General features: G+C 48.8%; 1 protein-coding gene across 1 annotated transcript; it reads right to left on the bottom strand.

Moving 5' to 3' along the window:
• Nucleotides 1–35,566: 35,566 nt before the first annotated feature.
• Nucleotides 35,567–62,749, bottom strand: VSTM2B (V-set and transmembrane domain containing 2B). Its single transcript, XM_086689533.1, has 6 exons — nucleotides 62,501–62,749; nucleotides 61,483–62,105; nucleotides 60,744–60,928; nucleotides 59,799–59,828; nucleotides 57,962–58,442; nucleotides 35,567–36,273 (listed from the first exon to the last, which is right to left on the bottom strand). The coding sequence occupies exons 2-6, from the start codon at nucleotides 61,562–61,564 to the stop codon at nucleotides 36,185–36,187; spliced, it is 867 nt and encodes a 288-aa protein (XP_086545659.1). The 5' UTR covers nucleotides 61,565–62,105; nucleotides 62,501–62,749; the 3' UTR covers nucleotides 35,567–36,184.
• Nucleotides 62,750–71,435: the final 8,686 nt, after the last annotated feature.

The following is a 71,435-nucleotide window of genomic DNA, read 5'->3' as shown; positions in this document are numbered from 1 at the left end:
TTTCCATGGGCACACTGTATCTGTATCTACACAGAGAAGAGTTCTTCCTGAAGAAGTACTGAGGGCTGATTGAACAGCTGCTGCACAACAAAGGATGACACAGCAAATGGAGACACAGTAATGATGGGAAACCCACCCCTGAGGCTATGAACTATGATAGTGAGAGATAGCATGGAGGGACCCATGTGCAGATTTGCCTGATCTGGGGCATAGAAAAAAAAAAAAAGTTAAAGGGCAACTAGACTGTAAGTAAGGAAACCCATTTACTAACACTAGAGGGGCCACCAATGGTGGGGAGAACTACTGGAACTCTCTCTGGGGTTGGAGGCACAGGCAAGCACCATTGTTTATGTTTCCTCTCTATCTTGATAGCATGAATGGGAGCAGAGCCCAGGCATTCTGGCTGGCCTGCCACCTCAGTGAACCCTGACCCCTAGTCCACACTAGCTGTAGCCATTCCACCCAAAAGGCCTCCTGCCTGTGCTCTCCCCAGCTCTAGCTATCACACCAGGCTGGCTCTGGCCTGAAGCACCCTGAGGCTTGCTGACCCATGCCTGCTTCAGCTGCAGCTGTCCCATCAGGGCACCCTCTGCATGGAGGGCCTCAGCCTGTACCCACCTCAGCTCCAGCCATGCCACCAGGGTGGTCCCAACCTGGAGCACCCCAGGACCACCTGGGCCATGCTTGTTTCAGTTTCAGTTGTTCTGCCAAGGTAGTCCCAGTATGGACCACCTTGAAACTCCCCAGCCCACATACTAGCTCCAGATTTTCTGCCAGGATGGCCCCATGCAGCATCACAGGACTACCGGACCTATGTCCACTCCCATCTCCAGCTGTCCTGCCAGGGGGACTCTGGTTCAGAGCACTCTGGGATCTTTAGGCCCATGCCCACCACAGCTCCAGCCATCTCACCAGGATGACCCTGGCACAAAGTGCTGTGGGACCTCCTAGCCTCTGCCTGCTCCAGCCCCAGCCAGCCAGCCAGCCAGTCAAAGTTGCCAGGCACATGCAACCTATACGGGGGACATTCCTACTCAAGGTTACTCCTTCAAAACTAGGAGAGGTAGTTGTTTTTCTTCATTCACAGAAGCAAACACAAAAAATCAAAATGAGAAGACAGAGGAATATGCTCCAAATGAAAGAAAAAGACAAAATTTTACAAAAAGAACTAAATGGCATGGAGATAAGCAATATACCTGATAAAGAGTTTAAAGTGATGGTCATAATGATGCTTACCAGACTGGAGAAGAGTGCATGAATTTAGTGAGGACTTCAACAAAGAGATAGACAATACAAAAAGAATCAGAGTTGAAGAATACAATAATTGAAATGAAAAACACACTAGAGGAAATCAATAGTAAATTAAGGGATATAAAGAATGGATCAGTGATCTGGAAGACAGGTAGAGTACCCAAACAGCAGAAAGAAAAAAGAATTTTAAAAATGAAGATAGGTTAAGGGACTTCTGGGACAACATCAAGCATCCTAACATTCACATTACAAGGGTACCAGAAGGAGAAAAGAGAGAGAGAGAAAGGGACAGAATACTTATTTGAAGATTTAATAGTTGAAAACTTCTCTAACCTGGGGAATGAAACAGATATCTAGGTCCAGGAATCATAGCTTCAAACAGAATGAACATAAGGAGGGTTTCACCATGACACATAATAATTTAAATGGCAAGAAGGAACAATAAAGAGAGAATCTTAAAAGCAGCAAAAGGAAAGCAAACAGTTATGTACAAGAGAAGCCCCATAAGGCTATCAGCTGACTTTTCAGCAGAAACTTGCAGGCCAGAAGGGAGTGGCATGATATATTCAAAGCGCTGATAGGAAAAAACCCTGCAACCAAGAATATTCTACCCAGTAAAGTTATCATTTGGAATTAAAGGCGAGATACAGGGTTTCCCAAACAGAAGTTAAAAGAGTTTATCACCACTAAACTAGTCTTGCAGAAATGTTAAAGAGACTTCTTTATGCAAAAAAGAAAAGGCCAGGAGTGCCTGGGTGGTTCAGTGGGTTAAGTGTCTGACTTCAGCTCAGATCATGATCTCATGATTCATGAGTTCGAGTCCCATGTTGGGCTCTGTGCTGACATCTCAGAGCCTGGAGCCTGGTTTGGATTCTGTGTCTCCCTCTCTCTGCCCCTCTATGCCTCTTTCTCAAGAATAAAGAAACATTAAAAAATTAAAAAAAAAGAAAAGATCATATGTAGAAATAAGAAAATTATGAAAGAAAAAACTTCACTGGTAAAAGCAAACACATAGTAAAAGTAGTAGATCAATCACTTATAAAGCTAGTATGAAGGTTAAAAGACAAAGGTAATAAAATCAATTATATATTAAAAAATTAACTAAGAAATTCACAAAATAAAATGATGTAAAGTATGATATCATAACCTAAATAGTGGAGGGGGCAGTAAAACTGTAGTGCTTTTAGAATACATTTGAACTTAAGTGAGTGTCAGCTTATTACAGGCTGCTATATACTTATGATTGATGTTATATATGAACCCATGGTAAACACAAACCAAAAACCTATAATAGATATGCAAAAAAGGAAGAGGAAACAAATCCAAACATAACACTAAAGTCATCAAACCACAAGAGAAAAGAGCAAGAAAAGAAAGGAACTAAGAAGAACTATAAAAACAACTACAAAACAATTAGCAAAATGGTAATAAGTACATGCCAATCAATAATTAAATGGAATAGATGCTCCAATCAAAAGACATAGGGTGATTCAATGGAGAGAGAAAGAAAGAAAAAAGAAAGAAAGAAAGAAAGAAAGAAAGAAAGAAAGAAAGAAAGAAAGAAAGAAAGAGAAAGAAAGAAAAAGAAAACCAAGATCTATCTGTGTGCTGCCTACAAGAGACTCACTTCAGAACTAAAGACACAGATTGAAAGTGAAGGGATGGAAAAATACAGTCCATGAAAATGGAAATGAAAAAAAGATGGGGGTAGCAATACTTATATCAGACTAAATAGACTTTAATAAAAACATTGCAACAAAAGACAAAAGGGCATTACATAATGATAAAGGGTCCAATCTAACAAGAGGATATAACAATTGTAAATATCTATGTACCCAACAGGGAAGTACCTAAGTACATAAAGCAAATATTAATAGAAATAAAGAGAAAAATTGACAGTTATACAATACTAGTAAAGGACTTCAACACCACCCCACTTACATCAATGGATAGATTATCCAGACTGAAAATCAATAAGGAAGGAAACAGTGGCTTTGGGCAACACATTAGGTCAGATGAACTTAACAGATACATATAGAATATTTCATCCCAAAGCAGCAGCATACACATTCTTTTCAAGTGCACATGGAATGTTCTGTAGATCACATGTTAGCCCACAAAATAAGTCTCAATAAATTTAAGTAGATTAAAATCATATTAACTATATTTTCTGACCACAATGGCATAAAACTAGAGATCTATTATAAGGGGAAAAAAAAAAAAACCCGGAAGAACATAATCACGGGGAGGCTCAACAGCATGCTACTAAGCAACCAACGGGTCAGTGAAGAAATCAAAGAGAAAATAAAAAAAAAATATCTGAGACAAATGAAAATGGAAACACAATAGTTCAAAAATCTTTGGTATACAGCAAAAGCAATTCTAAGAGGGAAGTTTATAGCAATATAGGCCTACCTCAAGAAACAAGAAAAATCTCAAACAATCTAACCTTACACCTAAAGGAACTAGAAAAAGAAGAACAAATAAAGGCAAAAGTCAGCAGAAGGAAGGCAAGAATAAAGATCAGAATGGAAATAAATGAAAAAATAACTGAAAAGATCAATAAAACTAAGAGCTAATTCTTTACATAGATAAACAAAATTGATAAACCTTTAGCCAGACTCAAGAAAGAAAAAAGAGAGAGGACTCAAATAAATAAAATCATAAATGAAAGAGGAAAAGTTACAATTGACACCACAGAAATACAAAGACTTATGACACTGCTTTGAAAAATTATGTCAACAAATTGGACAACCTAGAAGTAATGGGTAACTAAAAACATACACTCTTTCGAGACTGAATCAAGAAGAAATAGAAATTCTGAACAGATCCATCACCAGTACCAAGACTGAATTGATAATAAAAAAAAATCTTCCAGCAAACAGAAGTCCAGGACCAGATGACTTCATAGGTGAATTCTACCAAATATTTAAAGAGTTAATAGCTATTTTTCTCAAACTATTCCAAAAAGTAGAAGAGGAAATAAAACTACCAAACTGATTCTAGGAGGCCAGAATTACCCTGATATCAAGCCCAGATAAAGACACCACACACACACACACACACACACACACTATAGGTCAATATCCCTGATGAACATAGATGCAAAAATCCTCAACAAAGTATTAGCAAACTGAATTCAACAATGCATTAAGAAGATCATCCATCACAAATAAGTGGGATTTATTCCAGGGATGCAAAAATGGTTCAACATCCACAACTCAATCACTGTGTGTGATACACCACATTAACAAAATGAAGGATAAAAATCATATGAACATCTCAATAGATGCAGAGAAAGCATTTGACAAAATTCAACACTTATTAGTGATAAAAACTTTCAACAAAGTGAATTTAGGGGGAACATACCTCAACATAATAAAGGCCACATATTATGTGACAAAGTAACAGCTAACATACTCAATGGTGAAAAGCTGAAAGATCTTCATCTAAGATCAGGAACAAGACAAGAATGTCCAGTCTTGCCACTTTTATCCAATATAGTACTGGAAGACTTAGCCATAACAATCAGACAACAAAAAGAAATAAAAGGAATCCAATTTGATAAGGAAGAAGTAAAATTATCACTATTTGCAGATGACATGATACTATATATAGGAAACTCTAAAGACTTCACCAAAAAACTATTAGATATAATAAATGATTTCAGTAAAGTTGCAGGATATAAAATTAATATACAGAAATCCGTGGCATTTCTATACACCAATAAACCAGCAAAAAGAGAAAATTAAAAAAGCCTATTTATAATTGTATAAAAAAGAATAAAATATACCTAGGAATAAATTTAACTAAGGAGGTGAAAGGCCTTTGCTCTGAAAACTATAAGACTTTGAAAAAAGAAATTGAAGATGACACAAACAAATGGAAAGATATACCACACTCATGGATTGGAAGAATTACTATTGTTCAAATGTCCATACTACCCAAAGCAACCTAGAAATTCGATGTGATACTTACGAAAGTACCAGTAATATTTTTCACAGAACCAAAACAAATAATCTTAAAGTTTGTATGGAACCACAAAAGACTATAAATACAGTCTTGACACTGTAATCTTGAGAAAGAAGAACAGAGCTGAAGATGTCACAATCCCAGATTTCAACCTATATTACAAATCTACAGTAATGGAAACAATATGATACTGGTACAAAAATAGACCTACAAATCAATGGAACAGAATAGAGAGCCCAGAAATAAATCCACAGTTATATAGTCAATTAATGTACAACAAAGGAAACAAGAATATACAATGGAGGAAAGATAGTTCTTTTCAATAAATAGTGCTGGAAAAAGTGGATAGCTACATGCAAAAGAATGAAACCAGACCATTTTCTTATACCATAAACAAAAATAAACTCCAAATGGATTCAAGATCTAAATGTAAGACCTGAAACCTTAAAGGTCCTGAAAGAAAACATAGGCTGTAATCTTTTGGATATCAGCCATTGCAATATTTTTCTGGATCTATCTCTTTCAGGCAAGGGAAACAAAAACAAAAATAAACTATTGGGACTACATCAAACTAAAAAGCTTTTGCATAGCAAAGGAAACCATTAACAAAATGGAAAGACAACTTACTGAATGGGAGATGTTTGCAAATGATGTATCTGATAAGGGATTAATACCCAAAATATATAAAGAACTCATACAACTCAACATCCAAAAAACAAATAATCCAATTAAAAATGGGAAGAGGACCTTACTAGGCATTTTTCCAAAGAATACATAAGGTAGCAAAAAGATGAGAAGATTCTCAACATCATTAATCATCAGACAAATGCAAATCAAAACCACAATGCAATGTCACCTCACGCTAGTCAGAATGGCTAGAATCAAAAGGACAAGAAATGACAAGTGGAGAAAACAGAACCTTCATGCATCGCTGGTGGGAATGAAAATTTTTGCACCCTTTATGGAAAACCACTATGGGGTTTCCTCAAAAAATTAAAAATAGAGACACTATATGACACAGTAATTCTACTTCTGAGTGTTTACCTAAAGAAAATAAAAACACTAATTCCAAAAAAGATATACACATCCCTCTGCTTATTGCAGCATTATTTACAATAGCTAAGATATGGAAGCAACCTAAGTATCCATCAGTAGATGAATGGATAAAGATGTTCAAGTTGACCTTTGAACAATGCAGGGGTTAGAGATGCTGACCCCCTCCACAGTAAAAAAAAAAAAAAAAAAAAAAAAAATCTGTACATAACTCTTCCCAACCCCAAAACCTGAATACTCAAGCCTTACTGATAACACAAACTGTCAATTAACACATATTTTATGTTACATGCATTATATACTGTATTCTTTTTTTAAAATTTTATTGTCTGTTTTATTCCAATTTTTAAAAATGCTGGTTGCAGCCCACTAAATTGATCTCATAACCTACTAATACATCTTAATCCAGAGGATGAAAAACACTGGTCTAGAAACTGAAGAGCTCACAGGAGACTCTCCTTTTTCTAAGCCTCTCAACTGACTCTGAGACTGGATCTCACTTCCTAGTCCTGAGGGTCACTTATCAACCAATTGACAAAAACTGACTAAGCAGTCACATATCTCTCACCTCCTGGAACTTCGTCCATCTGCCTCCTTTTCTGGCTACTTAGAATTCAGAATAACCAGTCTTTTTTTTTTTTCCTTTTTTTTTAAAACATGAAATTTATTGTTAAATTGGTTTCCATAAAACACCCAGTGCTCATCCCAACAGGTGCCCTCCTCAATACCCCTCACCCACCCTCCCCTCCCTCTCACCCCCCATCAACCCTCAGTTTGTAACTGTATTCTTATCATAAATTAAGCTAGAGAAAAGAAAATGTCATTTAAAAGTGTAAGGAATAGAAAATACATTTACAGTACTCTATTGTATTTATTGAAAAAAATCCATGTATAAAGGAATCCACACAGCTCAAATCTTATTATTCAAGGTTAACTATGTATACAATGGAATAGTAATCAGCTAATAATTAAATCTTATCATCCTCAACAACATGGATGGACCTAGAGGTTATTAGGGTAAGTGAAATAGTCAAACAGAAAAAGGCAAATACCATATGATTTCACTTATATGTGGAATCTAAAAAGCAAAGAAAACAAAGAAAAAAAAACAGAAACAAACTCATTAATACAGAGAACAAACTGATAGTTGCCAGAGAGGGTAGGTTGGGAGGATGGGCAAAATAGTGAAGGAATTAAAAGGTACAAACTTCCAGTTATAAAATAAATCACGAGGATGGAAAGTAGAGAGTAGGAAATACAGCTAATAATGTAATAACTTTGTATGGTTACAGATAGTGACTGCACTTATCATGGTGGATATTTTGTAGCATATAGAATTGCTGAATCACCATGTTGTACACCCAAAATTAATATCATATTGTATGTCAACTATACTTCAATAAAAAATACTATTATAAATACATCGAATAACGTACAGGAGAAAAGGGCCAAAATGGGTGAAAAGAGGAGGAATTTCAGCAGAGAAATGCTATAGCTGAAACTTCTTTCAGTACTTCCTTGTTATGGCAATGGCCTGCCTGTGCAAACTTAACCTTTTCATAACTACCGAGAATATATCCCCAGACCACACTTCCTTTTTAATCATCTATAAACAAATATTTATCTCCTGAGGGCTCTCTGGGCCCCTGCATTTTGCTTTTTAAATGAAAGTTACCATGGGGACTCTTACCCACCCCTCCCCTCCCCAAAAGCCCCTGCTGCCCTGCTGGAGAGGAGCCAGGTCTAGGGAAGGGTTCTCTGTGTACTCTGGGCTCTGAGGGCCACATCCCAGAGCCTCAGACATCTGGAGAGCTAGGACGTGGAGCTTGCCAGCTGGAGAATGGCTCCAGGTCGAGGCCGGACTCTGAGTCATTGTCCATCTTCCTGGAAGCCAAAGTCAGACCTCAGTAATGAGGCTCCATTCCTGCTTGTCAGTGAAGAAACAGGGAGAACGGGCTCCATCTTATCCCCAGCGCTGGCCTGGGTGGAGACAGTAGCCTTCTTTGTGAGCTTGGAGGGGCCCCTATGTGTCACAGATCTCTGGAATCGACGGGGACACCCGGGAGCTATGAGGGTATCAATGGCAGATCCATCTCTAACACAGTCCTGGAGGCCTATCTGTCTTTGCTTTTGGAGCACTGATGGCTGTGAGGGAAGCCCCCACATCTGGCTCAGAGGCCAAGAGGAGGGAGGAGCCCATCTGCCACAGAGTTGGGCGGTGGGAGACAGGAGGCGGAGGTGGTCTGACGGGCCAATGACAGGGCATACTTCAGATTTTTGACAAAGGTTGAGTCAGCTGTGAAATCTGTTTTCCTATATAATGAGGTTCCTTGATGCCTGAAGATGAACTGGCTTTAATATTAATTCAGCCATTTGGGCTATGTCAGGTTATATTGACATTTATTATTTATTGGTTTACATTGGAGGTGTGTGGGGGGGGGGGAAGGTTTTAGGATGTTAGACATAAAAGCTGTCTTTGGCCCTCAGCTGGATATCCCAGGGTGTCACAAGATGGCAGCCTAACACAAGGATTGAATCCATGGCTGGCAGCCTCCTCCCACGCCTTGGAGTTATTTTTCCTTGCAGCCTGTCAAAAACCTGGTTTACCATCTACTTCAAAGAATTGCAGCCCTGGGTACTAAAAACCATGACCATCCAGGTGATGGGGTTATTTCTCTCTAAACAATGTAACTTGATCAACACTTTCCCTGCCAGAACGGATGGTTACCGAGTTAAGTGGTTTCAACAAGATAGAGGTTAAAAGGAGAGAGAAATGATGAGACCCTGGGGAAGGAGGCGTGATCGTGGCTGACATTCAGAAATTGATGGTGCATCAATGAGGTGGAGGGAGAGGAGGCGAGGAGCAGAGCTGCCGGCTGGATCGTGGCTAGATTGCAGCTGGTTCCGGATGGGGCTGCTTGGAGGAAGGTGAGGGAATTTCCACTGCGGTGGGGTTTGTTTTTGGAGGTGCCCTTTTTCCCTTTTGCTATGAAATGATTTTCTGTCCAGTGACTTTGTTATTACCAGGGAGAGAGACACTCATAGCCACAGAGTAAATAATACAACATCGGGCAGTGATGGATAGACATGAGCTCATGAATTTCATGTAACAAGTGTCCTTTTCTGTGTTTATGGAGGTAGAAATCAAGACAAAGGGAGCTGAGGCTACTTAGCAAAATTGCTACCAATTAAGCTTTATTTATTTTTTGACATTGGACTCTCTCTGGTGACATTTATTTGTGACATCTGGGTGAGGAAGCTCTTGATGGTAGTTTTCCCTCCTCCTTATCAAGGGACAGCAAGTGCTTGTGGAGAGAGGAGGGAGGCGGAGAGGGCAGTGGAACCAGGCACTACTCCTTATTACGGGCTGCATGTGGGAATTGCTCGCACCCACTGAACGGGGGGGGGGGGGGGGGGCACTTGTGTAGAGAGCATCTGTGAAGGGACGCCCGAGTGACTGAGTGTCTGCAATTGACTGAAAAGCACAGAGAGGGGCTGCCTCAGCAGCAGAAGAGTGCGAGTCCAGGGGCACCATAAAATAACCCTGTCCTCCACCCCCAAAGGTATAGTAACAGGCATGCTCCTGCTCAGGGAACCACGGTGCTTGCAATTCCAATGGAGAATCATTCTTTCATGGGGAGTGTTGCTGTCTCCGGAGTTTTATTTTGAAATACAAATACTAATTGAGGGTGATAAATAAGCTCTGCCATGTGAAAAGTGAGCCCCTCACCTGGCCCACTGAGCCACAACTGAGTCAAGACAGAGGTGGGGGGATGGGGACAAGGGGAGGAGATAAAAAGCGACTTGGCTCATTTAACCCTTTTGCCTCTGCAATGAAAACCAGGACGTAGAATTTCATTTGACAGGGACAGAGTCCTGAGAGCTTGACTTATCTTGGTTGGGTGTAACTGGGGAGAAGTGAAATGTTTTCCTTCTTTATTATTTTCTAGCCTTCCTTCCACTGAGGATGTTGATAAAACTGTATGCAAAGACCACTAGAGGGGCAGGTGTGGGGAGCACTCCTGTGTCTGCCTCTTGTGTAAAGTGGGCCACTTTGCTTCACCCAGCTATGGCAGGCAGTAAATTCTGCTTGCCCCGAGGCTGATTGCTTTACCAGGCAATTGCCCCTCCCTTCTGGAGCTACATACACATGCTTTCCTTGAAAGCACAGAGCACAAATTTCTCATTGTGCTTGAAAGGTTATCTGTTATTAATGCAGAATCCCAAACAGAGAACCAGTCCTGAGGTATATGCGTGCTGCATTGGAGGCATATAAATTCATTCGGATGCCAAGGTGGACCTTCCTTTATTTTTCTTTCATTAGGTAATTGATCACTAGCATCGATCAGAAAAAAATTATGCCTTGTTGACCATATTCTCGGATAAAGATCAATGAAGTTAATTTTCAGTACATCAATTTCCACACCAGGCACTAATTGGAAGGGATAAAGCTGTGTGACGTGTTACTGGGTGTGACCCAGGACAGCCACACCCTCAAAGGGGGTCCAGGAAATTTGATTTTACCAACCTATAATAAAATGGGGAAATTGCACCTGGCAGATGGAGGTTTCAAGCTGTTCCAATCTTATAACATGAATACTATTTGATGCTCCCTGGGCATCCTTTCTGAGAAGGAAAAATGACAGAGCTGGTAGCAGCCCCTGTTCCTTGTACTGCAGATCTGAGCCTCTTCCTCCTTCCCCTCCAGCATACATCCCCCCCACCCAAGCCCATATCTTGCCACCCTTGTGGGAAAACTTTCTTTTGAGAGATGACAATTAACAATTGTGTCAGATGTATAGAAAGCCAGAAATCATCTACCAGCAAAGGCTTCTAGGGTCAGAGTATAACATATTGCCTTTTTGTAAATTGCCTTTTTAAAATGACATGTTTTTTGTGTGTGTTTTGGTCTTCTGAAGGTGGGCCTGATTAATTGTCACCTTCATGGGAAATGTGGATGGTGTGAGAGAAGGTGCAGAGGTTTTGGACAGCTGGTCAGGAAGTGGATCAGAGAAGCATTGGCTCCAGGGTTCTGGGAATCTGGAGTGTCAGAGCCCCTGCTGCAGATGCCTGCATTGGCCTGTGATGGAGGAGGCAATGCAGAGGAGGAGCTGCCACAGAGGAAGGCCCAGTTGAGTCACAGACTCTAGTCTAGTCTGGATTCTTATGCACTAAGCAGGAGAGGTTCCTTACCTACAACATCTCCTTACCTGTGGCTTCTTTACGGCACTTGCCTGATGTTGAATTGTAATGGCAGAGTGTCTTATGACTCCTGGGCATGGGGCACCTGAACGTTTCCTTTTTCCAACTGCCCATTTGACTTTAAAACAATTCAGGTGGTTTTCAGCACAAATTATTGTTAAAATAACCAAGTGCCATTTTTAGTGGGACCAAAAGGTCAAGAAATTAGGTTTAAATGAAATACAAGGAGAGGTGCCTGGGTGGCTCAGTGAGTTAAGCATCCAAGTTCAGCTCAGATCATGATCTCACGGTTCGTGAGTTCAAGCCCTGCATTGGGCTCTGTGCTCACAGCTCAGAGCCTGGAGCCTGCTTTGGAATCTGTCTTCCAAATCTCTCTCTGCCCCTCTCCCCTTCTCTCTCTCTCAAAAATAAATAAATATTTTTAAAAATCTTTAATGAAATACAAAGAGAATATAGTCAGATGATTTGACTGATTTGACCATCAGAGTACATTGGGTTGTTGAGAGGAGTAAGGAGGGTATCTGCTTCCTTAAGATTTTAAAAATGGAATAACCAGCCACCTACTCTATCTAGATAATGTTGCTATTCCTCACCCAGTGTCAAGAGGATGAACTAGTTGGTGTTCAAGGTTCTCTTGGCTTGAGGACTTGAGGAGTCCATGAGTGTTGTATGATAAATTAGTAGGTGCATGTATGTCTTGGGAGCTTTGGGGGGGGCAGGGCCCCAGAGATCCTGCTATGGGCTAAATTATGTGCCCTCCCCCTGCCCCAATTCATATGTTGAAGCTATAATCCTCAATGTAATAATATATAGAAATGGCACTATAGTCATCAGGTTTGGGTGAGATCGTAAGTGTGAGGCTCTCATGATGGGATTAGCACCTTATAAGAAGAGACACAAGAGAGCTTGCTCCCTTTCTTTTCACCATGTGATGACACAGTGAAAAGGCAGACAGGGTCAAGTCAGGAAGAAGGTCCTCAACAGAACCCACAATTCTGGCCCCCTGATCTTGGACTTCCAGCCTCCAGACTATGAGAAGATGAATTTTGTTTGTATAAGCTGCCAAGTCTGTGGTAATTTATTATGGCAGCTAGAGCAGACTAAAACACTGCCCAAGGAGGTTCAGACTGCTGTGTCTGCAGAGGTGCCTGATGATATGCATTAATAGGCTCTTTGTTACAGGTGGTGGGAAGTTTGTCTGCCCCCTCTGGGCAGTGGACCTGAAGACTTCAGTGGACTGGCAGTCATAGGCTCTTCTCTAATTTTGGTGGGATGCTCCCAGTTTCTTCCCCCTTCTACTCTGTAGACTCTTACTTAACTCCTGCTAAGAAAAAAAAAAAGATCAGAGGAGTTTAACTTTTTCCTTAAGAGATTTCTGTGTAATTTGAAAAAAACCCCCACAAAACAACCCAATAAATGACCCTTTATCAAAACACCCTCCTATGCTCCCAGGAACATTCTTCTATGTCTAAAGACATATGTAATTTTACTGTGCAAAAACAAGCAGGACAAAACCTGGAATTCAAGGGCCTCCTGTCAGGAGGTGTACCCCATTTGTCAGTTCACAAGTTGGCCTGCCAGTGTCATAGATGCTGGGTCAGATGCCAAGGGCTCCATTCTCACAAGCAGTCATGGTAGCCCATAATCAGCATTTTCCTGTGCTGGTTCAACTCAGTGGGTTGTGTTACAGGAGGGGAATCTTTATGGTCTCTGAATTTTTGTATTGGGAAGTCAGCATTCCTGCCCTTCACTACAGAGGGAGAGCAAATCTATCTCTGTCTTTCAAGGCTATTCACTATATAAACATCCTTGAAAAGTAGTTCAGAACAAAGGCCACTGGTGCCTCTCTTCACAAGGTATGCAGAAATGTGAGACATCCATGAGGAACTGTCCCCCAGCATCTCCATGACCCATGTCTGTCCTCACCCCTGCCTCACACTGCATGTCCAGTCATGACAAACCGCTTATCTCCTTGCCTCATGCGATGCTTGTTTGCAATGCTTTCTTCCTCCCCAGATGCTTCTTGCTCGTCCTTTAAGGAATGAATGCACTGTCCCTAGGCTCAGTTAGAAGGCCCACCCTGGCAAGCTTTGCATGCCAGACCATTAATTCCTTGACAAAGAGTATAGGGTGTGGCATGCTCTTCCAGAGTGAAAAGCCCTTCCTTGGTTTCCTAAGACCATCTACAGTCATTGCCACTCTAATGGATCCTGGGAAAATTCAGATGTGAGTGTGGCTCATCTTTGCATGTGAATCTTTCCTACCCTAGTTATCTGCAAGTCCCCTGAAGACAGAGCTCTTTGTTGGACACCTTGGCAGAGTAGCAGGCAGGTTTTTGGTACATGTTAAGTCCTCACTGATAAGTGGGCTCAGCAGGTGCAGTACTGGCCAAACACATGTGCTGCTGATCTGTGCTGCAGTGAGGTCCTTTTTGGGATACTGAGGTTGCCTCCTGGACACAATTCTCTGAAATTGTATTGACCTGCACACACTTTTGCAAGTAGCTATAGTCTTTGCAAGAAGCAGCCCTAAATCATACCAGATTTGTTGAGATCTGGGTTCAGATGTTTTCTGTTAATTAAAAGCTGCACTTTCTCATTTTGAACTATGGTAGAGAATTTCTTGGGGAAGGAAACATCTCTGTGTTCATGAGATTTCTCCCCTACAGAAGACAGAATCAAGTTAATCTTGATTTGCAAGTTAATGCAAATATTTATTGAGCATTTACAGTTTGTGGGGAAATTAGGAACATAGGAAGAGGGTGTTCATGATAATCTGGTCCATACTCTCTGGAAGTTTCTATCCAGCAGGATGAGATCATGGCATTGAATGAGAGCAAGTCTTGCAAATTTTAGACAAATAACCAGGAGACAAGGCTTATTTGCCTACATCTAGAAGTAGATCAATATTATTTATTTTATTGTATAACACATGACCCCAAAACTGATTGTCTTAAAAGAATATTTATTACTTCAGTGTCTGTGGATCAGGAATTTGGGAGTGGGTTCACTGAGTTATGTCTTGGGGTTCCTCATCTTGCAGCCCGGATACCAGCCACAGATTCAGTCATCTGAAGGCCTGACTTGGGCTGGAGGGTCTGCTCCCAAGAATGGCTCATCCACATGGATGTGGGCAGGGGACCTTGGGTGTCTTTCCATTGGGCTGTTTGACTATCTTCACAAAATGGCAGCTGGCTTCCCCAGAGTCAATGACAAAGCAAGTGAGAAGCTGCAGTATCTTTTATGATCTACCCTCCAAAGACATCACCATGTCTGCAATATGCAATTAGTTGCAAAGGACAGTCCTCCTCAATGTGGGAGAGACAATACCAGGAGACAGGGGACCATTTTGGAGTCTGGCTACCAGGGTTGTCTCCTGCTAGCAAAGGGACCCAGGCATAGAGAGCAAAGTGCCCAAATGTCTCTGTGTCTGTTCTTACTCCTGAACAAACTGATAGCCTCTGTGGGGACTACTTTTGGAACCTCTGCCTCAGGCCCCAGGCAGCAGTGGTAGCTCTGAGTCTGCCCTGGGGATGTTGCTAGTGACTGCTTGTGATCATGGATGCCTTTGTTTCAGAGAATTTTCCTGGCAGGGCAGTGGGGAAGGAGCAGGTGGCTGTGCACTGTCTCTGCCCTCTGAACTGGCCCCCATGCGATTGCTCTTTTTTCTCCACTTTGCACCTTCAGTACAGAAGCTTTCTCAGTCCTTCATCCAAGGGATGGTGGTTTACCTATCTCAAAAAGAAGCTTTTGCCCTGCTGACCTAGATTGGTCTCAGCAAGAGTAAGATGCATTTTCTCCCAGGACCCAGGCAGTCAGCCCCCAAATGAAGTTTATTTAATAAAGGAATTAGTTCCAGTTGAGTTCTTGAGATGAAATTATGGGTTCATTTGAGGCAAAATTGAAGGGACAGCAAACTCAAAGGTCAAGGAGAAGCTAATGAACACTGTTTTCTAAGCATATTGTGACGCACCATCTGAAAGATGCAGTTTCCAGAATGACATTTTCATTTTCCAGGCTTATGGCTTACTGTCTTTCTCCTTCTCATACATACCTTATGTAGGACTAAATTCTATCACAAATACACACATAGGCCATGGCTCTTTGTGTCCTGTTTCCATTCCTGGAGCAGGGCCCCCAGAGCTGATGTCTTGGAATAAGCCCCTTCAGATTTCCTGTAGGGAACACTAGCTGTTTGTGTCTACTGGCACGAGTCCCACCCCCCGCCCTCCCATTCCCAAATAATTTGACTTCTTCTTCATTTTTAGCCCATGTGCATTCAGTGAAGGTGAGGCCATCCTGGGCTCAGTCAGCACATTGAGTTCCCTTGGCCCTGGAGATTGGTTCCAAATGAGCATATGATCCAGGCCAGGTGGGTCAGAACCAGTACTCAACTCTGGAACTTTTGTAGAGCTGGTGACAAAATGGTGCTGCCATTAGCTAACAACCATATGTAGCTACCCATATGTCAGGAAACCTGGGAGTGTTCTGGAATGAGCTGCATCCAAATCCAGCTCCATAAATTCTGTTTTGGCTTCAACCAGTTTGGATTACCATGTTCTGTCAATATGATATGCTTCTGCTTTGTGGAAATCAGGTAGTTGTACCTCTCCTATGTGGAATTTAATACTTCAGTACAGATACTATGGAGAGTGGATTTCCTTAGTGTCTTGTATATGTCACACAATTTGGGTGACCCGAAAGAGTCCTAAACTGTGGTTGTGAGCACTATGTACAGATGCCCACTACCTCATTGCATTTATGAGACTTTCTGCCATCACTCTGGGAGATAAGTCTCAGAGTTGCAGGCTTGGGCTGGTAGAAACAAATCTGAGGCTTGCTTTCCAGCTGTCATAGGTTGACATGTGACCTGCCCATGTGTTGTCAATCTCTGGAGAGCAGTACATGGATTGCAGACTTTCTTTCTAATCTGCAGTCTTCATGCTTTGGCACCCATTCTTCCCTCATTGTGGGGCTAAACTCTTCCCACTCCTTTTTAAAAAATTTTTTTAATTTTTATCTATTTTTGAGAGAGAGACAGAGACAGAGAGTGAGCAAAGGAGGGGCAGAGAAAGAGAGAGAGAGTGAGCCACAGAATCTGAAGCAGGCTCCAGGCTCTGAGCTGTCAGCACAGAGCCTGATGTGGGGCTTGAGCTTATGAACCATGAAATCATGACCTGAGCTGAAGTTGGATGCTTAACTGACTGGGCCACCCAGGCGCCTCTACATCCTTCTCTCTGCTCATCTCCTAGGATCTTGCTCCATCAATTATTCTCCTTCCACATCTCAGCCTTTACCCGTCAACTGCCTTTTCTTCCTTAGACTATGCGCAGATTGAAGACTTGGACACTGAGCAGAAAGTGTCCCCTCCACCCTCAACACCTTGGTCTTGCCTTTCCTAGCTACTAATCTCCTTCCCTTCTCAGCCAAGCTTCTTGAAAGTATGGCCTGTACCACTTCCACCCATCTCATTCACTTACTCTCAATTCAATTTTCTCTGGTAAAGGGGACCAGTTTTCCATATTGGCAAAACCAGTGAAACAAGCACATGCAAAGCCACTGCACAGGATGTACTCATAGCAGGGGTGGCATTGTGCCTGCATATGCCCTTCTGACATTGATGCCCAGGGCCTCTGGGACAAGGGCTCTTAGAGTCCTGAAGTTTCTCGAAACTCTACAAGCCCTGGATTTTACAACTTAATTCTCTGATGAGCTTTCTTCCATTTATGTCTTTCTTCTACTCCTCTATCATGGTCTCTTTTGTACGTACCCCACCCCATGGGTTTTACATTTAGGATACTGTCCTTACTCCATTACAAGTTTCCTCCAGTTGCACTTATGGTTTTAGTTACTAGCTCTATGTACTGTGCCTAAATATTTACCTCTGGTCCTAACCTCTCCCATGAGTTGAGTGAGTTTCCAGGGAGAGGGAAGTCCATACAGAACCCAGTGGTTTCCTTAAGATAAGGACTCTGCGTGGAGGATCCAGGGAGGCCAAAGTAGCTAAAATTTGCAGGCAGATACCAAGGCAGGGGGTGAAGAGAAAAGGATAGGAAGGGAGGGAGGGAGAGGGAAATGGAGAGGAGAGGAGAAGAGAGGAGAGGAGAGGAGAGGAGAGGGGAGGGGAGGGGAGGGGAGGGGAGGAGAGGAGAGGAGAGGAGAGGAGAGGAGAGGAGAGGAGAGGAGAGGAGAGGAGAGGAGAGGAGAGAGGACTTTGGAGTTCTTCAGGTTCCACTCAAGTCTTCAGCTGAGTACCAATCAGTGCATGCCTGTAAGGAAACCACTTGGGGCAATTGAAAGGGACCACGGGAAAGACATAGGTAGAACAATCCCTGGAACTCACACACGGCTGGGATAAATCTTGTTCTCAGTAGCAAAAGTGGAAAAATTTTGTAATACCCAGGGCCCCAGGAAATATACTCTGTACTCCACAATTTACATGAAATGAACAAATTTCTTGAAAGACACAAATTACTAAAGCTTACTCAAGAAAAAAGTAGATAATCCAAATAGCCCAATATCTATTAAAGAAATTAATACCTTCCTGGGGCACCTGGGTGGCTCAGTCTGTTAAGTGTCTGACTTCAGCTCAAATCTTGATCTCCCGGTTCATGGGTTCAAGGCCCGTGTTGGGCTCTGTGCTGACAGCTCTGAACCTGGAGCCTGCTTTGGATTCTGTGTCTCTTTCTCTCATTGCCTCTCCCCTGCTCGTGTTCTGTCTCTCTCTCTCTTTCTCAAAAATAAAAATAAACAAAAATAAATACCTTCACAAAGGGGCACCAGGTTGGTTCATCAATAGAGCATGTGACTCTGATCTTGGGGTCATGAGTTCAAGCCCCACATTGGGTGGGGAGCATACTAAAACAAAAACAACAACAAAAAACAAACCAGCAAAAAACTTTCCTTAAAGTAAACTCCCCTGGTGGCTTTAGTGTAGAATTTCACCACTCATTTAGAGAAGAAATAATACCAATTCAATCCAAACCCTTCTAGAAAATTGAAGATGAGGGAACACTTCCTAGTTCATTCTATGAGGCCAGTATTATCTTCAATTTCAAAACCAGAAAAAGACATTACAAGAAAAGAGGACTGAAAATTAAGATTTCTCATGAACATAGATGTGAATATTCTTAACAAAATTTTAGCAGATTGGTTTCAACCAAACATAAAGAATAAATCACAACCAAGTAGAGTTTATCCTAGGAATGCAAGAGTAGTTTAACATTTGAAAATAAATCAGTGTAGTTCATTTTTAACAGACTAAAATGTAATATCATATGATCATCTCAATGGACATAGAAAATGATTTGACAAAATCCAACATTTAAGCATAGTAAAAATTGTTAAAAAATCATAAACTTGGTAAAAATACATGGTGAACAGGAATAGAACACAATTTTGTCAACCTGATAAAGGGTTTCTGTGAAAAATCTGCTAATGGTGCAAGACAAAGTACTTTTCCATAAGATCAATAACAAGACAGGTATGTCCATTCTTAGCTCTTCCATTCACTTGTATGCTGGAGATGGTAGTTAGTGCAATAAGGCATGAAAAGAAAAACAAAGCAAAACAGCATACAATTAGTAAAGGAAGAAGCTAAACCATGTTGTTTTAAAGTGGTTTTTTTTTTTTTTGATGTTTATTTATTTTTGAAGGAGAGAGAGGCAGAGCATGAGTGGGGGAAGTGCAGAGAAAGAGGGAGACACAGAATCCGAAGCAGGCTCCAGGCTCTGAGCTGTCAGCACAGAGCCCAATGTGGGCTCTAACCTACGGACCGTGAGATCATGACCCAAGCTGAAGTCAGATGCCCAACCTACTGAGCCACCCAGGCGCCCCAGAAGCTAAACCATATTAACTTGCTGATAGCATCTACCTATGTATAAAATTATAAGGAATTTACAAAAAAACAGCTACAGAAATTATAAGTGAGTTTAGTAAGGTTGCAATAAAAAGATCAATATGAATAAGCACATTGCATTCCTTCATACTAGCAATAATGAGAAATTTAAATTTAAAATAATGTAATTTATGATAGCATTAAGAGTTTGAAATATATACAGATAAATTTGGCAAAATATGTGCAAGTCCTGTAGATTGGAATCGATAAGTCACTGCTGAGAGAAATTAGAGACTCACATAAATGAGGAGACATATACCATTTTCATGGATCACAAGACTCAATATTGTTAAGATGTCAATTCTCTTCAACTTTATTTATAAATTTAACATAATCCCAGTCAAAATCCCAGAAGTTTTTTGTAGAGACTGACATGCTAATTAAAAAAATTATATGTAGGGACACCTGGGTGGCTCAGTTAGTTAAGAATCTGACTCTTGATTTCAGCTCAGGTCATGATCTCATGATTCATGGGATAGAGCTCCACATTGGACTCTGCAGTGATAGCACATTGGGAATCTCTCTCTCCTTCTCTCTCTGCTCCTCCCCAACTCATGTGCATGCTCCCTCTTTTTCTCAAAATAAATAAACATTAAAAAATTTATATATAAGTGCAACGGTCCTAGGTTAGCTAAAATAATTTTGAAAAAAAAAAAAAAAAGAACAAAGTTGGAAGACTTGCATTAACTGGACAGGGAGCAGGTAAGTGGCCAATTGTACTTGGAGTTTTATGGCCAGGCCTGGTTTGGCAAATCTTACACTCACATCTCATTGCCAAGATTGAGTCACTTTGTGTTACAGACTGGATGTTGGCCCACCCTGATCCTCTTGGGTCGCTTTCATTCATCACATGCACCTCTCCCCAAGCATCTGTGGGCTTTTGACTAATAGACCATACTTGCAGCCTTCTGTGGGATGTTCTTGAGCACCAGAGCCTCCTCTGAGCAGCCCATAAACATGACTGTCTGCTGTTAGGGAAGAAATGCCCAGAATCTTTGCTTTGAGGCAGGTCAGACTCTAAGGTGTAATTTATATTTCAGAGCTTCCCAAGGGATCAGGTTGAATCTGGAACTTCACTGAGAATCACACTCCTGATTGCCTTTTCCCTTCTCTGTCCTGCTTTCCCCCTACTCCCTTACTAGCTTCTTCAGCAGCACTTTTTCAACAAATCGATAGCACCCAAGAGAAGCAAGTGCTGGTGAGCATCTAGCTAGTTTCACAGGTCCTTATTGGCCTTTGTCTTTTAGACACTTGGGTCTAGGCTTTCTTCTATGAAGAAAACTCCCCCTTTTGTCTCCACCAATGAGTGGCTCTGTTGACATGTCTGCTTCCCCTCACTAGACTGGCTCTCCTGTGGTCAGAAGCTAAGCCATGTTCATCTGTGCATCCCCGGTGCTCATGCAGCCTGATGGCAGGCATACAGCAACTGTTGGATGATGTACTCTTCCTGAACTTCATGCTTCATGAGCTTCAGCTGCAAGGGTAGCATGAGGTACCATCCAAGGGTCTTTTTTCTCTGCTGTCTCCCTGATGTGAAGAGTTGAGATATCCAAGAAGGTAGCTAGAGAGGGAAGTTGGACCCTGGCTGCTATTCTCAGTCCAGTTTTCTGAACTCCGGGCTTTGCACAAAAGTTTAAATCATCCCTTCCCCCCTAACCCCCAGGCATTACAGCTCCCAAATTATACACTCTATTGCTCTGCAATTCAGCAATAATGCAATTAGAACTAATGCAGCAAAGATGATGATCTGTGGGGCTCGTTCATAAAAATGCTTCATTTAAATATTGAGCTCATTGCAGAGAAAGAATAAACAGACATATTTCTTGTCTTCTTTTTCTTCTTTTTTACATAAAAAGGAATTGGTCTCAAAACAGTTGTGGATTTTATGAGTCATCATGTCTGTTCACCCTGTAGCTTTCTGCCTTGAGATGCATCAGAGGAGTCTCTCCCTTGTGGTATCCACTTTGCTCATCTCTGCCATGCAGTAGGGGTGGCTCCGCAGGCAGATCACGTCCTTGCAACTTGTGCAGCCCCTCTGATGCTTTGCCATGTTGTTTCCTGGGGACCTGATGAGATGACAGTCACCTCTTACCTTCCACTCTTCCCTCTCCTGGGTCAGTGTGCAGTGTGGAGTGCAATGGAAGCAGGCCACCAAAGCAGAGCTGTATCCTTGGAGCACAGGATTTCCATGGCAGTGGTCCCAGGATGGGCTTCCCTGACATTTCTTTGCAATATGGGGACTATCAGCCCTTGGAAACTCCAGAGTGACCTGGCTTCCTGGCTCCCCAAAGCAGGTGCAGTGATCATAATACAGACAGCACAGTAAATGCTTCACAAAGCACAATGTCTCACATGGTGAGATGGTGACCTTCCCACCTTTTTGATTAAAAGAGTCTTTCCTATTTGAGATGGTAATAATAATGGTTTTCCTGATATTCTTGCTCACTAGAATTAGGTTCCCAAATTATTTGTATTAGGTTGAACCACATGAAATTGAGAATATTCAGTTTTGATCTCTTAGACCTATAAAAATGGCACATTTTCTGTAATTTGATCATTTTAACCAATAAAAATGGCCATTTCAGATGGCTTAATCTAATAATATTACTAATGCACAATGAACCAACCATCTGGGACCCAGTGGTATGGTGGAAAGACCTTCATGCTAGAGTCTAGAGTTGAGGTTGGTTTCTACCTTTTCCAGCAACCTTGGTACTTGATCTCACCTAGATGAAGTTCAGCCCATCTGCAGAGTGGATCTTATAGTCAATGTCCTCCTGGTCTCCAGAGTCATGTGGAATTATGGGTATTAAATTCCCTCTTAAAGGGGTAAAGTGCCCTGCATGTGTCAGGTTAATGGCCTGCAGTTGGGATGATTCTTAAGTATAATGATCAAACCTTTGGCTTGGGCTTTCTGGGAACAAACTGTTCCTTCTAGGGACCAGCTCTGGAGACTGGAAAAGGTAATTTGTGAGATACTAAATGCTGTATGTGCCATAGTGGCACCTCATCAACAGAACAATTGTGTTAAAAGTGCAAAAATCAGTCTGTCAGTTACTTTGTCTCCAGGAGGTTATGCAACCAGTTTGGATCTTTAAAAAAAAAGAAACTGACTTTAAGAAAAAAAACCTTGAAACTCAGTTTTCTTTTCTCAGGGTGGCTTAGAGACCATGTTATATTATAAAATGTTTTGAAATTCTGAGTAAGAATAATATCAAAAAGGAAAAAAGTATCATTCTTCAAGAAGACATTTCTAACTTTTAAATCTCTTAAAGTGATTTTATTTAATATTCTACCTACAAAAATCTCTACTAACCATATTCTTGTAAAGGACTTAATACAGTAGTAAATGATATTCCTATTGTAGACCTAGAGGAATCACAAGATTCTCAAATGACCCTGGGACCTCCAAGACCATGTGGTTCAGTCCTAGTCAGTCTTTGGAAATTGTGGATGTTGTTGGCTCTCTACCTATATCTGGTCACCCTTCTTACCTTAGTGTATGCCAGCTCCACTTCCAGCAGCCAGTACCTGCATCTCTCTGCCTCAGGGCTCCTTTGTCACTGGTTACAGCAAGCCAAAAGCTCCTGGGAACCATCAGGCAGAGCTGGTGTATAAATATCGCAGGTTCCTCACCCCTGGTTGGGATGGCTCAGGTGTGACTTGCCATCTCCCAGAGTTCCCTGATGGGATGGTTTTTCAATTACCTATGGTGGTAATGAGCCTGATAACATACACTTTATGAGCTATCTCACTTTCCCCTTCCCCTATAGACATCTCATGACCTCCCAAACAAACTACTTTTGCTCAAATCTTCATCTCAGGATCTGCATCTGGGGCAATCCATGACATTCAGTGATCTGGGTATGATCTTTGAGTGATCTCATCATGTTAACCTGAAATATAGGCTTATCCAGAACATGCTATTCCTTGGGCATATTGAATAAGTGGTTGGTGTGATATTATATATAATAATTGAAATTATAAGACCTTACACATGGTCCCCAGAGATTTAGTTGTTTTAGACAAATTGAAATTTGCTTCTTCTCTTAGCAACCCTCAACTTCCCCTTGGAGAGCACTGTTGTCCCACCCTCAGTTTTTAGCTCTAGGGAGAGGTTATGACTCATACCCAGCCAATGAGAATGCCACACCTGGCCATTGTGACTGGGTCTCAGGTTGGCACATAACCTAAGACAGACCACTGATAGGCAACCCCAGGAGCTTTATGGAGAGAGGTAGTCTCCTTCCACTGGTTGCTGAACTAGAGGATGTAAACCAAGAGCCATGGGAGTCACCACGGAGAGAGGGGCCTGTCCAGGACCCACATCAGCCAGAAGGAAATCAGATTTGGGAGATGGAGGGAGTTGATACCTGGTAATGATGTTTGCACACTTGATCCAGCCATGCTTGCACTTTTCATCACATGAGCTATTTTTCCTATTACTTGTTACAGTTGTGGCCACACTGCTGAACTGGGGAGGAGGTTTCTTTGGAGGTGTACACAGTTTCCTTCCCAGAAATTGCTTTCCAAATGGGGACTGTGGTCCAGGGTCAGGCACACGAGTAAGGGTAAACTCCATCAGGTCTGCAAGATCATTGTGGGTCCCAATTCTGGGTTTGGCTGTATTGGGAAACTTCCCTGAATGGCCCTTTCTGGAAGAGAGGTGTGCAGGGTTTGGACAGAAAGGCAGGGGATCATGGTGATATGAGATACTGAGTAACAGGTGTTAAGGCTGTGCTGCCCCTGCGGTGCCATCCCTGAATCACAGTGCCACGTGACTCTCCCTGGTCATTTTGGAGCCTCACAGCATCCAGTTGGTAGGGTCTCCACTGAGGTTTAGTTGCTGCCCCAGGTGGACATTGCCCCACACCTCATGGGTGTTTCAGCCTGAGACCGTGGTGATCTCCTGACTGGCTAGTAAGAAGTTGGGGCTATGAAGGACAACATGGCCACAACCATGAAAAGCAGTTGAAATAGAAGTGTCTGCTACTGGTGGCTGCTAAGTCCATGGACACGGAAGGATAGAACAGACACAGATGGAGACTAGAGGTTGGGAGTGGGAGAATAAGGCACAAGTGTGGTACTCTGTGGGCTGGGAGCCCTTCCAAGTGAGGGAAGAAGACACTGGAGCTGTAGGGAAATGAAATTTACAAGAGGAAGGGCACCCAGCAACACTCCAGGGACTGAGTAAAGGGGCAGAAGAAGCAGACCACTTTGACTTAGCCAGTTGATGCCTCTGTGTCAAAATTGCTGTGATGAAATGTATAATCACTGTTTTTAATTAATCAGTGATGTCCCCATCACAATCACTGACAGATGATGGGAGGGTGAGGCTCAGGGCTGGGGTCTGATTTGATCTGATTTGATCATTACTTGGTGAAAGTAATTACTTGGCTGAAAGTTTAATGGCTTGGTTTGTAGGCTGTGCTAAATGTCCCTGTGTAAAAAAAAAAGCCCATCAAAATGTCATTGACAATTCACTCCTTATCATATCCCAACCAGCAAGAAGGCTTCCTTGTAATCTTTGCTGTGTAGCAAAGTGGTTTCTCTTGTTGGTTGTGGGGAGGGATGGGCACTTACTTAGTGAGACTGAAGAGGGTCCTCCTTTGTTGATACTGTAGTGTCTGCTCCTCAAAGTATGGAGTGTGCACAGCAATGTCAACACCGCCTTGTTAGAAATACAGACTATCGGGCTTTACCCCGGATATGCACTTTAACAAGATCCTCCAGGGATTTGTATGCACAGAGAAGTGTGAGCAGCACTGATATCATGGACATCCATTATAGTATCTTCCCAGATCACAGTGGCACCCTCTTCCCTCACCAGCAGGAGGAGGTGGTGCTGGAAGCTATATTGGATAACATAACCCCAGCTCCTTGTCACATTTGATTGGATTAGGGCTAATCATCTGACCCAAGCTGGGCCAATCACAGTCTTTCCCTGGGAATTTGGATTAGGACCAGCTTGTGTGTGTGTGTGTGTGTGTGTGTGTGTGTGTGTGTGTGTGAGAGAGAGAGAGAGAGAGAGAGAGAGAGACAGAGAGACAGAGAGAGAGACAGAGAGACATTGAGACAGAGAGATACACACGGTCTCCCTGGGCAGCCATGTGTATAACTATATACTTGAGAGTGGGTCATCTTTTACCAGCTGCAGGGCCCTGAGCAAGGGGATGTGTTAGGCAATGGATAGCGATGGCTTTTATAGTCTTGTTTCAGCCTCATTCTGAAGCACAAGCTCAAATTCCACCCTTGGGTTCCATGAGGCTACATCCTGATAAATTCCCCTGGTCAGCCTAGCCTGGCTTGAGTTGGCTAACCATGTCAGCTGGGATTTATGGGGGCAGCAATGGAACCCTGACTCTGGCTATCTTCCATTGGAGAGAATCTCTTGGTTGTTGAAGGCTGTCAGGAGCTCATTGGAGGCTGGTGGCAACAAAGGAACTGGGTGGGTGGGTAGCAGAAGACACAGTCAAGGCTATGCAGCAAAGACAGTCCAGTAAACATAAGCAACTGTCACCAGGGAATGGCCTCAAGCTGTTCTCACCCTATGTCTCTCCCTCCAGGGGGCTCAGTGGCCCTCAGGCTGCCATGGGGGTGGGAAAGGGGCAGATTTGGCTGCTTTGGCTTTCTCATGGGTCTCTCATGGATCCACCTCCCACTGATCTGCACACACCCAGAGCATGGTAATTCCCCAAGGAAACACCCAGTTTATGCCCTTATAAAGGAAGAATGGTTACTGGACAGCCCCACACTGCAAATCTCTGAGTCATAATAAAAGCCTGGGACAAGGACTTGAGTGGAGGCAATTTATTTGGGAGTGAGTCCAGAAAGAGAAATGGAGGGATCAGAAAATGAGCCTGGAAGAAGGAAAGGACAATAAAGGATGGAATAAAGGTCACTTCCATGGTCAATGGGGGCTAGGCTGTACACTACTAAGAAGCAGGCAGAATGCCTTTGAGAACCATCCACCAGAGAATGGAGAGGAGGGTATTCACCCATGGGATCCTTTGGGTACCACCCAACCCCACTGTGCTTCTACTGTGCCTGCTCCAGACTGAACAGTGTCTTGGAAGCCCTGGGTGGAAAAGTAGAAGCCTCTGAGAGGGATCCTCGGCCAGCATCTGGAAGCATCCATCACAGCTGGCTAAAGTCAGAGAAGGGTGAGGGAAGGTCCTGCATGGCATAAAAAGCATCTGCTCCAGACACTGACAGGTCATGTTTAAGATGTGGGGACATAATAGATGCTCCAAAATTGGAATGATAGAATAATTACCTCAAAAAGGCATTTGTCAATGATCTGGTGGAAGTTTCCCTTTCAACCTTGACCAATGGCATGAACTGGGAAGTTGGGAACTTTATAGGCAAGGACAAAATCTCTGATCTTTTTCTCTGGTTTTATGGACTTGTTTCTACGACTTCTATTTTACATAAAATGTACATGGTAGCATGCAAAATGCCATACATCTCTTTAATAAATAAAAACCAATTGCTGAAATATTTCCTGCTTGATAGATCATTTTCTTAGTCCCTGCTTCATAAAATTTAGGGGGAGATGGCAAATTTCTCATTTATTTGACTGATTTCAGTTTTCTACATGGTCAACAAACACATCTTTTTGACCTGGGCCTGCCTATTCATTTGCAAAATCTCCACCGGGCCCATTTTCTGCTGTCCCGGGTAGTCTGTGCTCACGGAAGGCCAGGCTCAGGTGAAGGTAGGAGTGGAAGAGCTGGCATTTCTTTAGTTTTATTTGACTGGGGTTTTCCTTGTTATTTTTGATTTGTGGTCTGCCTGGCTTCCCCCCACATCTGTCTCCGTCGTGACAGGTGCCCTCTGATGCATGCAGCACAGCACTGTCTCCCCGGCTGTGCCAGCCTGGAATGGCTCAGAACACACCACTGCCTGCGTTTGACTCAATTCTTGGCATGTGCTGAGCATCACGGCCCTGTCCAGAGATCTATCCATGTTGTGAGTAGGCTCTGGGACTCCCTCGTGGGCTGCCTTTGGCTCAGCCGCCCTGAGACCCACTAGTTCTTGTTTCCACATCTCAACACATCTCAGAAAGAGGTGCAGTGAGGCCTCCACTTCTGGTGACAGCCGCTGCGAAGAAGCACTGAGTTTTGCTCAAATGACAGCAGCTTCGGTCATAGGGGAAATCCTGCTGTGTCTGTGTCTAATAGGAGTCTCTGAGCATCAGGGCGAGGGAGGGAGGGCTCTTAAGGCCCAGCTTGAATGCCACTTCAATTCAATTCCATGAATGTTTGATGAGCCCCTGCTTCCCTCCCCCACACCCTGTCACAATTAATTATTTCTCCCCCTGGGTCCCTTTCTACCCCATTACTGTGCTTATCTTGGTCCAACTGGAATTCCAGTTAATCATGGATGGGTTTCCCCCTCCTGCTGGACCACCAGCTCCTGTAATGAAGTGGGGGAACCCTCCCTTACTCAGCTCTTTCTCCTATGCAGAGCTGTGGATGGAATAAACAACCAGTGTGTGTTTGAATGAATAATAGTAGCTGATGTCCAGGCTCTGCAGACCTCATGGGTCCCTGGCCCCCAGGACACCCCATATCCCTAGCTTCCCCTTCCTCTGAGTCCTGATTGCCACATCTCCTGTGCTTGGACCAAGCAGATTTCTCTTGTGGGGTGGTGGAGTGTGATAGATCACCCACCTCAGACGAACCTCAAACTCTCACCCACGTGACCTGTTACACGCTCGGTCGCGAGGGAGCCAGATGTGCAAAGCACCATGTTCCCGGGGAGCCTCTTCATAGAGTAAATGTTCTTTTGAAAACCATTGGGAAGTTACATTTTTATACACTGAATCTTCCTTATTGTGTGTGAGAATTGTCTTTAATTAAAAATATTTTATTGCTTTTATTTTATTACAGAAGCAATGTTCATCACAGAAAAGTTGAACCTTATAGTCAGTCATGAAAGTACACACAGTCCCACCTGCCAGGGAGACATAAACTTTTAACACCATGGTGTGTAACCTTCCAAATCTGTGTGTGTGTGTGTGTGTGTGTGTGTGTGTGTGTGCGCGTGCACTTCTGTTTTCTGTGTAATAAAATTAGGATTCAAATCTCATTTTAAACATGCTGTAGGAGCTTGCTTTTTTTTTTTTTCAACATTTATTTATTTTTGGGACAGAGAGAGACAGAGCATGAACGGGGGAGGGGCAGAGAGAGAGGGAGACACAGAACTGGAAACAGGCTCCAGGCTCTGAGCCATCAGCCCAGAGCCCGACGCGGGGCTCGAACTCACGGACCGCGAGATCGTGACCTGGCTGAAGTCGGACGCTTAACCGACTGCGCCACCCAGGCGCCCCTAGGAGCTTGCTTTTGAAGGAATTCTAAAGTAATTCCTTTTGGGAAATGAATAATTCCTCTGGGATTTATTGGTGCTACTGGCTCAGGTAAAGCCTAGAGGTCATAAACTGTTTATGGTTGGGGGTGTGTATGTCTGACAATCTTTGGAAATTTCTATTTCTGTCTTTGCCTCCATATCCATCCATCTATCCATCCATCCATCCATCCATCCATCCATCCATCCGTCCGTCCATCCATCATCTATTAGCCTATCATATATTTTTTAATTGAGTGTTGAGAGATTGACATAAAGAGACAGGCAGGGAAGCCAGGGCTGGGTTGATTGAGTGCCCTCCTCAGGGAGCCTCACACACTCAGTGCCACATATTTATGGCGTTCCCCAAAGACTGGATTACACCAGGAAAGATTAACATCCTTGCTGCACAAATTAAAAATACTCTATTATTTGCAGCGTGGAGTGGACTAGTTGAAGATCAGCATCTTCTCTTTGAACAACATAATTGAATGTCTCTCAGCCTGAACCCCTTGCTGTATTGATTTGAATTAATTATTTGTGCATTTGTAATCTGGTTTCCCCAGCCGAGGAGTGCACCACATCACAACACTGCATGGCTACCTCCTCCTCAGCTGTCACCGCTAGTCTGGAAGCCTTTGACAGTTCTAAGGACAATTAATCAGTCAAATGGAATCAGTTTTTGCTGATAAAGGAGAGCCCTCCCTGTAAAACTGACATTCCATTTTATGGGAATTAACGTTCTGAAAAATGACTGTGGTCTGCTTTAGTTAAAAGCACCGGTTCATTAGGACACTGTTTGGAGAAGCTGTGGGAGGTGGTGGTTGGTGGGATCAAATTTTTAGCATTGAGGGGCTTAGAGCTGGGTCATTGGAGAGGAGCTCGAACAATAACAAGCTTTTAGGTATTTAGGGAGCAGGAATATGTTCAGCTGCAAACAGGGCATTAGTCAGTTATGTAGATAAGAGTACGTTAGTAGATTGTGCTATAGACATACTGCAGACCTCCAAAGCAAAATGGAAAATTTTGTATATAATAATTTACTACAAAAAAAAGCACAGAAAAAATCAACATTTGCAAGGAAAAGAAAACTCGGGTTATCTGCAATCCAATTTAACTTCACTGTGTTCTTAAATCGAAAACTGGATACATGTTACACAAAAACATCAACCTGCTTTGGGAATGGAATTCTGGTTAACCCTAAAACTTCTTTTGCTTCAGCCCCCTTTGAGGATCATTCTGAATGGCTGCAGTCCCTTCTGGCCCTGCAAGGCTAGGAGAGTGAGCACATCTGTCAGAGGCTGCTGAGGGCAGAGGAAGGATGGAGACAGGAACAGGGCCTCCTGAGGGCACCTCATTTGTCCACCATGCTCACAGACCGGGCACCTGCATGAAGCAGGCTGGGTGAGGCGACAGAGAGTGGTAGGGATTGTTGGGAAGTGAGGAGCCTGTGCTCTTTCTTAGGCGACAGCTGCTTGACAACCATCAATTGTCACCACACAGGGACGTGAGCCCCATATTATGATTTTTTTTTCAAGAGAAGCCAGAAATTCGGATTTTTACATGAGAGTCCCTGATATTGTAAAGTAATAATAAAAATCTTTGTGCAGGCCAAACAAAATATGTCTGTGAGCCAGATTAGCTCATGAACCTTCAGTTTGCAACCTCTGGGTGGGAGATTGAGTTAGATGTGAATTTGTCTTGAAGCCTGGAGAAAGGGAAAGTTGAATTTTCCTTTTCTGACTTTGATATAAATCCCTGATGGGACTCAGTCTTTTCTTCTTTTGGTTTGAACCTCACCTGCACTGAATTGATTAATCGTTGTCCTTGTTTACGGTAAGCACTCATCACTGATTCGAGTATAGCATCATTCATTCATTCATTCATTCATTCAAAATAGTGCAGTAAGTACCTGAACTCACCACTCTGTTTGAAAACTAAGCTCTTGATAATCCCCTACATCCACCTGCCAGCTCCTCCTTTACTCCATCTCTCTCTGTCTCTGACCAAAGTCACCATGGTTCTGTATCCATATTCATCACTCTCTTGCTTTCCTTTTTAGATAGTTTTATCTCATCTATAGGCTTTTTAAAAGAGTCTGTCCATCCATCCATCCTCTATCTATTGGTTTTAGTTGGATTTTAGCTTTATAAAGAATATTATACTGTATGTAATCTTTTGGGACTAATAGATGCTAATAGATGCTAAGATGTAGTTCATTTGTTTTGATTTGTGTAGTATTCCATCCCGAGAATATTCTACAGTATATTCATCCATTCTCCTGTCTATATGAACTTACTTCCAGGTTATGTGAATGGGGGTGCCATTAACTTTTGTTTACATGTTCCCTGGGGCACATAAGCAAGGCTTTTGCCACGTAGGAGTGGAGTTGCTGGGCCACAGGGTATATGCATGTTCAATCTTGGGAGTCAGTGACAAAGTGTTTCCAATGAAGACGCTCCCACAGTCAGTGCATGAGAAGTCATGTGACCCACATCCTAACACTTGGTATTGTTAGACTTTCAAATTGTTGTTAATTGAGTGGACGTATTTATTGTGGACTTGATTTGCATTTCCGTTACCACTATTGAGGCTGAGCACCTTTTATATACTTACTGGCCATATTTTTTTGTGGTTCATGTCTTCTGTCCATTTTCCCATTGTATCATTTGTGCTTTTCTTTTTTTTTTTTAATTTTTTTTTCAACGTTTATTTATTTTTGGGACAGAGAGAGACAGAGCATGAACGGGGGAGGGGCAGAGAGAGAGGGAGACACAGAATCGGAAACAGGCTCCAGGCTCCGAGCCATCAGCCCAGAGCCCGACGCGGGGCTCGAACTCACGGACGGCGAGATCGTGACCTGGCTGAAGTCGGACGCTTAACTGACTGCACCACCCAGGCGCCCCTCATTTGTGCTTTTCTTACTGATTCTGGGAGTTCTTCATACATGCTTGATATTAATCTTTTTTTGGTTGCATTTTGTTAAGTCTCTTTTCACTTTTTTTTTTTTTTTTTAGAGAGAGAGAGAGAGTGCAAGCAGGGGAGAGGGGCAGAGGGAGAGAGAGAGAGAGAGAGAGAGAGAGAGAAGGAGAATCTTAAGCAGACTCCACGCTCAGTGTGGAGTCCGACACTAGGCCTGATCCCATGACCCTGGGATCATGACCTGAGCCAAAATCAAGAATTGGATGCTCAACTGACTGAGCCACCCAGGTGCCCCACTTTTAACTTTATTTACGGTGGCTTAAAATTTTTTTTAATGTTTATTTACTTTTGAGAGAAAGAGAGAGAGAGAGAGACAGAGGTGTGAACAGGCAGAGAGAGGGGGGCACAGAATCCAAAGCAGACTCCAGGATCTGAGCTGTCAGCACAGAGCCTGACATGGGGCTTGAACTCACAGACCTCTGAGATCATGACCTGAGCTGAAGTCAGACACTTAACTGACTGAGCCACCCAGGTGCCCCTATGGTGGCTTTTGATAAACAAGTACTTTTCATTATCCTTGGTCAAAATCATCCATCTGATCTTTTATAGTTACCCCTTTATGGGGCTTATTTAAGAAATACTCAACCTCAAAATCTAAAAGATATCATCCACATACTCTAAGACTATCACTTATTGACAACAGTATTACTTATCACTTGCCCTCTAAAAAATCAAGTTCAGGGAACAAATCTGATTTTTGTTGGGTGTCTGTTAGTTGGTAGCAATTTAGACTTGGAGTGAAGTCATGTTTTCTGACTTGATATATGTATTTAAAGATCCATGGCTCCCTGTCGTTTAAAAGGGTCACTGATGGTGTTGTTTTCAGACTTTGCCTCATGTTGTGTCTGCAGACACAAAAAGGGGTGGGTCCTTCATAAGTCATGGGTTTTCCATGTGTTTGAGGGCTCCTGGTAAGGGTTCTTCTTGACTGATGAAGGCAGAGATCTCTAAGGGGCAGCACCAATGAGTGCCCAGGGTGGCTGGAGTTCCCCCAAGTGCTGGGCCACTCCCCCTGCTTCACCACTCACTAGAAAGAAAGCAAAGCCCTTCTGAAGCAGTTGCCTGCTAAACAGACTTGTGCACACAGGGGAGAGATGCACCAGGCCTCTTGCCACTTGTTATCCAGTAACAGCAGGGGTGCACCCTCCCAGCCACTGGCAACATGGATGCTTGGTGTCATCCAACTGGGGGGTGAGCTTGCATGGGGGAAGCAGTGCAGAGATGTGCGGGGGTTATACCCCTGCCTGCCCGCGTCATAAGCCCCTTAGCTACGAGCTCAGCTCACACATGGCTCACTTTGTTATATTCCAACCACGGCCCCGTCTTGATCAGTCAGAGCTCTTTTTTTTCTTGGTGAGAGGCGTAGCTAGGAATGTGGGGTTGACCGGGAACTGAACTCAGAATGCCATGGCCTCTGGTCACATCGCCTCCTGTCAGTTCTCTGAGGATTCCTGTCCTTCCCCCAAGGCCTCACCTGGAAGAGCTGCCTGCTGCCTGGAAGAGAAATGTGGGACAGCACCATGAGGCGCTACCAGCGAGGGGCAGCCCTTATCACCACTGCAGAGTGCAGGCCACTCCCCTGGGTCTGGGGGGTGGGTGGCCCAGTCTCTCCAACGGGCCTGTTCCCCTTGCCCCCTCACAGCCCCTCCACCCCCTCACTCAGTCTCCCCCTGGGGTGGAGCTTTGCCTTGCTGTCACTTCCTTCCTCTCCCTTCTTGCCTCCTCACCCTTATTTTGGTGTTATTTGCACTGATGATCCACACTTCTGCAATCCCTTCTAGCCAAGGGGCTGGTCTTCACAGCCTGGGGCCAGAGTTCCTGAATCCCCCACAGTCTCTTCTTCTCAAATTAAAATATTCATCTTTGTCTTCATACCCGAGCCCCTGTCTGCCGTGGACTGGGACCGAAATCCTGAGTAAAAGGTGGTTTGGGTGGTGAGTCCACTGTCTCAGTGTCCGTTTTTTGTGGGAGCTGTTCCTCCTGGCTTGTAGATATCCCCTAAAACTCAGTGCAGCCTGCCCATTCTTTGTCCCCGTGTTGGGACATGACATGAGGGACCTCAGAGGGCATGTGCAAGTGTCCCCATCTATCTGCTTTGTGGGTGCACAGGTGCACACTCCACTTCTCCTTGCTTTGAGTCCAGGGCACCGAGCCAGCAGGGATATCGTCCAGGGGAGTCCACTGTCAGAGCGATTTGCTTTTGCCCCTCATGGACCCCAGTTCCTCCTTGGCTTTGGTGTGACTTCCACGCCTCTGTTGGGGGTTGTTAAGCCCAGCCTCACCTGTGACTTCCTTCCTGGAAATCGTTGGTCCTGAGGAGGAGACATAAGGGCTTGTTTCTCTGAGTGTGAGCTGTTGCCTCTCTGTGCAGGGTCAGGGTGGCCCAGTTCCCCAAAGCACCTCTGTTCCTCTTTCCCATATGCCTCACACCAGGGCCAGTTGCTTCCGGGCAGAAACCTGGCTGCTGGCATCTGTGCTTGCAGAGGGTCTGGTTCTGGGGATGGGAGATGGCTCCCAGCTGCTGGTCCCCGGAGTGATCTGGCACAATGTTAGCTGGTCACTGACGCACCGTTTCCATTCAACCTGGCATCCGGCAGGTGCCTGTTTCTTTGCAAGCACACGGGGCCTGTATTCAACATGACATTAGCCTGCTGCAGTATTGAGTTAACTATGAAAGAGATGATCTTCTGGACAGAATCACTATCCACCAGACAAAATGATTACATTTACAGCTCAATTGGTGCTAATCAATATAAATGAAATGTGAACAACTTAATGTATCCACCAGAAATAGCAGGCCTGACGTGGTCTCCTCACGTGCATTGTGCTCCACACTGGGGGGTGGGTGGGGGGGAGTGTTTCTGCACTCGAGTGGTCATCCAAAGCACTTTTGCTTTCTCTCACTCCTCAAGTAAGCAGGCAGTACTTTGCCGAATCAGTCGAGGTAGGCTGGATGATGCTGCACTAATGAGCCAAAGCTCAGGGGCTTGAAACAGCACAGGTTGGTTCGCCTTCGTGCTGCATTTCCATTGCTGGCCAGCAGAGGGAGCTCTGCCTACTACAGAAGCTCAGGACCTAGGCTGGTATTTTCCTCTTGAAAATTGCAGATGGTCCTATCAGAGGGAGAGAGGGCTTTGAAGGGTCTTGCACTAGCAGTCAGATGCCTGGGTCTGGAAGTCAGGCACATCCCTTCTGCTCATCACTTACTGGCCAGAGCTGGGTACACGGCTCCACCTGCCACAGAATGCGGGAAGATGAGCAACATCAAGGACAAACACACTTGTGTAAAAACTGGCTGGATGAACAAATCCAATGGGTCCTGGCAGTTTAATGCAATCCTATCATGGAAGGAATAACAGCCCCCGAGTCACGTCTATTTCTTTAAGATCTGTGTCGCCTGCCCATACACATGTATTTCAGAGGCTCAAAGCCATCTCTTCATGCATGAAGAGAGGGTGTGAGCTGTTTCACCTTCTCCCCAAATTTCCTCCTCAAACTAGCAGTGAATCCAGTAACAGTGAGTATACCTGGCTGTGTCACTGTCATCTCCACGTGGGCAAATGCACTGCACAATTACTTTAAACCAAGAGGGAAAAAGTGGTTCCTGATTTATATCACACCCCTTCCCAGCGACCTTCTTTCCTTCCAAACCCAGGCTGGAGGTTCCTCTGACTTCTGGCTTTATGAGGTCCCCTGTCCCTAGTGGAGGCTGGGAAAGCATTCCCGTCTGCTCAGTGTGGCCTTGGCCAGGTGCCTGGGGCTGTCCTCCAGCCTGGGCTGTATCCAGCCAAGGGTGCAGCTGGCGTCAAAGAACAGGAGGTCATGGCATCCGGGCTTAACATTCATACATGCCTGCAGAGAGGTTATTTCAAAGTTGTTTTTTATTCAACTGTTATTCAGCAATATACAATACAGTTTATAAACAAGTGTCTGACCTTGTTTCCAATCTTTATTTAAAAATAAATATTATTGACAGTGAATTTTAATTATGATAAGATGTATCTTTTTTTAATCAAAATGTCTCAAAAGAAATAATTTACTTTAATAAAAAAAAGGAAAGCCCCTAAAGAAAAAAAGTAAATAAAAAAATCCCTAAACACAATAATCTACTAAAAATATTTTGCTTTGTCAGAAAGGCTTTGACCCAACATTTTTACATAGTATCCTAAAGATAACTGCTCAACAGTTCGTGCAAAATGAACACTTGGAGGAAAAGTTTAGAAAAGAAAAATACATTGAAGTAGAGAACTCACTGATCCCATGCATACCGCATGGTCCAAATTCCATCTTATTTGGAAACTAGATGCATTATTTTAGGTGTTCTACATTTGTGTAACTTCCCCAAAAATATGATTTATTTTCCACATGGACTTGGTCATGCTTCTCAGTCTCTCTGTGTCCATCTGGTGACGCGAGCCTCACGCCGGGTCTGGGCAGGCCGTGTGGGCGGGCTGAGGTGCGGGGGGGATGGCTGTGTGAGTCAGTGCCCCACCAGCAGGCGAAGGAGCTTATGCAGAGCCAGCAGGAGCAGGGACAAGAGCGGGTCTGTGGCGGAGCTACGGCCAGTGCCTGCAGGGGGTGAGAAAATGGGCACGGTCAATGCCAGATTCACGAGGACCTAGCGGCCACAGGCAAACCCGGGAGAATGAGACGTCCTCCAACTTGGACGTCTTGACCTCAGTACTCAGCTGGTGCCTAGTGGCACTTCTGCACAACAATGAAGCATTTTGCTGTTTGTTATTTACAGACTACACGTTTTAGGAGCCTACTGTGGTCAGACACCAGGTACCCCTGGCCTAAAGCCGTGTGTGCTAGATCGTAATTGCAGTTCTAAAGCCCCAGTTGTTATTTGAGCTGAATAAGAAGACAATATGCCAACCACCACCCCCCTACTCTCCCCAGAACTATATTGGAAAGTGCCTTCCGCATCAAAGGCCCAGCTTCCCCTCTCCTCCAAGGATACTCCATGATTGCACACAACTCCAAACCTTCCAACCCCTGCCTGAACTACACAGCTTAGTATTCACAGATGCCATCTTAAGCATCCTGATGTTTCTGTGAGTCTTGTTTTCATGCACTGTTGGTCTAGCCTACCTTAGGGTCAAAGTGGGGAACTCAGAAATCATTGGTTGATGGAGGTGAGGGGTTCCTGGTTCCTAGGTTCCTGGAGGAGTGACCCTTGCACTGTTCTAGTGAGGTCACTTCCATTTGCTTGACTTGGGCCCCTGGCCCACCACTGGAACTGTAACGTGTGCCTTCATCCTGCCTCCCCTGGGCTGCCTGCCTGGTGTCTTGCCCATCTGTCATTGGGGTCTGCGTCTAGTGGAAGACCTTCGGTGCAACTGGAGGAAAGCCTATCCATGAATCACAGGCTTTTCCCTGGAACGTGGGATGCTCCAGGGGTCCTGAGAGGAGCCAGGGAAGAAGTGCTACCCAAACCGTGGGGATGACGTCACTGTCACTGCCACCCTGCTTAGGGTCAGACTGCATTAATGTAAACAGTTTCTAGCCCTACCCTGCTCACTTGTACCATCTGGAGGCCTCTCTCCTCCCTTCACTTCAGCCAGCCAGCTGGGCTGGAGCTCTGTGCCTGGATGGAGAGAGGCAGGAGGCCCTTCCCTGTGACAAGCAGATGGTACAGAGGCTGTGGACGCCTCTGCTTATCTGCCCACGGGAGCTGCAGCCAGGCAGGCCGGGTTTCTGGCTTTCCTGACCAGGCTGGGCCTGAACCCATGACATTCCCCTCTCTCTAGTTGGAAGAGCCATTAATCTTCTATCTAAGGTGTTTCCCCCAATCCCAAATCCATCTTGTTCTGGCAATAACTGTGTCCTGGGCCTTAGTGTCCCTTTGTGAAAGGAGGGGGTAGGATAATGATCCAGGGGCCATTCCTGCTGGAGACTCCGAGATTCTATGTGCCCATTTTGGGAAACACAGGCTGGGTTCAAACATCTGAATGAAAAGGGGGTGGGAGCCATCTGCAGTGCACATCTTGCCCACCATTACTTGTTTCCATGCATGGTCTGAGACCCCGTGGAGAAGCACAAGGACAGGACAAATCCAGGTGCGCTAATCTTCCTCTTCAGACACTAATTTTTTACACAGTTGTCCCTCCTGGCCCTGCTTGCAGCCTGGCAGGAACTGACATTCTGCCCCTTGCCATCCATCTGTGGAAAGGACCAGGGTGTGGTCGTCACTCCCAAGACTCGGGTCCTCCTCCTCTGCTGCTTTCACTGCTACACATCACTGGGAAGAATGAGGGTGGACGTGGTGACGGGTGTGTTGATGGATGGCCAGGTGCCTGGGCTCAGGTACACGGAAACCAGCAGTGCTGCTGGCAGAACGCTGCCTCCTGGCCACACAGGGCTTGTGTGCCCAGACTGGGCCCATTGGCCTCCAGATCTCCTGGCTCAGAACTTCACGCTCCTGCAAACCCAACATGCAGGCAGGTGCAGACAGGATAGAAACAGCCACACGAGGCCCTGGAAAGCAGATGTCCATGTGCAGTAAAACACAGAGCCTCAAGACACACGGGGGCAGGACGTATGGCAATTGGGCTCTCGAGCTGGACAAGGGAAGTGTTGCCTGTGGAACTGGGGACAGAGGAGATGTGAGGAGACATTTTAATTTGCCTCCAGAGACTGCTGACTGGCTTTTCCCGCTGTCACAATATCACCTACTCACATTGAAAAGTTTTAAAATTGCACAAGACTTTCCAAAGACCCCGGGTTAAAACAAGCAGCCTGCCACTCTGTTTTGGGCCAGAGTGGGAGCAGCAGGGGCCAGGGGCTGAAGTGGTGGCTCCTGGAGACCAGAGCCTGTGGAGGGCAGACACCAGAGTCTGTGGTGTCTCTGCTAGTGGATGTCTGTGGGGGCTCAGCCAGGGTTTGGCTCCTGGGTGGCACCTCATCTACTCCCTGGCCCAGCGTCACCACAAAGGGGGACAAGGGAGGTGGTCAGGGGCAGCAGGCTGGCACCTGGGAGAGAGGCTTTCAAGCAAGCCAGCTGTGTGACCTGGGGGAACACCCTTTACCTCTCTGGGCATTGTGCCACCCACTCTATAGAATGGGGATGCGCATATGCATGGCTCTGTAAAATTAACACGTGCTTGGCATGTCTTTCCAGGTTGGGGTCCAGATCAAGCAAGATCACAGTGGTAGATTGCAAAAATGGCCACAATCTCCTTCCCCCCTCACCTCTTAGATCCCAGCATCCACACACCCTGTGATAGTGCGTCCCCCCCACCCCTCCGAGATGCTGGGCTTGGTCACATGACTTGCTTTGGCCAGTGAATATTATCAAATGTGAAGTAAGCAAGGCCTTAAAAAAGTGCTTGTCTAGGGGCGCCTGGGTGGCTTAGTCGGTGAGTGTCTGACTTCGCTCAGGTCATGATCTCACAGTTGGTGAGTTCAAGCCCTGCGATGGGCTCTGTGCTGACAGCTCGGAGCCTGGAGCCCGCTTCGGATTCTGTGTCTCCCTCTCTCTGCCCCTTCCCCGCTTATGCTCTGTCTCTCTCTGTCTCTCAGAAATGAATAAACGTTAAAAAAAAAATTTTTTTAAGTGCTTGTCCACTGAGGCTTGCCCTTCCTCTGTGCCTCTTGTAACCCACTGCCTATGAACAAGACTGGGCCAGCCTGCTGCAGGATAAAAGCCATGACACGTCCCAGCTGGGCTCCCTCTAGCCCAATCAGCCCTCAGCTGAAAGGGCAGCTGTCCACATGAGCAGGAATGAGTCCACAAGAGACTGGCAGAGGAGTTTCCTGACTGATCCACAGGATCATGAGCTAAATAAATGGTTCTCGTGTCATACCAAAGCCACCGAATTTGAGCGTCCTCTGTTACACAATTACGTAAACAGAGTCAGCTGCTCTGAAAATAGATACAATTGAGAAGGGTAACATAACTACTTCTCTGAAAAGCGTTGGAGAAAATATAATATGGGGGGTTGTCCTTCCCTCAAGAGGAATGTTTTCCAAGATCGACAACTGTTTAGGACATGGCTACCGGTCCCCCTTCACCGCCCCCAGCGTCTGCTGCCTCAGTCCCTGTCTTTGCTTTCCTGGAGTGAGGCAGGACTTCCCGCTATTGCCTGGGGCTCACCTGGACCCTCCAGGGCCAGGAGGATGCCTTTGGCTCAGCTGAGGTAGGAGCTCCTATCTTGGCCTCTGCAGTGTGGGGATGGCTCTGTTCCTATGAGGCTGCTGTGTCTGGATGCTAACAGTCTCTGTATCTATTTCCTCCCCTCCTAAGAGCACCAGAAATAGCACTGGAACACACAGAAGTTTATTTGTCATGATTAAGCTGGAAAATCAGGCTGCTTGAAATCAGGCTGGAAAATCAGAGGTGAGGGAAGCCCTCTGATGGAATAGTGGCTGATTCATTCTTTGATTTAACAAGGATCATCATTTTGCTAATCATTCTTAAAGAAATCAAAGCTGCTTTGGCTCTGCGAATATTAGCTTTTATCATTGAAATGGTGAACAGGATAAGACACCTGCTGGAGCCATTTAAGAGGCTCCCAAAGAAAACAGTGGGGGCACTCAGCCCCCATGGGCACCACAAAGGCACCAGCCAAGCTGCTTCTGACTGGGAAATCCCACTTTTCCATTTACACGGCAATGGCAGAATGCCAAAAGCCCTGTCAGAGAACAACACAGAAGCTTTGAGGCCTGGTGATAAAAGTGAAGGAGGAGGTTTTGCTTGGGTCATCCTCTGGGACCCTTGCCTGCACTGGCTGAAGGCTAAGCCCATGAGTCAGGTTCCTGGTGGGGCAGTGCCTGCAGGGGAAGCAGCTGCCCACTCCCACTCTGTCTCAGACTCCCACAGGCGTGGGTGCACTGAGGGGACCGCCCCCGCTCTGTGGGCATCAGGAGCATGGTGAGCCGCTCCCCAGCTGACCAGTGGAGACACTAGCCAGGGAAGCCACTGTCCTCCCTCCATGTGCCCTGCTTGTCCTTCCCAGGGTCACAGATGGTTCCCTGGCTTCGGGGGTGACGTCTGCCCTGCTGTGGTCTGTAGCCCTGTCATGCTGGCCGTGGGCAGGAGGGAGCTAGGGGCCTGCTGACGATCTGCTTGCTGTACTGGAGGGGTTGCCTGGGTCAGAGCTTTGCAAACAGTGCCCCTCGGAGTCCAGGGTTGTTCAGGGGCTGTTTTTGTGTTTGTTTATGCTATAGCTTGAAAACTAAAATTTGGTTCAAGTTTGTAAAGAGTAAATAAAATTCAGATACATTGGAGGCCTAGCTCTACCTACAGAAACAGATCCTGGGCTACGTTGGAGGTTCACTCTGGCCACAGCGTGATGCCTGGCCTTTCCCTGTCCAGCATCGCACTAGAACATTCAGAAGCTGACTACAGCAGCCAGAGAACTAGTCCAGTCTCTCTGGACAGAGCCATCCCACCAGTAAGCATGGGTATCCTGACATAAGGACTGTGATGGGGATCTTGGGGACAGTCCCCTCCATGTCACACAGAGCAAGGCCACATGAATATTCTGCATTTCATGCTGTCACAACACATCTCTTAAATATAGGCTTCTAGGCTAGAAAAGGTAGGAAGTCAAGTGAGTGCCCTGGACAAGACCCCTGTCAAGGCCAATGCTCAGTGCTGGGCCTTTGCCCTTTTGCTCTGCCTCAAAGTGAGAGAAGACGGCTGGCCCCCAAGAGGCAGCAACCTTCATGGGCTGGCCTCGGACATGTGCTTAGACATGGGATGGAGGCCTGTCTGGACTGGCCCTCGCTCCCATTCCCATCAGTGCCCTGCCCATCCTGGACCCACAGCAGAGGGCCAGCCCCCAGTCGAAGGAGAGGACACCCTCTTAGAGCAACCCAGTGCCAGGGTGCAAGAGGCTTCTCTCTGGGTTTAGAGGGGTTTGTGGAGTCAAGCAGAGAGGGCATGTAGGAGTCACCCTGGCCATGGTGGAGATGCCCGTGATCTGGAAGCACCAGGCCAGAGCTGAGGGCAGGGTCGGGGGCACTTCTGGGGGCTGGCCTCTCCCTCTTCTTCACCCTACCCCCTTCTCCAGCCCTGCCTCACTGGCTACAAATCACCATCTCCTGCAGAGCCCAGGGGCAACAGCAAGGAAAAGGGGAGGAAAGGAAAATGGCCACTGGAGGCTCAGTCTTGTCTGCAGAGGGGTCTGACTTGGCACACACAGTTTCAAACATTACAAATTGGGGCGCTTGGGTGGCTCAATCGGTTAAGCGTCGGACTTCGGCTCAGATCATGATCTCATGGGCTCAGATCTCCCTTCATGGGCTCAAGCCCCGCATTGGGTTCTGTGCTGACAGCTCGGAGCCTGGAGCCTGCTTTGGATTCTGTGTCTCCATCTCTTTCTGCCCCTCCCCTGCTCACGCTCTATCTCTCTCTTTCAAAAATAATAGACATTAAAATTTTTTTAAAATAAAAATTATGAATTATAGGGGCACCTGGGTGGCTCAGTGGGTTAAGTGTCCAACTCTTGATTTCAGCTCAGGTCATGATCTCATGGTTTGTGAGTTTGATCCCCGCATCAGGCTCTGTGCTGACAGTGTGGAGCCTGCTTGGGATTCTCTCTCTCCCTATCTTTCTGCCCCTACCCTCTTGCTCTCTCTCTCAAAATAAATAAACAAAAACTTAAAAAAATTATAAATTATAATCCAACATGTAAAACTCAGAGACTTTTACCTGAAAGCACAGATTCAGGTAACCCTGGGCACGGTTTCCTCCAAGGTACATGACCAGTAGCGGGCTCCTCTTCCGGCAGGAATCTGCTGCTCCTTGCTTGCTCCTGACCCCCAAATGGACCCAGGGTGGCTGCTAGTTCCCTTCTTGGCCCTCAAACAGTTGGGGCTTCCTTTGTCCAGCCAGTCTCATTCCTCTCCACCACACTGCCTGGCGCTCGGTGGGGCCTGAGTTTGCAGCCTCTGAGCCTCTGCTGTAGCATCCAGGAGGCCTGGCCAGGGTCCCGTCTTGGTTCGTACAGCACTGTGTGAAGCTGGCTCTCCCTGCTCTGACGCTCCTGGCTTCCCCATGGCCGCTGCGCCCACTCCCCGTGGCTCTCTACCTCCCCTGGATGCCGTGGTGAGCAGGCCGGGCAGCCCGGCCACAGCTGAGTGGGAAGATGCCGCCTTGCAAGGAGGCTGCTTCCCTTGTTGACGTTTTAATTAAAGCCTCTTCATGGATATTTATTCAAAGGGAGTCAGCAAGGAATAACCGGGCACTAACAGAATTGGACAGAATTAATTTCTGCCATAAAATTAATGTGTGCTGGTAACTAGGGCAAAAACTAGGCGCAACCAGTGCCGTTGGGCTTTAAAGGAAACAGAGACGTTTGGAAGGAGAGCTGAGTGTGGATGAAGAGATGTAGGAGAGCAGATGGGACGTGGGTCCCTTGGTCCCGTGTTGATCTACCCTGCTGGCCTGGCGTGCCCAGGTCCTGGGTTCGAACACAAGCTGTCCTCCGGTAGCCTCAGTGTCCAGGCAGTGGGGGGAGCCTAGGCACTCCCTGGGGTGAAGGGGGGCAGAGGCAGGTGTGGGACACTCATTTTAGCCTTGCTTGCTGTGCTTTCTCTTCCTTGCCATGGCCCGAGTGACCTCCTAAAGCATCTTCTTGTCTCCACAACACCCACTGCTCACCCCCCTCCTTCAGACACACCCAAGAACTCTCCCTGAGGTGCATAACCTCGATGCGGCCCCTCTACCCACAGGAGAAAGAACCTCCGGCTCAGTGCCACAGCTAGGACTTCTCTGTGACACTCCCAAACAACCTCACCTTTGCTGTGCCCGGCCAGCTGACCTGCACTCCAGTCCACTGTTCCTGGTGAGTGCCTACAGCAGACTCTGGGCTCACCTGCAGAACCTCCTTGTCCTTTGTCTAGTTCTGACCTCTGCCTCAAGACTCAAGCACTACCTCCTCCAGTAAGCCCTCCCTGAGCACCTAGGCACAGAGGGCTTGGGACAAATATCTGTGCTGTTCATGTGGCCCTTTGTCTTCTCCCCTTCTCCCCCCACTCCCATAAATGCCTTTCTTACAACATGTCCTACCCCTCCACCTTTCTGGAAGCCCAAGCACCAGAGGGCTGGCCTCAGACCTCCTCCTCTCCTCTGCCCCCAGCAAGCAGCACCACCCCCAGCAGGGAATGGATCTGATGCTGGAGCAGATGACCAGCAGTGGGGAATGCATGGCAGGGGGCAGACCCAGCCAGGCTCAAGGAGATAGAGGTGATCAGCTTCAGGATGACTACAGCAAAGCTGGCTAGCTCTTGTTCAGACAGGCACTGTCACAGGTATATTACATCAAATACAATCCTCATAACCGTAGGAGTCACTCTTTCATTCCTACTCTACAGGTGAGGAAACTGAGGTCCAGAGATGTGAAGCAAAGTACTCAAGGCCTAGGGTTGCCAGAGAAAATACAGGACACCAGTTCAATTTGAATTTCAGGTAAACCATGGATAATTTTAAGTACATGTATATCTCAAATACTGCACGGGTCCTACTTAACCTAAAATGCTACCTCTTGTTTATCTGAAATGCAAATTGAACTGGGGGTCCTATATTTTTATTTGCTAAACCTGGCCCTACCAAGGCCACACTAAGAGAAATGGCAGAGCCCGGACTTGCATTCAGACAGTGTGGCTGCTGTCCACACACCTACCCACCACATACGCCACCTCTCGGGACCAAAGAGCCGGACCCTTTCCCCGATGCCTCGGCTTGACCCCAGCCCTAGGCTGCTTCCAAGGGAGACCTCAGGGGGGATGAGATGTTTTTCTGTATTTTAACCTTCGTAATAGCTTTTTAATGCAGCCAATTTTGTTGTGAACGCCTTTCCAGCTTCTATTTCTTTTGAAATTAGATCTTGCCTCAAATGATCCTTTAATGGTGTCGCTTAATGAAAATGGTAAACAGGTCTTTCTGTGTGGTCAGGAGGCTGGCATTGGTAGGGCTAGGGGTAGCCCAGACCACAGTAAGCATCAGGGTTCTCCCCATGCAGGGGTGGTGGGGGGCCTCTCTCAGTGCTGGGTCCAGGTCTCAGGGGGATCCCCCACTGCCCATCCAGATTCTCTGAGCTCTGAGCCTGCAGGATGCTAACAGGCACATGATTCTGGGTTCTCAGTGCCGAGAAAATTCTCTCCCTTCACCCTTTCAGTGGATTTAGGAGGTAGAAGCCACTCCCCTCTCACAGGCGAGACCCAGAGAGGTTAAGTGGCTTCCCTAAAGTTGCACAGCTAGTAGGCAGTACAGATACAGGAGTTAATCTGCAGTGACTCCCTGGTACCTGTGAATCGAACCTAGATTCCTTAGCCTGCTCGAGGCTCTTCCTGACCCCAACCCAGGGTCATTTCTGCCTCCCCTGCTTCCACGATGCTTCAGATGCCCCCAGCCCCAGTACACTGGGGTGCTGCATGGAAGCCACTCATGCTGTCCACTTCACTAGTCAGCCCTATCCTGTCTCCTCTGGCTGCCCACAGCCAACCCACCCTTCCCTGCCAGCCCAGCCCAGAGCCACTTACAAGGTGGCTTCCAAAACAGTTCTCACTCTGCACTTCTCTGCCCTGGCCCACCTTTGCTGGTCCTTTTACCCTCCCTTCACATCAGCTCTCTCCTGACAGGGCCGCGTTCTTGACCCACATCCACTAGCTCTAAACAGACAGGTCCCTACCCAGAAAGAGGCCACAGTGCCCTTTGCAAACACAAAAACACGTCACGTGCAAACACACGATGCCCCCCAATCCCCCAGGGGCTCCATCCCAGGTTGAAGACCTAACTCCTGGCCCCACCCCAGACCACCTTGCAACTTCACCCCTCCCTTACAGCCCCACCATCATCCGTGCTGCTCACCCCGTGTCACCTGTCTGCCTCCTCTGCACCCCCAGGCCTCCCTCAGACACTGCATCCCCCAGACTCCAGCTGGAGGCTCCCTGCATCCTATGGGCTTTACAGCAAGTTCTGATCCTTCCCAGCTGTGTTTGGTGGCCACGGAAGGTCTACCTTTTGACTCCTCTCTCCCACCACCCTGTGCATGTCCCACACATAAAATATTCGTCAAATGAATGAATGGGAGTCCTTCTTAGGTGTCCCCAGCTAGCCTAAGCAGCCACGACGCACCAGACATCCACCAGATGCTTCATGCTTGGAACCTCATCTTTCATCTTCAAATACAAGCTGGTGCTGGGGGGCCCATCACTATCACCCTGATCTGACCTTTCAACTGCCCGAGACTGTGTGCACACATCTCTTTGTCCAACTTTTCCTCAAACTAGTTTCACCATTTCACATTCATTTTCCCTGTATTCCAATTTCTTCATTTAAAAATTTCTGTTCTATTAGGTCACATGCAGCTTTGAAAGCCACTTCAAATTCTTTTCTTAGAAGGTGGCATACTCACACACACACACACACACACACATAAACATATTTGTATACTCTATATAATTTATATACTTACATATTACATATATATATATATATATATATATATATATATATATATATTTGGACTATATCAGTTGCTTTCAAATCTTCTAAAGCAGTAGAACCCCCATTTTAAGCTAATTGCTGCATGGAAGCCTGATATCTCAAACCATTAGAAAAACAGAACAGCTCTGTTTGAAGCTGGGGGTAGGGCTGGGGCTCAGGGTTCCAAGGAACACTGTTTGGGAACCATTCACCAGAGGCTCAGGTCTGAAACTCACAGACCTGTGGATGCTGGGGTACTAGTGTGCCCATTACACAGATAGGGAATGGGCTTCAAATGAGTGGACCCTGCCCCTTTTTGGGGGCATCCTGGCCTTTTTAAATCCCTCATGTCCCCTCCATAGCCTTCATGTCCCTTGACACAGAGTCTGCCTCACATCCCCTGGCTCACGCAAATGTTGGGCACTCACTCAATGCTGGTTCAGTGAAGGCTGTTCAGTGTGTGGGTCCTTGCCTCAGCCTTCTCGCCCTGCTCCATGGAGGTGGGCCTGGCCAAGATGAGGAGGAGTGACAGACAGGAGCCCTGAGGGCCAGGGAGGAAGGCCTGGAGGCCCCTGAGTCTGGCACGGCTGGGACACAATAGCAATCCTTTCCTCTAGGCTCTGCCTCCATGGTGCCTAGATATTTCTTTCTGTTTCATGCTGAGGACTTTTCTTTAGAACACAATTTAACTGAAAAGGTTAACACATTTTAATTGCCCAGGGATAGTGCTCTGAAAATTCTAGAACATGTGCTCATTAAATAAAATTAGCACAGAGGAGCTGCCCAGGATATGTCATGCATTAAAATATGACTCTGTAGACTAGCATGCATTATGAATTATTGCCTTGTGTATTTTTTGTTACATTAGTCTTTAATGCGAATACAGTTATTCATCTGCCCACCTGGAGATTTGATTTTTTAGATGCTTGAAAAAATGTATCCACGTTAACTTTTACATGGACAATATTCAGCAAGTCTTGGTCAGGCTGCATTCACCAGAGTAACCAGAGTTCAGCATATGGAAAGGCCCCTGCTCATGTCCTTCACTGGGAGTGATGCTGGTGCCTTGTAAAGGCTGAGGTGTTGGGGGAGCTGGAGCAGGCTGGGGACTAGTTGTGTCTACTCACCCCACCCATCTTACTATGGTCTGGGGACTGCAGAGAGAAGCAAGGGCTGGCATGGAATTCTGGGCCTAGTCAGTTTGTGCCATGCCACCACCTGGGACCTTTCTCCCTGTGGCCTCTATCCTAGAAGATATGGACTGAGTATACACTGTAACATGTGGGGAATGCCAACGCTGGGCATGTCTGCAGCCCCAAGCCCATTCATCCTGCAATACCCAACCTGTCTCCCACATGGGCCCATCTTCCCATTCCTGTTTCAACCACGTATCCACTCTTCCTTCCATCCCCCCACTCACCCATTCACTCACCCATTCACATTCTTCCTTCCACCCATCCACACCTCATTCACCCTTCCATCTACCCATCCACCCATTCATCCACCTACCCATCCATCCATCCATCCACCCACTGATCCCTCCATCCACACCTCCACTCATCCACCCATCCTTCCATCCTTCCATCGACCCACCCATCCACTCATCCTTCCATCCATCCATCCACCCACCCACCCACCTATCCATTCATCCATCCACTGATCCCTCCACCCACCCAAACCTCCACTCATCCTTCCATCCATCCATATTTCCACTCATCCTTCTATCCATCTCATCTACTCATTCTTCTATCCATTCTCACATCCATAAATCCTTCCATCCATTCATCCACAAGTCCACGTGTCCTTCCCTCCATCCACCCATCCACATGTTCACTCATCCTTCCTTCCACTCATCCCCTACACTCTCATCCATCCATTCACATCTTTCCCTTAACTCAGACACCAGCTACTTGTTTATCTACCTATCCACCTATCTATCCAAACAGGTAGTCCAAAACCTGTCATCTCTTAGCAGGATCACTGCCTCTACAGTGGTTTCTTCACATCCACTCTGTCCCCACTTCTCTAATCTTCACACTGCAGCCAAAATATCAGTTCCAAAAACATCATGCCTCGCCACCCACTTGTTCCCCATGCTGTTGCCTTAGGACAAAGCCAAAGCTCCCATCTCTATCATAAGGCCTTATGGAGTTTGAGCTCTGAACTACTCTTTGCTTAAATTTCCCAACCCTCTTGCACTGTTGGTGGGAATGCAAACTGGTGCAGCCGCTCTGGAAAACAGTGTGGAGGTTTCTCAAAAAAATTAAAAATAGATCTACCCTATGACCCAGCAATAGCACTGCTAGGAATTTACCCAAGGGATTCAGGAGTGCTGATGCATAGGGGCACTTGTACCCCAATGTTTATAGCAGCACTCTCAACAATAGCCAAATTATGGAAAGAGCCTAAATGTCCATCAACTGATGAATGGATAAAGATGTGGTTTATATATACAATGGAATACTACTTGGCAATGAGAAAGAATGAAATATGGCCTTTTGTAGCAACGTGGATGGAACTGGAGAGTGTTATGCTAAGTGAAATAAGTCAGGCAGAGAAAGACAGATACCATATGTTTTCACTCATATGTGGATCCTGAGAAACCCAGCAGAAGACCAGGGGGGAGGGGAAGGGAGAAAAAAAGTTACAGAGAGGGAAGGAGGCAAACCATAAGAGACTCTTAAATACTGAGATTAAACTGAGGGTCAATGGGGGGTGGGGGGAGGGGAAAGTGGGTGATGGGCATTGAGAAGGGCACCTGTTGGGATGAGTACTGGGTGTTGTATGGAAACCAAGTTGACAATAAATTTCATATAAAAAATAAAATCTTGCTTAAGGCATTAAAAAATAAATTTCCCTCTGTTCCTTTTCTTGCTTTGCTGCCCCAACCATAGTAACTTTTTGTCAGGCCTTTGTACTCCCCTGCTCCCTCCTGCCACAGGATCTTTGCACATGTCACCCCCTCTTCCCGGAAGGCTCTAACCACTCCCTTTACACTCTCTCTTTACTCTTAACCATCTTTCAGATTATGGCTCAAGTGTCAGTCCCTCAAGGACCCTTCCCTGACTGAGTCAAGTCCCCCTATTCTTAGCTCCTTAGAGACCCATGGGTCTCTCCTTTAGAGTAACCAGCCATGGGTATAAATTTCCACTTGCCATGTGACTATTTGATCAATGTCTGTTTCTCCTTCTATCAGACTCTGAGGACCTTGTAGGTCTTATTCACATTGTGTCTTCCATGCCTAGTTCCTGCACATAAAAGATGCCCAATTTGACATTTGTTGAATGAATGAATGAATGAATGAATGAACTAGTGCCAGGCCCAATGAACATGGAGTAGGGAGGACACAGATATGAAAAGGAACTGGGCCTGTCTCCCCGGGGCATCAGTCTGGATGGGGTAATCAGCTAGGCATTGACTCCATGACAGGGAAGGAAATGTTGGGGGCCCTGAGACAGCAGTGGAGCCCTTCTGGGTACTCAGGGTGGATGAGACCCCTTTGGCTGCAGGGTCAGCAAAGCCTTCCTCCCTTCTGTGAAGTGATCTCCACTGGTGCCACCTTTTCTGAGTCCTTCTTGTGCCCCAGCTAAGCCCTGAATTCATTCTCAGAGCACTTCTTGCTTATTCTGACTGCCATGGTGAGACTGTGAGCTTCTTCCTGAGGTGGGGGCTGAGTCTACCTAATGCTCTGGGAAGACCCCTGCCCCTTGGCTCTGGCCATACCAGATATAGTTGGCCAAGAACCCCCACCCTAGCTCAGAATGAGCCATGACATGATGTCAGCTCTCCCTCCCCCGGGTTTATTAAAGATCCTTCATCTGGGCCAAGTGGCATTTGTATGAGAATCAATTGTAATAAAAGTTGCTATAAGGGGACTAATGTTGCAGCTGGGCTTTCCTGGCTTAAGGAAAACTGACATCCTCCTGAGGAGAGCTGATGGCAGGGGGCCAGGGATCAGCAGAGTGAGGGGCTCTCTGTCTCTGGCGACAGCCAGTAAGAGTGAGTGGGCCTCCTTTCTGGTGAGCCTGTGTAGGCTCTCTGTGCTGGTGGGAGGCAGGCTCACGTGGGGCAGGCCAGGAGCGGTCCTGGTCTTCAGGCCCTGCAAGCAGCCTGCTATGCTCCCAGCACCTCCTTCTGGTGGTCTTTGTCCTACCTTCTCCTCACTGATCCTTGAGTACCCCTTTGTTGGCAGGCAGCAGGCACTGTGAGCCACCGCCACCGGGAGGGCATTTGGGTAGGGCGTGAATAGGAAAAACAAATGCAAGCACTTGCATGGAAGAGCCCGGGCATGCCCAAGCCTATGACAGTGGCCCCAATCCCCATCACTTCATAGGCCCATCCCTGTGAGGCACTGGGCTTGCCCACAAAATCTCCTCTACCTCTACTGGTAAGAGTCCCAGTGAGGAGGACATGGGGCACCTCCTCTCCAGTCCAGGCCTGCTTTGGAGGCTCTTTGGCTAGTTGACTGCCACTGAGGGGGTTGTTCCTTCTGTTTCCTTCTCCTGTGGAGAGGCTCTCGTCCTGTGCTGCAAACACCAGCCTCTCCTCAGAACTTGGCTTTCTAGCCACTAAAGGGCCCCCCTCTTCCCATCACAATGGCCTCCCTGCTGCCAACAACCTATAGAACAGTGAAGCAAGACCAGGCATAACACAGGTGCACAGTGAGGCCTACAGGCAGGTGTGCAAATGTGGTGGTGTAACTTCGGGGCTGGACGTGAGAAGCCATGATGAACCTGTCCTTGCTCACCAAGGAGCTCTGAACTCATGGAAAATGGCCACAGCCAGGCAAGGACGAGGACGTGGCATCCTCCCCATTTCCTACCCTCCCCCTTCGAAGTGGCACAGAGAGAGAAGGACAAAAATAGCAACCTGCTGAGCCATTTGCAATCTGAAGGCACTCTCTGTTCTGAAGCTAGCTCATCAGCTTCCTTCCATCACCTTTAGCTCCATGATGCTCACAGAATGTGCAGAGGGAGAAATGTCTCGGAGTGAGGTCTCAGATAGGAGCACCATGAAATGATCCTGGACAGTCAATTCCATTCTTGCAAATAATGCAGAGAACAAGAACCAACATCTATTGAGCATTTTCTAGGTGCTAGGTCTCCTGAAGCTCAACTCTTTCTGTGGATTATCTCCTCTGATGCTGTCACTTGTTCTCTGTTATGGGTATGGGTGCCATCCAGATGAGAACAGATACAGAAATCACATGTGGGGTGCATGGATCAGGATTTGAATGCAAGTGGTTGGACTCATGCAGAGAATGGAAGCACGGACTTACAAAGGTTAAGAAGGATAAGGCACATACTTTGATATCTGGGCTGTCAGAGCTCTATAGGGCCCAGAAGTAGGGAGAATGTTATGTCACCCAACCCTGGCTTAATTATGAACCAGCTAGCTGAACAGTGAGGGGCATTTGAAATGTCAGGAGGAAGAAAGAAATGTCTGGAAAAGGTGGTGAGGATAACTTCCTCCTGAATTGTTCTCAACCTCTTTCGGGTTTATGCTTTGTCTCTTCCACCATAACCTGTCTCTTAGGTTGCTCCTGAGAGAACTGACCTCACCCAGGCCCCTCCCCCTGGGCTCATCCCTTAATGGGCACTGGGTGTCCAGCAGGTGCACTCAGGAGGTGCCTTGTGTACAGGTGGCCTCCACAGACACCAGTGGTCTGTTCCCCATGGCAGCCCTTCTGGCAAGGTGGTCACTTCTGAGCTGGACAGAACAGAGCCCCCAGGGGTAGCTAAGTGTGGGTGTATTATAAGTGGGGAGAAAGCTTTTGTAATGTCCACTTTGGCTCTATTTTGTATAGACAGAGCTCCCCCCTCCCCTCAACATTCCACTTGAACCATAAACACCAGAAGCCAGTCCAAAGTAGCTTTGATGTTTCAGCCCAGGGGGGTGGTAATGCAGAACAGAACAACCAATAATTTCTAGAAACAGCCTCCCCTGGGATTGCTAACACAGGACGTCACAAGACCTGCATCTCAAGGGCCATCTCATGGAGGGTACAGGTCTCACCGGCTACTGAGGGGCTGCTGCTGAGCCCCTCCAGCGGCCACTTCCATGACTCACTGCACAATAGCAGCTAGCCTGAGCCCAGAGCAGGACAAATTGGATAAGTTATCTTAGTATTTATAGTACACCTTCCCCAAGAGCACCAAAGCCACTGACAAGCAGGTTAATTTCCCCAGAAGCCCCACCCCAGGGAAGGAGGTTTGTCACCCTTTAAGAACAGGTAGGGATCAGCAGTTACAGGGGCTGGGCCTGTTTGCTGGTCGTCTTAAACTTTCCTGCAGCCCTTACATAAGACAAAGGGAAGCTTCTCACGCTTCGGGTATGAGTTTCTGAGAGATGCCTGGTGATAGTCAGCAAAGCATGGGGGAATAGAAAAGATAATACTTTTTTTTCTCCTGTGCTGCAAAGATGTGCTAAAACCAAGCTGCCTTCTCCCATAAAGCTCAGGGGTTTAGACCACAGCCAAGCCCTTGCCTTGGTCCACATGGGGCAGAACTAATCAATATCGTATTACAAAAGCACTTGACCTCATTTATCCCCACAGATGCTTGGGGAATCCTTAATATTCAGAGCTTTAAAAATGTGCGCCTGGCGTATTTAATGAGAAGCTCTGTGGTGGGTTTGGCTCCCAGTGACATTTAGAAAGGCCGGCTCTCGGCTTTTCTCATGGGGGCTGCCACCCCAGCTGGGGAAAGGGTCTGGGCCCTGGGGACGGACTGTGAGATGAAGTGAGTCAGGAGGAGTTATGGAGAATGGCAAAAAGGAGGGAAACCTGTGATATGTGCGTGTGGCACATAATCAGTGCTCAGTAAAAGGTAAGTATTATTTATCACCATTAAATCCACAGTGTAGCCATTTTATCCTCAATTTGGGGTCTCTCTTCTGAGGAGAGAATGGCCACGCAGTGAGCTGGCTAACGTCTGGACAAATGCCATTCCATTTGGTGTGACTTTCTCTATTTGTGTGGTACAGGACAGGGAGGGAGGTGAGGCCTCCAGAAGCTTCCGCAGGGCTGACCTAAGCAGGAGGACAAAGCCCCAGGTGCCCCTTCAAGTCAGAAATCGCACACTGTCTACAGGAAGCCTCCTCTGATTGCCTTAGCTGGAGTAGGGCTAGCCCCTCCTGGGACTCCCACTGACACAGACAGCTTTGTCCTGGACATACATGGGCGCCCTTGCCACTCTTGAGCTGGGCCCATGGCTGGCCTTGCCAGTTCCCACTCATGGCAATCACATGACAGGCTGATGAGGGAGAGGACGCCATGCAGCCAATAATCACACACATTTGCTGCTGTCAGGGATGATGCAGGCATCTCTCACCAGCTGTGAGGCTCAGCCATTTTCTTTATGAAATCCTTTAATTTTCTCTTTCAGGATGCCCAGGGAGCCTCTCCCTCTCTTCTCTGGGACAAATTGTGCCAGATTTATTTTCTCTTTAATTATGATCCTCGTGTCACATCGGAGCTTGAGGGAAGAGTGGATTGTTTATTTAAGCCAATTGTTTTTGGGTCCTCGTGGGTCCAGGGAGATGGGAACACTGGGTGACTGCCGCCTGGCCTTGCTGGCCTAGTTGGAGACTTTCCCAGCTCCGTGGAGATTGTCCCAGGTCATGCCGGCACCATTTCCGCCAGCTTTGTCAGCCACGGGGGCATAGGTTGAGAGTGAATGCCTTCACCTTGTCCACAGCCCCTTTCAGTCATGGTTTACGGTTGCCATGGAGACACCCAAGGATGCTCCCCTTGATGGCTCCCAGCAGTAAGAGCCTCTTTAAAGCCAGCACACCCATGGCCTTGGCTGTCTTTCTCTCATTAGGAAATGAAATATTGAGAGCCAGTTCTCCGTGTGGGCACCAGGCAGGAGTTTGCCACATCAGCCGGTTCTCTGTAGGGTCCAGGGCACCTCTCCCTGGAGCTGGAGCCTTGAGGCTAATTAGACGTTCACATGCCACAAGATCTGAGCCCCAGGTCCTTGCAGAGGGGATCCTCTTGCCAACATGCAAGCCATTCAGTTGCTAACTGTATTCTTCTGAGGCCACACTTAGCTTCACTGTGGTGCCTTTCCAGATTAGAAGGGTTTGTCTGGAAGGTACTCTGTTTTGTTTTCTCTCTTTCTCTCTCCCTCTCTTTTTTTCTAGAAATGGCAATCAGCAACAAAGTGTTCATATAAAATAGGTCAGTGTTCAGATTAATCAGGAGCCAGATTTATGAGAACGTGGCTAGGAAGGGGCCTGGTCTCCTGTGCCAGCTCTGCTGTGCTAATCCAGCCCATGTTATTTTTAAGCACAAATATCAAAACGTCTCTTGACAAATGAGACGTGAAATGAATGAGTTTTTGCACATAAACTTTTAGTACAAATATGTATTTGGCTGTGTTGGGTGCAAGTGGGGCACAGGAAGGGTTTTCTGGCCTGGCTGTGCAGAAGCTGAAGGGTGAGGGATTCAGGTCAGTACCCAACCCCCCGACCCCACCCCTTCTCTGGCATCACCAAAGTAGCTTGCTTGAATAACAGAGTACCACAGTACTGTCTGGGACTTCTTCTGACTTTCTTCCAGGAGTAATCACTTAACCGGTGACTGTCTGGGGAGGTGGATTGGGACCACCACTGAGGCTGCCATTCTGAAACAACCAGAGTGACCACTTGACCCGGCCTGAGATGACCTTTGGGTTTGTCTTGGAGCTAGGGTGGAACCTATCTTCCGCTCTCTGAGAGGTTATTCCCTCTGTTCCTCCCCCCCCCCCCCAATCCACCTTTCTCCACTCTGCTCTGAGCCTCTGGGCACTGGTCCGTATAGGCTGCATCAGCCAGCACCCTTGCCTCTGCTCTTAGGGGGGTTTGGCCAGTAGGAGGCCCTGACGGGAACTGGAGGGCAGGAGGAAGTTGAGGTCCTTGCTGGGCCGTCGTACCAAGGCCACAGCTCCTGTCAGGCAGGTCACTCCATCTGGCGTGCCCCTCTGGGTTATACTAATCACTCCCCCTTTGCCATTAGAGGTGCTAATGGCTCCCACTGCCACTAGCCCTGGGGACTGGCACTCACCCTTCTCTGGTTGTCCTAACCCTGTCCACACCTTCAAACACTACTCTCATCGCCTCTCCCCCATAACCCTGTTTGAATGTGCCATTTGCTTAGCCAAGCACCCTGACTGATAGACTCTGTCAACAGTCTATCACCTTGCTTGTGAACCAGGTGGCAGTGGTCGTGCCTGGTCCCCTGCCCTCTAGGCTGCTAAGAACTGAGCAGGGAAGGCCAAGCCTGAGGTTGCTGTCTCAAGCTCCCTCTCCAGCTCATGCTGCTGGCAGCTCTGGGTGATTGGCTGGCCTGCTGCACCCCAGGGAGGCTCAGCAGGACTACACACGGCTCAACAACACAGCCTTGCAGAAAGGTTATTAATGCCTGCCACCAAAAGATAGTCTTCAGACTTTGCCCCATCGACAGCCCCAGCTTGGGTGGCTTCGGGTGGTGGGCAGGATGGGACATTTAAGACAGCATGGGTCCCTCCTTGGGATCAAGGTAATTCAGGTATGTTTGTAGGTTAGAAGTCAGCTAACCCATTTCTCCATGCGCATATCTCCAGAGGTGCCCACTGCACTGCGACTCTCCCAAGACCTTCACCTGGAGACAGGAAGATGTAGGCTTTCTGGTCTTTTGGCAGAAGGCCCACCTTCTGGCCTTCTGAATGGGAGTTGGAAAGAAACCTGGGGTTCTTTCTGAGGTGTGTCTACGTGGTTCCTGGCGTATTCAGGAGCTGGCAACAGTTTTGGGGTGACAGAGACCTTAGGGGCCACCATACCCCCATCCTGGTGGCACTTCCCTGCCAGGGCCTGATGGGAGCCCTCCCTGCCCTGATGGGAGCCCAGCTGGCTGTGCTTTTTGGAGGGAAATGCACACTACGAGCCACTCCATGGGAGGGCAGAGGAACCCCAGCCTGGGCTGCTGCCCTGATCTGTGTGGGCATTAAAATACTGCCCTGTGACTGGCAAATGCCCAAGGCCCCACCTGCTGGGAGGTCCTGGACACTGTGCCATCAGAACTGAACTGATGTGAGGACCCCCAGATCTCCCAGAAAGAAGGGTACTTACTATCTGTGCCACCCTCCACAGACAGGTTCCCTGTTGGGATGAGTTGCCCTAGAGCCCCCTTGTGGCCAGCACAGAGACTGAATATTTGACTAGCAATGCAGAGCATAGTTGGATCAGCCTTGGTTCTGCTCAAGGTGTCAAGGTTCTGGCCAGGCGGAAAGGGAGATTCAAGCAGGAATGAGCTCATAGCCTTGGTCTCATTAACACCTTTTGTGAGCACTACCAAGTTTATTCTCAAAGATCTCTTTCATATAATACTTCCTTGACCAAAGCCTTGACCAAAGTCTCTGTTGGATCTGCTGGGCATTCAAGGCCCTCAGCAGCTTGGCCTCCAACTGCCAACCACTCAGCCTTATCTCCTCCATCCCCTCCTCTCTGGCCAGAGCAGGTAATTACCAAGGTGATGACAACAAACATTTACATAGAAATCTCCATACTGAGCTCCCTCTGAGATCAGGGAATACCATTCTATTTTACAGATGAAGAAATATGTTCAGACATGTTAAGCCACTTGCTTAAGTCATACAGCTAGAGCCGTGGAAGCACAACTCACATCTGGGCTTCTGCCTTCCAAATCCTTTGCTTTGCCACTCCACTCATGGTCTGTAGAACATCCCATAAGAGTGCAGCAGAGGTGCTTTTTTTTTTTTTTAATCATGCAACTAAGCCAATCGCAAGTCAATAACTACTTTTCCAGCACACCTACTGTGTGCTAAACAGAGATGGCTAAGTCCCCCCAGGATTTATGCTCTCCTTCTACCCAGAAGAGAGGAGGTCAAAAACAGCTCCTAAGCTAACCTTGCATCTATGGGGCACCAAGTGGCTTAGTTCTGGCCAAAAGGTGAGGGTGAAGGTAATATATACCACTTCTAGTCCTGGGCCTTAAAAACCTGCCTTGCCAGTCTCTACAGCAGCTTTTCCCTGAGAGAATTAACCCCTACCAAAGTGATTTCAGTGGCTATTTTCTCAATCTTCCAAGAATTATACACACTCTGCCCCAGAGCTGCCTGCCCTGGCAGTCAGTATGTTTTCCTGCTCTCTGACTCCCCTCTGCCTGCCCACCTTCCATCTCCCCCAGCCCTTTTGGCTTCCTAGGAAAGCAGGCCTTAACATGTGGGTGCTCTCCTAGCAATGACAAAGCTCTATCCTTACTTCCCCATCCCCCAAGAGGGCCCAAAGGGGACTATTTATAGCACAGCCTGTGCCTAGGACCATTCTGGACTTAACCAAAGAGAGCAGAGGCTACTCAGCCAGGCCCAACCACACAGCCTTGGACAAATTCTGTCTGTTCTATCAGTCAATCAGCATCCAGACGCACGATGCCTGAGTGGTAACCACCTCCTTCCACTCTGGATGCTAGCACCCCACCCTCTAGACTCTAAGGACCCCAGGAGAAAAAGGTCCAGTTCTCCAAACTCATCATGAGAGGGGTCCTCACACTGGAGCCGCTTGCCTACTCTTACCCAGAATTTGGGGGAAGGCCGCCCCTCCCCCCTTCGTAAATACAAGTCTTGAAAGCTTCGAAGCAACCAGCAATAAACAGGAAACAACAAGAAGAGAACCCAAGGGAGGCTGCAGAAAACTTGCCCCAGGCGCACGCACCCACGTGAACTACCACCACTAGGCAAACCCAAGTGCCAGAGCAGGGCTGCCTCTCTGGCCAGAGCCACTCAGGACCCTGTCCCCGCAGCCCCCGTTTGAGCGCGCCCCCCTCTCTGCACACGCTCTTACCTGAGCCGTGCCTCTGGCGCAGAAGGACCGCCTGGCCCAGTGGCGGTGACGCTGACGAAGCAGCGGCCGCAGCCGCGACAGTGGTGGCGGCTGCGTGGGCCGCGGAGGCAGCGGCCGCCTCTGGGACTCCGGGACCTGGGGCAGCAGGAGGACTCCCCGGAGGCGGGCTTTTGTCGCCGTGGCCAGGGTCGGAGGTGGCTCGGCCTGCGGCGCCGGTGGCACCCAAGTTGTTGGAGTTGGCAGCGCTGGCGGGGCCGTGACGACGCGGACCGCTGCTCTGAATGTGGGACACGGCCTCGGCGGCCTGCATGTTGGGCGGCGCGAAGCGTGAGAGCACGCGCAGCAGCGCCTGGGCCTTGTGCTCCTGCGTGTCGTCGTCGCTGTAGTCGGACACGCGGCATTCGTACACGCCCTCGTCCTGCCGCCGCACGGCCGACAACCGCAGCCTGTGGGAGATGTCATTGCCCTGGACGCGCACGGTCTGCAAGACAGCAGGGGCTGGGGTCAGAAGGCCGGGATGGACAGGTCCGCGACGCGCTCTCCCTGCCGGCGAAGTGCACCTGCGCCCAGCTCTGCCATTGCGCCCCCGTGCCACAGCACCCCAACACCTCTGGACGCAGGTTTGCCTGTCGCGACCCGGTTTTCCTTTCATTCCGTGGTTCCCCAGTGGCCTGGGGCTCCCAATCCTGATTGGATCTTGGATGGCCCTACCCATTGCATCGTGTCCCCATCATCTTAACCGAATTCATCACGTTGCATCCTCCTGCCAAACTGTGCTTCTGACCTTCAGAGCTGCAGAACCTACCCGTCCTTCCTCCCTCCTGCATCTTGGAGAAGTCTCAGGCTCGGCCTCCTGTGGCTAACCACCCTCTTTGCTGCACGGCCTTAAGCCCAGCCCTCCACATCTACTCACACCAACATTCCTTTACTCTGGATTTCGGAGGGCCTGGGTAGTGCCGGAAGGACAGCCACTCTGCTCTCAGACTACACATAAAAACTTGCCCCCCCCCCACCCCTCCAGCCCTTTACAGCTAACCCTCCGCCCTCCCAAGGAGGCGACGCTGAGGTTGCTGTTGGGTCCCCAGAGCTTTGCTACTTCGCAGTCTGCTTTTCAGCGCGGCAGCCTGAAGCTCCCGACCAAGCTCTCCTCCTCCGCGTCCTGGAGGAGACGTGGGCAAGCAACCGCTCTGGGGCCGTCACCTCGGAACCTAGAGCTCTATGAGGCCCTGGTGGTCTCCAGGCCCCGATACTTCCATGCTCCAGCTGGGGAAGCATAGACGCATCTCCTCCCGAGCCCCACGACCCCAGCGCCTCTCAGCGCCGCCAACCCCCGCCCCACACCTTCTTCCACAACGAGCCCACTGCGCCGGGCACGGGACCCGGACCCCAGGCAGAGGAGAGGGCTGCGCAGAAGGCGCCACCTGGGCGCCGGGTGTGTGTATGTGTGTGGAGGAGGGGTGGGCCCACAGTCGGAGCACAGGTCGCTGCTAGCGCAAGGAGCAGCGCGCTCCAGTTGCTGGGAGACATGCCAGCAGAACAGAGGCAAGCGGATGCGCAGGGGCCTGAACGCGCCGGCCGGCTGAAGGAGAGTTTTACAGGTGAGCGCCGAACGGAGAAAGGAGATTCAGGCCTGGGACCCTTGATTTACACAAAAGCGAACCCGATTCCGCTAGCGGCGACAGATGGCCCCCCGACCTGCCAAGCAGCCGACTGTGCAGGGCTGCGAGTAAGGCCCTACACCGCGGCGGCCGCTGAGCCTTTCTAAAAGGGAGGAAGATGTGGGGCGCGAAGTGGCCAGAAGGGGTCTCCCGCGGCCCGCGCTGGGCTCCACACTTACGCTGATTTTAGTTGCATCCTTATTTGTTACCTAAAATGCAAAGAGGGAGAGAGACACATTAGGCTCTCGGCCTTCAGGCTCCGGGGAACTCAGATACGCCTCCGGCAAGGGGACTCTCTGCGGGCGGGCTAGGATTCGAAACCGCTCGGGAAGTGGCCGGGGCTGAGGGCACGAAGGACATCAGGATCTCCTGGAGTTTTACCCTGAAGGAAGCATGGTGCCTGACCTAGGAGGGGCTGCCCTAGCACACCTGCCGGCCAAAGAGGAAAGGCTGGATTGCCAGCAGGGTGGGAAGAAAGGCTCATCACCCTCCCTGGAGCATCCTCATTCCCTGCAGTGTTTCCCTAAACCCCGTGGAAAGCTGGATGGAGGGGCCGGTGTATCTGGACGGGACGCAGAGGGAGACGTGAGCAGTAACTCTGGGTGGGACCTTGGGTAGAGGGCAGCTGTGTGTATGTGTGTGTGTGTTCGAGTGTACGTAAGAGACTGGTTTAAGAGGCCTACTGACAGTGGGAGCCTTCCCTCCGATCCTGAGGTGCACTGCGGGCCTCTGGAACCCAGCCAAGAGGAGCTTAACTCCTTGGCCCTGTGCCCCGGGGACCTCGGAGTAGCAGAGGGCGGGGAAAGCCTGGCCCTACCAAGTGGTCTTCCTTCAGGACCCAGCACCCATCTGACTCCGGTGCCCGCAGCCAGCAAGCAAGAGCAGTCGAACTGGATGAGGTGTCGCTTTTTAGCGGCAGGCTGCAGTTCGGGAGTTTTAAGGGAAAGGAGAAGGATTACCAGGATTTGTGGGTAACGATTGCTGCTGTTGAAGATGCTGTGGGGATGGGGAAGGTGGGAGATGGGCTGCTCCACCAGTGCGCGCCCTGCCTTTTCTGCCAGGATTACTCCAGCCGCCCCGGCCTGAGCCGAGAGAGCGCCGGCGCCGCGTGGGCGGCGGGTTACCTTGCTCCGGGCGCCGGGCACGCTGAGCGCCAGCTCGTGCAGCAGCTCCCGGGGCGGCTCCTTGAGGTACCACCACTGAATCTCCAGCGAATACGAGGTGGCTCCGCTAGCCCGGAACGCGCAGGGCATTTCGATGTCGTCTCCCTCCCGTACTGTCACATCTTTGGGGACTTCGGTAAATGTAGCTGGGGGCGGGGGAAGAGAGAGGCGTGACCAGCTGTGGGGCGGGGGCCTGGGGCAACCCTAAGCGAGACGGTGCGTCCCCGGCTCGCCGGCCTTGTGCTCGCCACCCCCAAGCCACAAGCGTGGCCCAGGCGTTAGCAAAGTTCGGTCGAGCGGCTGCCGGGCCCTAGCAGAGACCAGCTACCGCTGCAGGCTGCTTCCCTCAGGATCGGGCGGGGCAGCAGGGGCGGCTTACGCTTCTACCCGGCGCCCAGCCGCACTGCCGGAGCCAGGCTGGGGCGCGCCGACTCCCGCTCCCCGCGAGCCGCCTCTCCGCAGCCCGAGCACGGGTCCGGCTCCGAATGACCCCGGCTCGAGCGCCGCAGCTGCGGCGACCCTTCGCTGCTCTCCTCCCCCTGCCCCTCTGGGCCCGGGCTGAACACCGGGATTGTTGGAGACCGTGAAGCCGTCCCCTTCTCTTCTTCCTCCTGCTCCTTGGCGACCGGGACAGGCTGGCTCTGGCGGCCCCAGCAAGGATCCCCTGAGCCCCCCGCGGCAGCAAAGTTCCCGCGCTCACCGTCGGCCACGAAGAGCAGCAGGGCGTGCAGCAGCAGCGGCGGCAGGTATCCGAGGGCGCCGAGCCGGTTCCGCTGTTCCATCTCCCGCGGGGGGCGCGGCGGCGGCGGGGGCCCGGGCGCGGAGAGGCGGCGGTGGTGGCAGCGTGGGCTCGGATCCGGCTCCAGCTCGGGCTAGGACGCCTCCGAGCCTGCCATGGCCCCGCGCGGCGCCCCCTCCCCCGGCCGCCGGCGGCCGCCAATCAGCCCAGCTCCCTCGCCGGCTTGCCCGGCGCGGCTCCGGCGGGGGGCGCTGCGCGGGGGGCTCAGGACGCGAGGTCCCGCCGGGAGGCTACTGGTGATCGGTCCGTGCCTCCTTCTATCCCGCTGTCCACAGGACGATGGGGAACCGCAATTCAGTCTCTGCCCGGCGGGCCGGACAGAGGCTGGGCCGCCCCGGGACCCATCCCTTGCCAAGGGAGTGCGCGCCTCAGAGCTGCGAGCTTCTGCTTCCCAGTCTCCTTATGGTTTGGCTCCCGACTGCCACCTCCTCTGGCTCCCGCCGAGCTCTCCCGCCGCCGCCCCCGCTGGTCCCTCCGCGGCTCTTTCCGCAAGGCGAGTGGGCGCTCAGCCGCGGCGCGCAGACCTGGCGTCCGACCCAGTGCAGCGCGGGGAGAGCGGGTCCGGCGTGGCGGACCCAGAGCCGAAGAGAGGCGGGGAGAGGGGGAAGGGAAAGGGAAAGGGAGGAGGCGGTCAGTGGCTAGGCGCGGAGCCGCCTCCACCGCTGCATCACCCCCGCCCTTCGCTCCCCTTCCACAGCCGGCACCGCCCCCGCCCCAGAGCGCCCCCCGCTCCAGGGGGTCGCTTGGAGGGCCCACAGTCTCTGTGGTTGGAGCGCAGCCCCGCCCAGCACCCGCTTTGGCTGGGGGTCCTCCCACCCAAACTCTCCCTGGCTTCTTCCCAATCTCCCTCTCCCGAGACGGCCGCTTATCCTGCGTGCCCCGCGGCCCTCTCCGCAGACCCCCGCCATCAACTGCTTACCCCAGTTTGGGCAAAGAGCTGCACCGCTCTTTGTCCCAGGCCCAGGCCATGGCTGGTGGGTGGGCGCCAGGGGCCGGGGAGAAGGGCGGAGCGCTGTGCTGGGCTGGGGACGAGGCCGGGTGACGGAGGCGACGCCGGGAGTCTGCAGTGTGCGAGCGAGAAGTGAGCGCAGAGCGCCCGGCGAGCAGGTGCCTGTGGCGCGGAGAGCGCACGAGCAAGCCAGCGAGCAGCGGCCGTGAGTGACGGCAGAGGCGGCGGGGGTGGGGTGGGGTGGGGTGGGGAGCGCCCAGCACGACTCAGGGTCCCGGAGGTTTCCAAGCGGGGGTGGGGTTCCTGCACCTCAGTCGTTGGCCCCTGCGTCCCCACTCGTTCCTCGCCGGTCGCAGCTCTCGCTTTACCGGGTGCAAGGAGGGGGGGATCCCCAGGCAGCTAGAGGCAAAGGTCGGGTCCATCGCCGCTTTCCGGAACCCATCCCCCGCCCCTGCGTCCCTGGCATCCCTGTACCTCTCCGGGCCCTCACCAGGAGCCTGCCCCTCCCCAGCTCTCTGCGGGAGTGCAGTCTGGCCCCTAAAGGGAAACGTGGGGCGGGCTTGTGGCTCCGATGGGCACACAGTTGTAGGGGCAAGTCCCGCAGCTCGGCTCAGGTCTCTCTTGCTTCCTTTCTCATGGGAAACCCAAATGGTCTATTTCAGTGTATCTCCCTACCCTCCTGGCCCTAACCTCTCAGCTCTGTCCTTGTTGGGGTGAGAGAGCACCCCCGCGCCCCTGCGGTTCACGCGTCTGCTTTCCCTGCTCACTGGCTTCCTGGAGGCACCACCAGAGGGTTTTCCCAGAGCCAGGGAGAAGGAAACCCAGAGGGCAGACACATCACAGCAGCAGAGCTGGTCCATGCTGCCCAGGGCACGCCCTCAGTAGAGAAGTAGCTTTAGGCCCTTCCTGAGCTTTGCTCTTACCAGTACGATGCCCTGGACAGCGTCCCTTTGCCCTTCCTGGGTCTGTCAGTATCCTCATCTGTGACCAAGGAGTCATTTCCACATCCTCAGGCTACTGCTGCTCAGCTACGGAGCCCTTGTTTGCCAAGGTCTGTGGCTGGGAAGGGAGGAGTGTCTAGGGCCTTCCTCTTCTTTCTATGTTTCTTTCTGGGGAACTCAACCCAAAGAGGCAGTTGCCAGGTGCCATCTCCATTTTTTTCCCCCGTAGGACCAGGAACTTTTCCTTAGCAACCTCACCTTCCTTTACACACTGCTTTGGGTTGCTGAATGTGAGACCCTGCAGACCCCACTGCTGTCCTCAGCATCTGAAGGGAGGGGGCAGACTTGCACTGTGCTATACAGATTCAGGACCTTGATGGGATTCTAGGAAAGCAGATTCTTTTGGGGACTGATACCAAGCAGAGTTCTGATGGCAAGGGAACTGATGGCCCACTCTGCGGTGGCCTGCCTGGAGGGCCAATCTCCTGGCCTGATACCAGGTGCAAGCAGAGATGGATGGCCAGTATCAGGGATATACGGGGGAGAACTTCTGCAGCTAGAGGGAGTCACACCTCTGTTATCAGTAAGATTTGCGAGTCTTCTGAACCGTACCACCACGTGGGGTAAGGTGTATCTTGCCTATTGTGTGAGTTGGTGTTATTATTAACAAGAATAATAGCTGTACTCTTTCATGCACTTTCCATGTATCGGGCACTGGGTATATACTTTCCACACATTAGTTCTCAACCTGACAGTCAAGCCATCCTCCTCAAACAGAAATCAGATCACTCTTTCGCTGCTCAAAACCCTACAGTGGCTCCTTTTTCATTCAGGGTAAACACCAGCGGCATTGTAATGGCTGGCAAGGTCAAACCGGCTGCCTTCCCTTTCTGCCCCGCCCCGATGTCCTCATCTTATGTTTTCTGTCCTTTCCCTGATGATGCTCCCTAGCCACACTGGCTTCCTTCCTACAGCACGACATACTTCTACAGTGCAACAGTGCTTCTACCCCGGGGCCTTTGCACTAGCTATATCATTTGACTGGGATGCTCCTTCCCCGGACCCCTGGCTCACACACTCTGTCATGTTCTGGTTTTTGTTAAGAAGCTGCCTTCTCAATGAGGCTCCCTGGGACCACCATATTTCGAGTGCAATCTGCACATCCCTTTCCCCAGAAGTCTGCTTACCTGCTCTCCTTTTTTTCTCCTTTCCTTAGTACTAACCGCCTTCCAGCATATGGTACAGCATCCTTATTTACTGTATTTCTTGTTTGTGGCCTGTAGCCTCTACTCGGATGGGGGCTCTTTGACTGCTTTGTTCACTGATGCATCTGTGGCATCTAGACAGGGTCTGGCATAGAATAGAAACTCAGTAAAAAACTTTGGAGTGAATGAATGAGCTCATTTAACCCCTGTAACAACCCTATGAGGTAGGCACTGTGATTTAGCCGCATTTTAGAGATACTGTAGCTAAAACTCAGAGAGCTTAAGGAACTAGCTCCAGGTCACACAGCTAGTAAGTGGCAGAGTAAAGCTTCAGCTCAGATCTGTCTTAGTCTGGGGTCCTAATTCTTAATCAAAACACTGAAATTTCCCCTATTCCAGGTGAGACTCTTGTCTCTCAGTACCTGGAGTTGGTACGGAGAGCAGGGACCCTCTGCCCTTGATTAATGGCAGCCTGAACTTGTCTCACAGCTTCTTCCCTGCTTGTTACAAGGTGCACAGCAGTCCCGTGTCCGGAGAGACTGTTTGCTCTTCCGTCCCCGCTGGCGGACTGCGAGGGCAGCAGCTGTGCCCTTCTTTTCTGGGTCTCTAACTCCCAGTGGGGCCAGCCCTTGCTTAGGCTCAGTAAATGTTACAACTAAGAGTGTTGTTGGTTGTGGCGGGAAGGTTGTTGTTTGCATCTTCCCCCCCTTCTGCAGGGGAGTCGGCTCCTTCTCGCCACATCTGCAGTGACCTGTGGGATGTGGTCTCAGTCGGAGGCTCTAAAGACGGCATCTGTGATGGGGCACGTGTGTTGCTCCTCTTGCTCCCTTCTCAAAAGGAAACTTCTCTCTGGGGACACAGTCACTCACCCCACTCACCCCTGCCAACTGCCAGTCCCTTGGGCTCCCACAAAGAGCTCTCTCCAAAAAGCTCTCTCCAAAAGCCCTGTTTGGAGGAAATGTTGGTCATGTGAAATGAGGCTGGTTTCCCACTGATGGACTTTTGAGAGACTTTTCAGAACTGTTGTGTCTCTGAAACTGCTGTTGTCTACTCATCAACAGCTCATCAGTAGGTAGTGACAGGCACCCTTTAGACTACAAGGTTTTTCTTTCCCTTTCTCCCTCCACAGGCTCCAAAATGCCTGCAGGATCATTGTGTAGAGGGGCCTGGAGGTGAACCCTCCTGTAACGTGACCAGTAGGCCCTCAGTGTACCTGACCCACCGATGGGGCTGTGCATGGGCGCTTGCCCGAGTCTACCTCGCTCTGTCCTGCCCGTTGTCATTTTGTGCTGCTGTGATCCGGCTGCCAGTTGGGGTATGCTGTGCTTGTCAATACCATTTTGTGGATGGATTCACTAGACTCTCAAAGGCACTTCAAAAAGTGTTATTTAAAAAGACTGCCCAGCCTTTCATGAAAGTACCCTTAAATTACAGCCCTTAAGTGAATGTGTTTCCTGCAACTCACTTTCAAAATTTATTTATTTTAATGCTCAGGTCCTCTTGGAGTTTTGGTTTCGATATTCTTGTCTCGGTTGACCTTTCCTGTCCTCCCTGTGCCTCGTACGGCAACATTGATTTTGGGTAATGTATTTTAATTTTAAGATGCAACCCATCCATAAACTTTTCTATCAATAATCCCGGCACACTCTGTGTACCCGACAGCTTAAAGGAAAATACCAGATTTATGGGGGCTTTTATTTTTGGCCAGTTTAGTCATTCACTGGCCTCACTGTCAGGGGATAAGGGTCTGAAGTCCAGCCCCAGGAATGCTGCCATCCAAGGGCAAACGTCAGGTCAGCTGCTCCAAATGGTGGAGGATGGCCCTCTCTGCCTGGATGATGGGGAGGAACTGATGACTGAGTGCCCCTAAGACACGGGGAAGGCAAGCGGAAAAGCTCACAGTCTGGGTTTCTGTTGTCGTCTTCTACCCCCACATGGAGACAAGAGAGCATCCTCTGCTCACACCGGGCCTTGGGGCCATCAGCGAGGTGGGTATGCCCTTGCCCTGTCCCTGCCCATGTGCGCTCTGAGAAGCAGGCATGGCTTGCAGTCCCAGGTCTGGGCTGTCATTGCTGTGTCGGTGTCACTGCTCAGGGTCCCCTGTGCCTGGGGCTGTTTGTTTGCTTGTCAGAAACAGGATTGATTGGGCTTGTGGATTGCCTGGAGAGATGGAATGAGAGGAGAAACTCTAGGCAGAGCCTGCCTGCTTCACCTCAGACATTTACCCAGCCAGCATGTCCTGAGAGCCCAGTATTCATTTATCCAGCACATACCTGTGGGTATGGACTTTACAGTTTACAGGGTGCTGGGGACCCCGCGGCATCCTGCCTGCACGGAACCTGCATTTCAGCCCAGAAGGGGGCAGAGGCACACCTGCGAAGAAAAAACAAAACCGAAGCCTGATCATCTCAGTGGTGTGTAACACGTAACCTGCAGCCCACTCGTGCACACACGGACATACCTAGTGGGAGTCTTGGTGGACACAGGAAGACCTGAAGTGGACAGACAGGCAGAGACCTGGGAGAGGCAGAGTGCTTCAGGCAGAATGACGTGGCAAGGGTGAAGGCCAAGGGCAGGGCAAGGTGGGGAGTTGGAGAATAGAAGGTGGCAGAGCCTCATAAGTGAAGGGTGCACAGTTGGGACAGGGAGGCAGGTGAGGGCACATGTGGCCTTCCAGGCACAGGAAGGATTTCTGTGCCTAGAACAATGGGGCTCAGAGATTAACAGGACATGGCTCTGGTCATGGGGTTTAGAGCCTAACGGGGAAGCAAATAGTGGGAGCTGGGTCCCCTCTGGCAAGACTTCATGGATGTGTGGCCTTTTTGCTCAGGAATGTGCGCAGAGAGGAGTTTGACTGGCTTCAGCGGGGGTGTGGGTAGGGTGTGTCAGCATCCCAGATGAGTAGCAGCCTCTGCAGGGGTGTGGAGGCGGGAGATCTGGGGAGTTGGTGCAGCAATGAGAAGAGTCCTGTGTGACGAGACCATTGACTAGCATTGAAGGTAGCAAGGAGGAGGTCTGACTGAGGGCACCGTGAGGTAGTGGTGGGAGCAGGGAAGCTGGCAATCTGGGGAAAGGATAGGATGGGGCGTCGAGGTGGGGGGGTGGGGGCAGGAGCTAAGCGTTGTCACAGACCTCTCCTTATTTGGATCTAGCTCCAAGCAGGGGCCTTTTGATGAGACCTCACCTCCCTCTCCTTTGTCATCTCCCCACTTTCTTTGCGCTTGAGAGCTGGCTCTGACAAACAGCACACTTGGCATGAGGAAGGTGTGAAAGTTTTAGGGTGAGTCCCACAGTGTTTGAGTCCCGGGGGAACAATGCCTTGTCCCACCCTCCCTGGCCTGTCTGAGGTGCCTTGGACACTGGGGTTTGGTTGGGAAAGCCCCCAAACCTCAGTTTCCCCAACTGCAAAACGTGATTTTAATTCCCACCCTACCTCCTTTCTCTTCTGCACCGCCCATGAACATGCCTAAAGGTGCTGGGCCAGGCTTGGCAGGAACAGCAGCTGGGCAGGCTCTGGGGGCTTCAGACGCCGTCTCTGATGAGCAAAATCCTGCCTCCTGGCCTAGGTTATTGATGGCTCAATGAAAAATTAAGTCAAAAGCAGATTAGAACAAAGCAGAGCAAGGTGGGGTCCGGGGTTATGGAATCAGATGGGCTTCGGTTCAGATCCTGGTCTTGCCTTGGCCTCTTGGAACCTCACTTTTCTTATCTGTAAAGAGGGTATCCCAGCCATGCTGACAGCAGGGGGGGGGGAAACAGGAGCATTGATTTTTGAGATAAAGTGTTTGCAGCAGCTGGCTTAGCACCTGAGGTGTAGAACCACCACCAGCAGAGATCCACACACTAAAGTGCATGTCTTGCTGGCTTTTGTGTTGTGAGGAATGTAGGGCGGGGGACTTCAGGGAAATGCCTGGCCATCCTTGAGCCCTGGTGCTTGGGTAGGGTGGTACAGACGGGGCAGGGGGAGGTGACCAGTGGAGCTGAGTGTCCACTAATGGATCTTATTACAGCCTGTCTCTGTGTTGTTTATTTAATCATTTGCCAAAGTAAATCTTACAGACCCATGAAGAGTTTATTTTTTTTAATTTTTAATATTCCCAATGCACTTGGGGTTTTATTTCCCACTAGATCTATTAGTTTAATTTAGTAGAGGACAGGTTGTATACTTAACCAAAAATTGCTTTGACATTATGGAGAATTAAGAGGCCGGGGCCAGACAGATCTGAGCAGATCGATCTGTTTGAGATAAAACCCTGTTAGTTCCCTATGTGCTTTCTTCACCTTAATGGTGAGGATGTTGATTAGAAAACACAGAGCTGGCTAATAATGGCCAGGGGTCGGACAGAGGGTCAGGGCTCCGGCTCCGATGCTTTCTCCAGACCCACGGTAAGGTCTCCCCTGTGGCGAGATGTTGTTTGATGGTTCCAGTGGAGATGTTTTTGGGGGCCAGAGGCGTCTATGACAGCCCCCCTGTGTCTGTGACTGACCAGCCTTCTGAGGAGTTGGCCTCATGGTCAGGGAATGAAGACCCTGGGGTGGTGCTGTTGGGGCAGTGATGGAGTGGTTGAAGCCTGGTGTGTCGTAGTTGAGTCTCCCTGCCACGCTGAGCTGAGTCTCACCTCCCCATCAGAGGGCACCGCGATCCTTACCTCCCAGGGCTCTTGTGGGGTTCAAAAGAGCTGATGCCCACCAAGTAGCTTTGTGAGTTGTCATGGGGATCACTCATGCTGATGATTGTGGTCCTGTGTCCTCTGCATTTCTGGGCCCCAGGAGCAGCTCAGGAAATTCCTGTCAGGCTGACCGATGGCTCTATTTCCAGGGCTCTAAGGTTTTGGCATCTTTCCAGGCGACCACCTAGAAACTTCGGAGTAAAGCATCCCCGTGGGGGACTTGGGGTCATCAGGAGGTACTGCAGTCCTCAGGCAGCTACCCCCATGCCCAGGCGGTGCCGCCCTTGGTGCCACTACTTGTGGATGGCTCTGAAGAGTGAGGAAGCAGAATGGGCGCTCTGTCCCTACCACCATCCTGAGCCACAGTGGGACCTACAGGTCTGGGGAAGGCTCACCTCCTGCCCCTTCTGGGAGCCCCAGGGCTGGACTCAGGCTGCTTCCTGCAATCCCACTTTGGAGCCCTGTGGTCTTGGCACACCAGCCCTGCTCCAGCCCAGGGTCTGCCCACCTGCCTGTCCACCTGCTCTTCTGACTGATTCCAGCTGCCAGACTTTTCCTCCAGGAAGCCTTCCTCATGATGTCCTTCTCCTGCCTGCGCTCAGAGCACCCCTTATGACTGGGTTAAGCTCTCACTTCAGGAAGGCTCAGCCCTGCTGTCACCCCACAGGCCAACTCCCGTGAGGTTCTGGAGTCTACTGGGGCTCTGTGTTGAGAAGTACTCTGAGGCCACATCTGGGCTCATCAGAAAAGCTTGCTGTCATGGATAAGTGACATCTGCCATTGCCATGGGTGGGGGAGGGGGAGATGGCAGGATTTGCCACCTCTGGAGGGGCTTCCTGGGCTCCCTGAGCTCTGGACAGGGCCTCCTTGTCCCTCCTGCTTTCCCTTTGAGGCCAGCACACATAGGTCTGTGCTTAGAGTTGGCAGAGTTTGGGAGCAAACATGAGGGCCCTCGGGTCCCCCCTCCTTGTCCACACATAGTGGCAGACACAGGCGCCTGCTTCTGGTAGCACCTTGTTTCAGCCTGCCTCCCTGCTCTTGCCCCAGTTGGGTTACCTGCAGGAAAAGAACACTGGCCTGTATCTTCCTGGACTTTGCCCGGCATGTGGCAGGTGCTCAATGTGCACTGGATGGCAGGGGGATGAGGCACAGCTCCTGGCAGATTTCTCAAAGGAATGTCTGTTTTTCCTGGTTTCATCCTGGACGGCAGCCCCTCCTCACTGTTAGGCTCCAGTAGGTACAGGACCAGGGTCAGGGGAACAGGCTCAAGCTCCGAGTTTGACATCATCTTTGGCTTCAGAGCCACAGAGCATCTGGTCTGGATGGCCCTGGAGGTCAGCCGTCCCTTGCTAGGGTGCACCTGGGCAAATGTGTGGGTCCAGAAGAGACGGGACCACCAGGCAGGGGCCCCCACCCTGGCCTGAGCATACTGGACCCTGGCCTTCTGGGCTCCTGGTCCCTCGGTGCTGATGCCCGGGTCTGGGAGAGTCTCCTCCGCACCGCCGTGACCTTCACGCCTGACTTGCCCCTTTAGTGTTCCTCCCGCCCGTAGACTGGCAGCTGCCAGAGCGGCTCGGTTTGTGAAATGTCAGTGGTTTAATATCAATTCTGGAGATTTTATTGCCTTCCCCCACTGTTTTCCAATGGGATTTTGATCCAATCAAGGCCGATCCAGAGTGACGGCAGATTTGTGTTCCCGTCCGAAGTTGACAAAAGGTCACTCTGCCTGGGGAGCCAGGGGCTGCCTTGGCTTTGCATGCATGTGATTGCTCTCTCATCCTTTGGGCTCTGGAGTCGGGCCACGGCTTTCCTCCAGGAGAGCTGTTTCAGGTGGGTATGTTTCCTGCTCCCCCCAGGGCCTGTTGACTGGACCCAGGCACCTGGGGATTTAAACTCGGGCAGTAGCCAGCCACAAAATGCCTTCGTTTTGTTTGCAAAACGTCTTTGATGCTTCAGACCTAAATTAATTTTTCACAGTAATGTTTCAAAATGTCATTTTTCCCTTTCCAAGGGCGGAAAAATGCTGTTGAATAAGGTTCTCTGTTTGGGAAGAGGTGTGAGGCTGGGGAGAGACCAGGCCCCCAGCCAC

The sequence above is a fragment of the Puma concolor genome, chromosome E2, assembly GCF_028749965.1.
Source record: "Puma concolor isolate L17-30 chromosome E2, mPumCon1.1.hap2, whole genome shotgun sequence".
Lineage (NCBI taxonomy): Eukaryota > Metazoa > Chordata > Mammalia > Carnivora > Felidae > Puma > Puma concolor.
This window is presented reverse-complemented; position numbering and strand designations above follow the sequence as displayed.

Coding starts and splice junctions, on each gene's coding strand:
- VSTM2B (XM_086689533.1), bottom strand. CDS start 61,564: ATGGAACAGCGGAACCGGCTCGGCGCCCTCGGATACCTGCCGCCGCTG. Junction 60,929..61,482: donor GCTGCTCTTCGTGGCCGACG/GTGAGCGCGGGA, acceptor CCCCGCCCCCAG/CTACATTTACCGAAGTCCCC. Junction 58,443..59,798: donor AGGATGCAACTAAAATCAGC/GTAAGTGTGGAG, acceptor GCTGTCTTGCAG/ACCGTGCGCGTCCAGGGCAA.